We start from the raw sequence: 72,089 nt of genomic DNA, 5'->3' as shown, positions 1-72,089 counted from the left end.
AAAGTCAATGCAAGCTATTTTCGAGTTAAGATATTTGTAAATTAGGGAAAAACATCCACTTTTATAGAGAAACAAACATTCAAAACAGGTGGGTCTTGGTAGAAGACTACTTTTTATACTAGTAGGAAATATGGGATTTTCTAGAGATTTTCAAACATATACAAACATTAACATTGAACATTTACAAACATGTTCATTCAAAATTATACAAACATTGACATTAAATACTTATGAACTCACCATCTTAAATGCTGATCTATGCTTTCAAAATAACTTGTATTCTCAGGTCGCTAGTAGACAGGTACGATGACCAGGTTTTGAGAAGACGGAGTGTTCAAGACTCGTCTCTTATTTTGATTACTTGTTTTGGTGTCATATTACTAATAAAGAACACACATGTATTAAACTATACTATTAATGCAATGAATGATGTTGTTACTTGTTTACTACTTGGGATTGTTATGATACTGTACATGACGTCCTCCACCCCCGAATGTTTCCGCGGATCCGATTTTGGGGTGTGACAGATTGGTATTAGAGCATTGTTTATAGTGAATCCGGTATATCAACCCATAAAGATATATAAACTATAAACACATTGGGATTAAAATACTCTGACAAAGAGTTTATACTTGTAAGTACTATAATACTTAACTAAAATTATACCTAATTTCATACCAACATAATTACTATACAACAGTGTCATACTAGAACAGAACAAAAAGTAATTAGATGTTAGATACTACAGTCAAACCTTGGCGGTTATGTAATCGTATCTGGGATAAATATAGCCTGATAAACTATATTTATTTGAGATATGGTGAACGTGTGTCAGGGAGCGATTGGGGTGTTGCAACTAACCTAAAACTTACTAAGTTATACTACTTCATATACAGAAGATCATGAGAACAAAACATAAATTAAAATACTATAGGAGTGTTTGAGACACTATTCATTCAAAGAACAAACTTCTTAGGAGTAGCAGTAATTTTCCTTATAGAAACTTTTTATTTGTTTATCGCTTTATTATAGAATTGCTAATTTCTTCTTACCATTATTCTTGCTTAGACATAAATGGTTGGATTCCATTTCCCCGACGACCCTTACATTCCCGACCAAGTGAATGGAAGAGGGCTTAATGCAGAACCAGAGAATTTTGACCTCGATCCAGAGGATGAGAATCTACCTCGGGAAGCTCGAATCCCAAATCGTGAACTTCGTCTGACATTTGATGGCCCGATGCCTATGTAGAATGAGTACTTGGGTAGATGGAGCCATGAACAAGGTCAACCCTTACCCTACGGCAGAGATCGAAGCTTCAACAACATAAGTGAAGAAGGACCTGTAGACAGAGTTCTTCCCATTTTGGTTCACCGAATAGCTCGCAATGGCGATCTAAATGTGGCAGCCATTCAACAGGTAGTGGAACTAGGAGCTGACACAAATTCCAATACGGATAGAATTCAAAACCTTGAGTTTTCTCATAGGAGAGAAAATGAAACACTGCTGCAAGCACTATCCAAAACTAGAGCCGAAGTCATAGAACTACTAGTATGCCAAAGGGTGTATGAAAGATGCCTACTTGAGGTGGAGCGTCAGCTGGATGCACTTAGAGTCCATCCGAATGATACCCGTCGTTAGTAGAAGATATTCTACTGATCCTTTCTAGTCTGTTTAAAGGAATAGTTTTCTTATCTATGCTCTAAGTAACACTTGTCAATGTAACTATTCCAGTACTGTAGGTACTATTTCACTTAGACTTTATTCTGTCAAAGTTTTCCTACTCCTGATATGATGTAAGACCTACTCCAAGGTCAATTTTCCCCGAACTTACTACGTCTTAAATATCAATGATTTGACAGTCGGATAGTTCCCGAAAAACCTTTGTCCAAATACTTTCATCCTTTTAACGATAGAACTCTATCTAAATCTCACCTTAGTCAATTTATTGAACTATGGTAACTTAGCTCATGGATCACTTCCAGTTTGTTTCGAATGTTGGATCACGTTATCCACCAACCAATGATAGCCTATATTGAATAAAAATAGTCTGGCGACCATTCTATGAACTTTCTTCCACTCTTTACCAGTACTAAATCATAGGGATGTAGGTCAAACCATTGAGAACAGTTTAACAAAACGGAAAATTTACATTTACCTTAATGATTAGAATACATCTGAGGCCAACCATAATCGCTCACATACTCATTTTCTTATCGTGTAATAGAATCATGCCGTTGAAGAAAAGTAAACAACCCATCAACAAAACACCAACTCTTCAGATAGATGCAACTACCTTTCACGATGCAGTCTCAGCTGTTGTGATAGCTGTCATGACTCACCTTAACGATAACAATGAAAACGTTAGCAGGATGGTTATCAATAATTCCAATCAAAGTAACAACCAAGTACATCAACGGGTATCAAACTACCACTACACCCTGAATCTCAAACCCAAGAGTAATAAACGAAAGTTCTAGGATAGGTTTAAAGGCAAATCACCCCAAGGGACGAACAAAAGACAACAACCTATGGCAGCCTTTGCGGCCAAGACCTCTGTAACTCCTAATACCATCCCTACTAGTATCCCGGTTATCCCTAACCTAGCCATACGGTTGCTGGAAATCTACCGAGGTGCAATAAGTGCAGGTTCCATCATCTAGGTGGTTGCCGACAGTTACACTACAAGGACTGCAACAAGAACAAGCACACTACCCGTTTCAGCAGGACTCGGATCCAACACATTACTTCGACCACCAATGTCGAAACTTCTTGGATATGCCATCTATGCGACGTAATAGGACATTTAAAGAGGAACTGCACAACAAAGAAGAGTGATGGGGGAACAGGAGGAGTTTGACCTTAGATTAACAAACGACATCGAAGGATCCTCCTATATTATGGGTACACTTACAAACTGCAGTAATTAATTACACTTATAAATTCACCCTCATTCGAATCAATTCTTAACACTTGTATAAAACTAGTGCAACTTGAGTCATGTCTTTCTGCGAGATCCCATCAGTTCTAGGGACTCTCGTGCTGCTTATACATGCTTTACACAATATACCTTATTCGCAGTAGTAGCATCATAGGCAAAACTAAAGTACTGAAAATCCGTCATAAGTTGCAACGTTACGTTCTTGTAACACCGTTCTGAACTAGTCTAAGGCCTATTATTCCAAGTAGTCCGATGTTGTCATTTGACTTGGGTCGATTCGATCCTCACTGTGCCAGTTTAGTGCGTAAATTCTTTTCCCCATAATCGACTTTTTAGCGAAGCCGTCGTTCCAGAACTCCAAGGCACTCGTACGTAGATTTCCTTAGGCTTCGTAGCTTTCTCGAAGTAACCTCAGCAAACCTACCCAGAATACCACTCGTATAGTACGTCAAGTTCAATCTGAAGACCCATATGGTTAATGTATCACTGAGGAATGTATATGCAAGGGTGGTACATAATCAAGGTTCTACAGGTTTAGAATTGATGATTCTGCTGTAACTACATTTCCTTGTTTGGATGTGAGCTTAGAGAAGAATCATTTATTCGGCTGCCTTTTCAATCGTAGTTATGTACGACTCGTATACCCGAGACTGTGATTAATGAACATGTATGAGTTCTATTATGAACTTCAGGATGGAGACTGCTCAAGACTAAGAGTGACCGTGCCGCCATGCAAATAACTTAGAAGCCAAACAAATGCCTTCCCGCCGATCAGGGCGAGAGATGTTGATGGAACAGAAGTATCTATCCTTTTTCCTTAATTTATGAGTAATCATACTTTCTTTTTGATCTTCACGACATCTAATCTACCGCAAGGTTTTGATGTCATAATCAGTATGAATTGGTCGAGTCTACATCAAGCCAACATCAAGTGCTTTGAGAAAGCAATTCATATTAACCTCCCTTTCAACGAACCTCTAGTTATTTACGACGACAAACCAAGTACGAACCTTCACATTATTTCGAGTATTCAAGCTCAGAAGTACTTACGAAAGGAATAGCATACATTCCTTGCACACATCGTCGATACGAGCCAAGAAGTGAAAAATATTCCAGAAGCATGTGACTTTCCCTACTTTTTTCCAGAACAACTACCCGGATTACCACCACAGCATCAAGTCGATGTCCGAATCGACTTAGTTCCAGGGGCTACCCTAGTAGCCAGGTCATCTTATCACCTACCTCCAGCAGAGATACAAGAACTTTCCAGTCAACTTAATGAACTTCTCAGAAAGGGATTTAGTAGACCAAGTTTCTCACCAATGGGGAGAACCGGTCTTGTTCGTAAAGAAGAAAGACGGATCGTTCCGTATGTGCATTAACTGTAGAGAATGGAACAAGCTACTATCAACAACTGTTATCCTCTACCCTGCATTGACAACTTACATAATCAACTTCAAAGAGCGAACTACTTCTCGAAGATATATCTAAGATCCGGGTAGTACCAGTTATGGGTACTAGAGGAGGATGTCCCCAAGACAATCTTTCAAACTCGTTAGGGACACTACGAGTTGTTGTGACCCCGTTCAGATTAACTAACGCACCAATAGTGTTCATGGATCTAATGAATAGGGTGTGCAATCCTTTCTTTGATTAGTTCGTCATTGTCTTCGTCGATAACATACTTACCTACTCCCGATAGTAAAAGGCTTGCTGGAATGCCAAGCGAGGAACTAAATTCACTGGGAACACGATGATAAAATGAAACTTCTATCCATAGCATAGTTATTAGTTCTACTTAAATTCTAATTTCGGGACAAAATTCTCTCTAACAGGTGGATGATGTGACAACCCGAAATTTATACCTTGTACAAACCCTACATTCAATCGAAGTCAAACTTACTTCTGCTAACTCTTAGCACTTTTGGAGTCCGTTTGGGTGTTTTAATCTTAAGTACATCAATGGATTAGGTGAATGGGAGTGTCAGTTGAACTGGTAATCTGTCAAATAATCCCTAAGCCCTCAAAAGAGGAGTTTACGGCCAAAACCTTGGAGTTTACGGCCGTAAACTCAAGGTGGCCATAAACCCCTTAGTATATATATAGTCCTTAGTCATTTTAATTACTTTTCACCATTCAAACCCAAGAACTCGGAATTCTCTATCAAAGATCTTGAGACTTTTACTTCCAAATCTTCCAAGATTGTAAGTAAGTCACTTCATATATGTGTTATATAACTTCTTCTTGATTCAATCATGATTTCATCCATGAAAACCTTTCATTTTCATAGATCTTTAAGTGTTCTTCATTTCACCAAGAACGCACACTAGTGTTCTTGGACTTTTAACACCTTTACAAGCTTCTATATTGTAAGTACCTTACCGTAGCTTATTATATGACTAAATCACTTAGTTTACACCTTGCAAACAACACAAAATCAAGATCAAAAGGGATTTTACGGCCAAGGCAATCTCCTTGGTCCGTAAACTCTATCTGATGGGTGCATATGAACCCTAATTCCTTCCTAAGGCTTAGACTTGATGATAGGACACTTCATTATGACTTATAAGACCTTATAACACATCTAGGTACAAAATAACATGAGTTTACGGCTGTAAACTCATGGGGAAATTACCTTAGGCCATAAACTCATGGAGAGTTAGTCCTTGGGCCGTAAACTCTAAAGCAAAGCCATGCAACCCTTAGATGCAACCCTCTAGTGGTAATAACACTAGTATCAAAGTGTTTTCCATGTTCTAGGGTGCCTATACTTGTTAAATTAGTTGTTTAATCACTAATTAGATACATATTTTTGGATTAGTGTCTAAGTCCATAACTATTTTGGTATGTACTTGACCCGATGGTGCATGGTCCTTTTGGGTTGCTTTCACCAAAGCAACTTGATAGGATGAATTATGGAGAGAAAGGATTAAATATGATTTATTAATATATTATGAGAATAATATATTAAGGGAGAAATCATATTGTTTAATTAATATTAGTCAAGAATTAATAAGAATTAAGTTTGTGACTAAAAGAGATTAATTAAACTTAAGGGACTGGAATTGTAATTATAACATAATTGCAATTTGGGCTATGGATTGCCTTGTATTATGGAGTGGACGAATTTTATGGGGAAACCCATTTGAAATCGTCCAAAGCCTTTAAGGAAAGGAGTCCATGGGTTGCTTGGGGCTTAAGCATCCAAATTAGGATTTCCTTGTTAGATAACCCTAATAGCCTCACTATATATAGAGCCCTTATGCTCCAAAAACGTGGTGAACTAATTGGTTAGGGTTTCCACACATTTTTGAGAGCCTCCTTCTCTTCTCCTCTTCATCCTCTTGCTCTTGGTGTTTGTGAACCATTAGAGGAGTGACATTTGTGACTCTAAGCTTTCTAAAGTCATTACAAGGAGGATTCTAGATTGTTATTGCTACATAACAATCAAGGTATGATCTAAACCGTAATTATATGTTATATTGATTATTATATGCTAGATCTAGGGTTTATACTCTTGGATGAATTGCATGTACTATAGAGAAACCTAGATCCAAGCATTAGGGTTTGTATGAGCACATAGGATGTTCTTATAGCCAAAACCCATCAGTGGTATCAGTGACTTGATTGGTTTCTATTGTAGTGATGCCTTGTATGTTTGTTCAAGTTGAAAAATTCGATGTTTGTGAAACTGCCTGATGAACTCGGCGAGTCCCATTGTGGACTCGGCGAGTTCGAGCGTCAGAAAGAGGGGATTTCGGGATTTCTTGCTGTTTTTCTCCTGGATACTTGCCTTTATCATATTAGATCAATATAAATCCGATTTTATGATATATATATATATATATATATATATATATATATATATATATATATATATATATATATATATGAGTATATTCTTGATCTAATTGAAGATATTTATCAATTAATAAAATATTTATTTCCTTATGTGATAATTGATTAATTATTTTGATTAAATTGGTAAATTGTTTTGCAAGAAATTATTAATTAAATCAAATATGGATAATTATGTGATTAAATGTTAATTTAGATTATTTGTTATTTGATCCCCCAAGTGTTTTGAAAGGTTTCAAAACTTTCCCTCAAGTTTCGGAATTTAAATTTTGATTAAAAGTTTAATTTTGATGTATATTTAAATTCTAAACCCTAATGTTTTGAAATGTTTCAAAACTTGCCCTCAAGTTTTGGAATTTAAAAGTTGATTAAAAGTTTAATTTAGGAATGTTAAATTCTAAGACCCTAGTATTGTTTTGAAAAGTTCAAATCACACCCTTATGGTTTTATTAATTAATTAAGGTGTATAATTAAAAGAGGTTTAATAAATACATAAAAGTTTAGGTTTACAATTTAATTGAATTAAAAGTATAATTGTTAAATTTGACCTCCTAGTATTTTAAAAGTGTAAAATACACCCTATACAATATATAAAATTAAAAGTCTAACATTATATATATGTATGAGTAAAAGTCAGTCTTACCGTTAGTAGGCCTCATTCACGAAGCTGGTCTATAAGGGGTGTTTAAGGAAATTGCCTATAAAATGGCGATTGAATGGGTATCCACTCTTACCCACCGCACTCTTGACTAGTGGAGGGTCGTTAGCCGAATGGGTAGGATAGGACAAAACCTTCCATTATAAGTATAATGAAGTACAAAAGTAACTAAATGTTTTACAAATTCCCAATCTTAGTTACTTAGGCAAAAGTGAATTGATGCAATTCCATGAAATTACACTTTGTGCCCTTGCGAAGACGTTAGTGGAGCGTGTGTGGTTAACCGGCACAAAAAATGGTTCTAAGCAAAGGCAGAAAAGGGTGACTCAATGTTTGTCATAGTTCGGTGGAGTGTGTGTGGTTTATCGGCACATCGAATAGGTGACTGTAACATGTAAGGGCACCATGTAAGTTTGCATGGTTATTCACACCCGCTTTGTGATCCTCGGCATCCCAGTCACAAACTAGAGGGGCATATCGAGATTTAAACATACCATTGAAAAATTCAATGAATCTCAAAGGATCTAGGATTTTTCATAGATTTAAAACTTAAATTTCTTTGTCGTTTTTCAAGGTGGAAATTAGTGAATCGTCATTCACTTACCTTCAAATATTCTGCAACTAGATTACGACATCCCTTTTCTAGGTTGTAGCGTATTGTGTTGGGTCCTAGCCTTAATATCTCATTTGGGTGATTTATTAAGGACTCAATTAATCAACTAACTTGAATTCGTTTTCTCCCGTTTTGTAGATGTTAAAGTACTACAACTATGGTCTTCCCAAATCCTGTGGAACAAGCATTCAACATGAAGATGATATTCCACGATTCGATCGAGGAACAAGAGATCATAATTCACTTCCTCCACCTCCTCCAATTATTCTCCCTAACCCACAAGTTCGAAGGCTTGAAAGGTTCAAGCTCACTCAAGCCCTTTTGGCAAGTAAACATAAAGAAGGAAAGTCGGTGTGTGCACACGTCCTAGGGATGAAGTCACACATTGATAGGTTAAGAATGTTGGGATCCGTTGTCTGTGAGGAGATGACTGTTGATTGGGTTCTTCAGTCACTCCCTAACTCATATAGTGAGTTAATAAGAGAGTACTATATGATGAACTGCGACGTGACCCTTATAGATCTCAACTATATGCTTATTGCTGCTGAATCAGCAATGGTTTGGCGCAATAGAAAAGCAAAGTTGATTGGTGAATCTGCCTTCAAGACCTCTATATAGACAAAGACAACGAAAGACATGTTGTGATCGAAAAGTTTGATCATAAGAGAAAGGCAATGTTTGAAGTAGTTCCATGTCCTATTCCAAAAGAGTTAATTTGCTTTTACTGCCAAGAAAAGGGGCATTGGAGACGAAGCTGCCCTATTTACCTAAGAGATCTAAGAGATGGGAGAGTCAAAACGTATGACTCTGCTTTAGGTAAAATCCATTGACTAGCTCTTTTAAGCTTCTATTCTAGATTCTTAATACATAATGTGATAAGATTACAATTGATGTTGTGTAGTATCGAAGAAAAGAAAGGAAGCCTAAGGGAAGAAGTGAGCAAAATCTAACCGTGAAGAAATGGATTTCGATCGTATTACTTGAAGATTAGATTCTTGAGCTACTACTTAGAGTTAGAATTAGATTGCTAGGAAATATGTATTAGCATAGTTTTTCAATGAATTGCGTTGTAAGGACAATTTTTTCCGCAATAAAATAAATTTTGATTTTATATTATTTATTTATCCTTGCAATGGCGTGTATGAAAAATTGATGTTTAAATGTTTCTATTATTAGCAATAATGGATTTGATTCTTAATAATGTTCTTTGTGGAAATTTCGATAATTTAACAAATAGGGAGAGTTTCTCATCGCCCAAGTTTCAATTGGACAAAAACTTGGAATCATGCAACTTGGTTGCACGATGAATGAGAAATTTCATATTCGGAAATTAGACTAATTCATTGAAAAAGTGTCAAGTGAAGGACTAGGAGATCGAGTACACAAATTTACGTATTGATCAAGTCCACCATAAGAGTAACAAAGATATTCGTCATGATTTACTAAAGGTTTAGTAAATATGATTATACTTATAAGATTAAGTGTAATTCTGAATTGATTGAAAAAGTTTAAAACAATAGCAGAACGAATAAGAAGAATAAAGTAGGCAGAAAGAAAAAAGTTTCTGCATTCTATGAAGAACGGAGAGTACCTTTTATTCCTTATGATAAGTCTTAATGATTAAGACCCATGTCTCAATTTGTCACACCCCAAAACCAAGAACGGCGGAAAGGTTCTGGGGCGGAGGACGTCGTGTAAAGTATCACAACACAGTAAATGTAAATAAGCAAACAACATCATCCATTGCATTAAATATATAATTTTAATACAAGCGTGTTCTGTACAGTTATAGACACCAAAAATAATGTAAATCAAAATAATAAGACGAGTCTTGGATGCGCTCCATCTTCTCAAAAGCTGGCCTCGGTACCTGTCTAATGATGACCTGAGAATACAAGTTATTTTGAAAGAGTTTATCAGCATTAAGCTGGTGAGTTCATAAGTAATTTAGTGTCAATGTGTGTTACTAAAAACGTTTGAACATGTCTCAAGTGTAAGTTTGTAAAAGGTAAGTAAATGTTTGTAAGTGTTTGTAAAAGTTTGAATCTCTCAGAAAAACCTATATTTTCTATTAAAATAGCCTTCTACCAAGGCTTAACTGTTTTGTATGCTCGTTTGTTGTAAAAGTGTGTAATTTCCCAAGTGTAACTATCATAATGTTTAAGTGAAATAATCACTAAAAATATGTAATGGGTAAATCATTGTAGTACTGTAGTGTTGTATTATAGGAACTACTGCTGTACTAACTACCTTAAACCGGATTTATATTAAGGTATAATGTGATAAATTGCACCATACTATCGACTGGTAACAACGACATACGAATGGTCGTAATAACGGAATGACGTTTGGCACCCGCAGACCTGCAGGTCCGGCTGTAGCTAGCAGCAAGGTGTAGGATAGTCAATCCAGTATAGATCTATACGCAAACTCACGCTCTCCCTCCAAGAGAATTCTGGCTACAACTCGGGCCACGACATTTAAGGCATGCTCCGATACAGTGGATCACAATTGTTAACGTATTCTTGTATATGTAATGTAATGTTACTCGTTCTAGTATAGTTGTATATGTTCTCCTCCTAGTATAGTTGTATATGTTCTCTTTCTAGTATAGTTGTATATGTTCTCTGTCTAGTATAGTTGTATATGTTATCTGTCTAGTATAGTTGTATATGTACTCGTAGTAATAAGTATTGACTCATGAATGAACCGACTCGTTGATCTAGAAATTGTAGTAGTATGATCCTGTGTTACCCCGATGGTAACTTACTGATGATGTACTGATAAGTATGAATAAAGGAGTACTTTTATGTCTATATATGTACATTTGATATATAATTAATATTGAAACGACCTTCGGAGGGCTACCCGAAATCCCACCCGACCACATCTCATGCGCGAAAAGGAAATAGGGCGGATGGTTGTCCTAAGCCCTTTAAACATTGCTTATATATCTATACATATATGGTCATGCAATTTATAAGAAATGTAACAAAGTTTAAATAAAAGTATTTGATAAGTAAAAGAGTTTGGAAAACATTTTGAAGTAAAACAGTTTGAACAGTGATAAAATCATTGGTTTCTAGTTATTAATCACATGTGATTGATGTAATCACATGTGATTGATGCAATAACTAATAGCATTTAACTTGTATCCCCCCATAAAGTATTTAAAACATTTAAAAGTATTTCAAAGGTTAATTAAAGGGGTATCAACTCACCTGTGGTGAGTGGATTGGATTGAAGTGTCGGATACCGTGCTAGGTGGCAAACAGAGACTCGTTCACACGCAAGAGCCTAGTTATCATATAATGAGCATATATATAACTAATTAGCCAAATAATAACTTAATGTAATAAGTTGGGACACTCAGGAACTTGTAAACACTTGGTATAAGTGTTATAGGTCCTAAGGGTTGCTTCTAGGTTGCTATGGGACAAGGCTAAAGGGGTTTACTGTATCAAAGGGCCTTATATAAGAGTTTACTACCCAATAAACCCCACACAAGGAGTTTATGGTTGTAAACCCTTGATTTTACGGCCGTGAACTCCAATCTTAGTGGTAATAGGTGTTTTAAAGTGCTAAATGATTTCTAGAATAAGCCTAGCTTGGTGGTTTAATCCTTTGGGTAGTTTAGGACATAGATAATACTCCTTTGAGGAGTTTACGGCCAAAAGACCATATCCCTTAGACTTTACGGCCGTAAACTCTTATGGGATGGGTGTTTTAATTCTTTCAAGTCCCAAACACAAGTAGAATACTTTCTAGGCATTTGTTTAAGTCTAAGGAGGACCCTAGGCACACTTTGGTGCCCTTATTTGGTGTTTACGGCCAAAGAGTATTCCTTGGCTGTAAACTCCCTTTAAGGGATGTTTTTGATGTGTTAAAGTCCTCAAATTAGCTAGAAGTAATTGAGGGATAAAGTCTAAAGCCTTTAGGAGTGATTAGGGCACATTTAAGCCCTTGAATTTGGTGTTCACGGTCCAAGAAACTCTTGGGCCGTAAACACCTAAAGCTATGTGTTCTTGATTGTTTTCTAGTCTCAAATGATCATACATATTATCCTAAACTAGTTACCAAACAAGGAAATGGGACTAGATGGCCTTTAAGCTTCATTTTGGAGTTTACTCCCCAAGAACATTCTTGGGCGGTAAACTCCCGAATCACATATATTTGACATACAATCTATGTTAATAAGCATAAAACAAGCATTATAATCACAACTAGAGAAGTGTACTCACGATTTGGGATGAAAACCCGAACATCCGTGAGTGAGAAAATGACTTTTCTCTAGTTGGAAATGTGAATAATGAATGAATTTAGTTCAGAAATCTATTTATAGTCCTGAAATATTTTTGGCAGAAAATATTTTTATTCTAGAATTGGACTCTAACATTATGAAGTTTTGAAATGCTCAAGTTTCACCAACCCATGAGCATCCACTCTCCTGATATCATTGAAACTGGACTAGCTTCTATTGAATAGTTAATGTTCGTAGAAAACGGAAATTTCGGGTTGACACATCATCCCCCGTTAGAAAGAATTTCGTCCCGAAATTAGAATTTAAGCAAATAAGAAGTTACAAACAATTAAGCGAAAAGATGAGGGTATTTCAGTTTCATCTGATCCTCGCGTTCCCAAGTGAATTCCGGTCCTCGCTTGGCGTTCCAGCGAACCTTCACGATAGGGATACGACTTTGCTTCGTCTGCTTGACCTCACGGTCCATGATCTCTACTAGTTTTTCCACGAAGTTGAGGCTCTCGTTGATCTCGATCTCGTCGAGTGGGATTACAAGAGTCTCGTCGGATAGACACTTTTTCAAGTTAGATACGTGGAATGTAGAATGTACGTTACAAAGTGCGTCTGGTAGGTCCAGTTTGTAAGCTACGGGGCCGACTCTTGCAAGAATCTCGAAAGGCCCTATGTACCTCGGATTAAGCATCCCATGCTTTTTGAAGCGTATCAATCCCTTCCAGGGTGAGACTTTGAGGAGGACTCGGTCTCCCACCTGAAATTCTAAAGGTTTCCTTCGCTTATCAGCGTAGCTCTTCTGTCGGTCTCTAGAGGCTTTCAATCGTTCACGGATCTGAACGATCTTCTCTGTTGTTTCCCGAATGATCTCCGGACCGGTGAGAGTACTGTCGAAAGTTTGCCCCCTGGCTAATTGGGTATCACCCACCTCAGCCCAGCACAGAGGGGATCTGCACTTACGGCCGTAGAGAGCTTCAAATGGAGCAGCCTTGATGCTCGTGTCATAACTGTTATTATAGGAAAACTCGACAAGGGGTAAATGAGTATCCCATGCCTTCCCAAAGTTAATCACATAGGCTCTCAGCATATCTTCCAGTGTTTGGATGGTCATCTCACTCTTTCCGTCGGTCTGTGGATGGTAGGCTGTGCTCATGTCCAGCCTTGTTCCTAGGGAATGTTGTAGTGATTGCCAGAATCTTGAGGTGAACCTACTATCTCTATCGGAGATAATGGACATAGGTACACCATGTAGCCGTACGATTTCCCTAATGTATGTTTTCGTAAGTTTCTCCATCTTGTCAATTTCTTTGATAGGCAGGAAGTGTGCAGACTTGGTCAATCTATCGAGGATGACCCATATGGTATCAAGTCCACCCGTTGTCTTGGGCAACTTGGTTATGAAATCCATAGTGATCCGCTCCCACTTCCATTCTGGAATCTCTGGTTGTTGCAGTAAACCAGAGGGCTTCTGGTACTCGACCTTAACCTTTGCGCAAGTAAGGAATTTACTTACGAAGGTAGCAATCTCTGCTTTCATATTAGGCCACCAGTATAGCTTTTTAAGATCCAAATACATCTTATCTGAACCTGGGTGGACGGAATACCGAGTGTTCTGCGCCTCGGTCATGACCAAGTCTCGGAAACCACCGTGCTTCGGTGTCCAGATCCGGTTCATGAAATATAAGGCTCCGTCACCCTTGGCTTCTAAATTCTTGTCCATTCCTCTAAGGGATTCACTCGACACATTTTCAGGTTTCATGGCTTCAAGTTGGGCCGCCTGAATTTGCTTAGACAAGTGTGAATGGATGGTTATTGACAATGACCATACTTTGCGACCAGAATATTCCTTCCGACTTAGGGCGTCTGCTACTATGTTGGCTTTACCCGGATGATAACGAATATCGCATTCGTAGTCACTGAGTAGCTCGACCCACCGTCGTTGTCTCATGTTGAGCTCCTTCTGATCGAAAATGTGTTGCAAACTCTTGTGGTCGGTAAAAATAGTTCTTTTCGTTCCGTACAAGTAATGTCTCCAGATCTTCAGAGCAAACACCACTGCTCCTAGTTCGAGATCGTGGGTCGTGTAGTTAACTTCGTGTGTCTTCAACTTTCTGGAGGCGTAGGCGATGACCTTACCTCGCTGCATCAGAACACATTCGAGCCCTTGATTTGATGCATCACAATAGACTACGAAGTCTTTTATACCTTCGGGGAGGGATAGTATTGGCGCGGTGCACAAGGCTCGTTTGAGCGTTTGGAACTCTCTCTCTTGTTTCTCTTCCCAATCAAAGGCCACGCCTTTCTGGGTCAAGGTTGTAAGGGGTTTCGCTATTCGGGAGAAGTTCTGAATGAATCTGCGGTAGTAGCCAGCGAGGCCTAGAAATTGACGAATTTTAGTAGGCGTCTTCGGTGCTGACCAGTTCTCAATGGCTTTAATATTGGATGGGTCCACATGGATTCCCTCTTCGCTTACCACGTGTCCCAAGAATTCGACTCTTCGGATCCAAAATTCACATTTCGAGAACTTTGCATAAAGTTTCTCCTTATGTAATGTCCCTAGAACTTGTCGCAGGTTGTCGCCATGCTCTTCCTTACTTCGGGAGTAGATCAAGATGTCATCAATGAAAACGATGACGAATTGATCCAAGTAAGGTCGGCATACTCTATTCCTCAGATCCATGAAGACTGCGGGCGCATTGGTCAATCTGAATGGCATCACCACGAACTCGTAGTGTCCGTAATGAGTTCGGAAGGCTATCTTCGGCACATCCTCCTCTAGTACTCGTTACTGGTGATATCCGGATCTCAGATCAATTTTGGAAAAATAGTTCGCCCCTTGCAGTTGGTCAAATAGATCGTCTATGCGAGGCAGAGGGTAACGATTCTTCACCGTCAGTTTGTTGAGTTCTCTGTAGTCGATACACATACAGGATGATCCGTCTTTCTTCTTAACGAACAAGACCGGTGCTCCCCATGGTGAGAAACTTGTTCTTATAAAGCCCTTACTGAGTAGTTCGTTAAGTTGACTAGAGAGTTCCTGCATCTCAGCTGGTGCTAAGCGGTAGGGCAACTTGGCTACTGGGGTAGCTCCTGGGACTAAGTCGATTCTGAACTCGACCTGCTGTTGCGGAGGTAATCCAGGTAGCTCTTCTGGGAAAATGTCGGGGAAGTCGCTCACTACTGGGATGTTCTTTAGTTCTTTCGTTTCGAGGCTCGTATCGACGACGTGAGCAAGGAATGCATGGTATTCTTTACGCAGATAATTTTGAGCTTGAATACTTGATATTATACGAAGACTCGCACCGGGTTTGTCGCCGTAGACTATAAGAGTTTCGTTAGATGGGAGGTTTAGACGGACTGCTTTCTTGAAGCACATGATATCGGCGCGATGAAGACTTAACCAATCCATGCCGATGATAACGTCGAAGCTGTTTATTGAGACCCACATGAGGTCGATTGGGAATGAATGGTTATCTAGAGTTAGGGTACACCCTAAGTATATGGTATTCGTACTTTCAGTTTTTCCATTATACATTTCTACTGTGAATTGTTCCTTAAATGTGTGTGGTTGTTCCTTAAGCATGCGAGCAAATTTGTGGTTTACGAAGCTTCGCTCCGCACCACTATCGAACAGAATGCATGCATAGGAGTTATCGAGGAGGAACGTACCAGTTACCACTGTCGGGTCAACAACTGCTTCCCTGTGGCCTATAGTTAGTACCCTCCTTGCTCCTCCAACATTCTTCGCTTTGGGGTAGTCCCTCTTAAATTGGCCTGCTTCGCCACATCCATAGCAGGTCGGGCTCGCGACAGAGCTGGGGACTTGGGTGATCGGTTGTGCCGGGAACTTACAGAAACGGACGGTGTGTCCTTTCCTGTTGCAGTTAGAGCACTGCATTTCACGGCAGGGGCCGTTGTGGTGGAAGTTGCATTTGTTGCACTTGGGCAAACTTCCAGCATACTGCTTCACTGGAGCAGTAGCACCAGCAGGGGTTACCGCAGCATGCACTGCCACAATTTGCTGCTTTTTGGCAGCTCGCTGCTTCTTCTTGTCTTCCCACAACTTCCGCTTGGTGTCAGCGGGTTTGGAGGGTTCCAGGATGGCTAGGGTGGTTGTGGTTGCAGGGGTTTTGACTCCATGGTCAATGAGTCGCTGTACCAGTCGCTTGGCACTGTCGAAGGTAGCGGGGTTTGATGCTAGGACATTCCCCTGATACGAAGGCATTAGCCCCCATATGTACCTTTCGATATTTTTCCCTTCAGTGGGAACCATATTGGGGCAGAGGGCCACCAATTCGCTGAATAGGACAGTATAAGCGACCATGTTGGTGCCCTTCATAGTCAGGTTCCAAAGTTCCTGCTCCAATTTCGGGACTTCGCCCCTCAAGCAGTATTCCTCCATCATGAGGTCTTTCATCGTTTCCCAGCCCATGTCGTTGGCTACGATGATGGTTAGAGCTTTAACGTGGTTGTTCCACCATGTCAGGGCCTTTCCCTCAAAAGTGCATGCGACATATTTGACTTTGCTCGCAGCAGGGCATGAGCAGATTTCGAAGACTAATTCAGTCTTCTCGAACCATTACGAGAGGGAAATGACTCCACCGGTGCCATGGAAGGACTTCGGCTTGCAATTGGTGAAATACTTGTAGGAGCACTCTCTCGAGCGCACAGGGGTTTCAACCGGGATTGATTCCACAGGGGTTTCACCTCTGCTGGCATCAGATGAGTGATACTGAGCCATGGCAGTTGCCACTGCTGCAGCTATGGCAGCATTCAGGGCTGCAGTATCGATGACCGGAGGCGAAGGAGGTAGTGGAGGTGCAAGGTTATTCCTGGGAGATTTGCGAGGAGGCATCTTTCACCTATAAGTTTATAAAGATAAGAAAAATGGTAAGAATCAATTTGTAAGCAACGTGAGAGTGACACATGGATTAACTAACCATATCCCAACAGTTGAATGAGGGTTTGAGATCACATCAAGGAATATTAGTAGGAAAACACAAATGTATAGACTTTTCCCACATATTAGATGCATGTCAATAATACTGGTATTATCGATGTAATAAGTTCAGGGAAAATCGACCTAACAGTAGGTCTTACATCATACCATACAGAAAAGTTTGACAGTTCTTAGATTCCTAATTAGAGTACTGAAAGTTAGGAATATTCTACAGACAAGTGCTACATAGAGCACAGACGTTAAAGGCTATTCCTTAACCAAAAGACAGAGATGTACCAGACATCAACTAACGGCGATGGGAATTCCTCGGGCGAGCCCTGAGGTCTGACACTTGACCAAACACCTCTTGAAGGTGTCTCTCCTGAGCCCTCTGACGGGCTCGAAGTTCCAAGACTTCAGCTCGGGAGGCAGCCAACTGTTGCTGCAGGGTTTCATTGGTGCTCCGGGTCCATTCCATGTCTTCTTCAAGACGGCGGATGTGGACTGTGTTGACAGCAGAGTTGGCATCAGTCTCCATGACCCGGTCGATGGCTGCTCGACCTTGTTCAACATTACGAGCTATTCTACGGATAATGACGGCAGAGCTCGGTCAGCAGAACCACCTTCACTGATGTTGTAAAAGCTTCGGTCCCCAAAGTATGGTAAGGGTTGACCCTGTTCGTCACTCCAGCGATTCAAGTTGGTTGCCCACAAGGGTGTAGGACCTGGAAAAGCTGGTCGGGGGTTGTTGTTCGGGGCTTGACCTTCTAGCGGTAGGTTGTTGACTTCAGGCTCGAAGTCAGATCCATCAGAAAAGCCTTCTGCGAGGTGATCATCCAAAGGGATTGGATACTCATCTTTGGGCTCTTCTTCGATCCACCCGACATTGCCTTCATTTGGAAAGTACGGGTCACCGTGATGGAATCCAGCCATTTAAATCTACGCGAGAAGAGAGGTATAAGAATATAGTATACATGTAACTAGTAGTACAAAATACACCTATAGTATTTTAAGTTTAAGTTCTACTGATCTTCTTGAGGTATTGTTGGTAAGTTTTTAGACTTGTTAACACATCACAACCATTCTAGGGCATATGCTAATCACTCCTAGGACCAGCATAGTTGATCAGGCTATGCCATTTCCAGGACTGACTATACATCCCCGAGCTCACTTGTGATATTCAACAATCGTAATACTTTTGTTCTTGTCATTGTGACACTGATTTTAGTATGAATGCAGACTAGTATACTTAATTAAATATTTTAATGTTTAAAGTATAGACTCTTGGTCAGAGTGCTTTAATCCCTATTGGGTTTATAGTTTAGTATATCTTTTATGGGTTGATATACTTGATTCACTATAAACAATGCTCTGATACCAATCTGTCACACCCCAAAACCAAGAACGGCGGAAACGTTCTGGGGCGGAGGACGTCATGTAAAGTATCACAACACAGTAAATGTAAATAAGCAAACAACATCATCCATTGCATTAAATATATAATTTTAATACAAGCGTGTTCTGTACAGTTTTAGACACCAAAAATATAAGGTAAATCAAAATAATAATATGATGAGTCTTGGATGCGCTCCATCTTCTCAAAAGCTGGCCTCGGTACCTATCTACTGATGACCTGAGAATACAAGTTATTTTGAAAGAGTTTATCAGCATTAAGCTGGTGAGTTCATAAGTAATTTAGTGTCGATGTGTGTTACTAAAAACGTTTGAACATGTCTCAAGTGTAAGTTTGTAAAAGGTAAGTAAATGTTTGTAAGTGTTTGTAAAAGTTTGAATCTCTCAGAAAAACCTATATTTTCTATTAAAGTAGCCTTCTACCAAGGCTTAACTGTTTTGTATGCTCGTTTGTTGTAAAAGTGTGTAATTTCCCAAGTGTAACTATCATTTAACAAAATATAGTTTGTACATTAATGTTTAAGTGAAATAATCACTAAAAATATGTAATGGGTAAATCATTGTAGTACTGTAGTGTTGTATTATAGGAACTACTGTTGTACTAAGTACCTTAAACCGGATTTATATTAAGGTATAATGTGATAAATTGCACCATACTATCGACTGGTAACAACGACACACGAATGGTCGTAATAACGGAATGACGTTTGGCACCTGCAGACCTGCAGGTCCGGCTGTAGCTAGCAGCAAGGTGTAGGATAGTCAATCCAGTATAGATCTATACGCAAACTCACGCTCTCCCTCCAAGAGAATTCATTGTAGTTTGTAGATTAATGTTTAAGTGAAATAATCACTAAAAATATGTAATGGGTAAATCATTGTAGTACTGTAGTGTTGTATTATAGGAACTACTGTTGTATTAACTACCTTAAACCGGATTTATATTAAGGAATAATGTGATAAATTGCACCATACTATCGACTGGTAACAACGACACACGAATGGTCGTAATAACGGAATGACGTTTGGCACCCGCAGACCTGCAGGTCCGGCTGTAGTTAGCAGCATGGTGTAGGATAGTCAATCCAATATAGATCTATACGCAAACTCACGCTCTCCCTCCAAGAGAATTCAGGCTACAACTCGGGCCTTGACATTTACGGCATGCTCTGATACAGTGGATCACAATTGTTAACGTATTCTTGTATATGTAATGTAATGTTATTCGTTCTAGTATAGTTGTATATGTTCTCCTCCTAGTATAGTTGTATATGTTCTCTTTCTAGTATAGTTGTATATGTTCTCTGTCTAGTATAGTTGTATATGTTCTCTGTCTAGTATAGTTGTATATGTACTCGTAGTAATAAGTATTGACTTATGAATGAACTGACTCATTGATCTAGAAATTGTAGTAGTATGATCCTGTGTTACCCCGATGGTAACTTACTGATGATGTACTGATAAGTATGAATAAAGGAGTACTTTTATGTCTATATATGTACATTTGATATATAATTAATATTGAAACAACCTTCGGAGGGCTACCCGAAATCCCACCAGACCACATCTCAAGCGCGAAAAGGAAATAGGACGGATGGCCTTCCTAAGCCCTTTAAACATTGCTTATATATCTATACATATATGGGCATGCAATTTATAAGAAGTGTAACAAAGTTTAAATAAAAGTATTTGATAAGTAAAAGAGTTTGTAAAACATTTTGAAGTAAAACAGTTTGATAAACAGTTTGAACTGTGATAAAATCATTGGTTTTCTAGTTATTAATCACATGTGATTGATGTAATCACATGTGATTGATGCAATAACTAATAGCATTTAACTTGTATCCCCCCACAAAGTATTTAAAACATTTAAAAGTATTTCAAAGGTTAATTAAAGGGGTATGAACTCACCTGTGGTGAGTGGATTGGATTGAAGTGTCGGATACCGTGCTAGGTGGCAAACGGAGACTTGTTCACACGCACGAGCCTAGTTATCATATAATGAGCATATATGTAACAACCCGATATTTCAAGTCTCTGTAATGACCTAAAAAGTCAAGTATTGTAACAACTTTTGAGTTAATAAAATTAACTTTGATAATAAAATGTCCAAAAAGTTCTATTTAAATTCCCTCTATGGTTAAATGTCATTAAACCATGATCGTACGTAAAAAGAACGCCCAAATACGGGTTCGTATATTGAAGTTAAAATTTTTCCAAGTTCGGCTTAGCAACAGACAGCTAAAAACTCGAATCGGAGATAGAGCGACTTTTGGCCGGAATGACCTAAACGAGAATTGAAGGTCTCGTCAATGGTATTTCAGCGGTAAAAAGTCTGGCAACAACCGACGTCAGATAAAGAAGTTATGAATTTTTAAAAAATTCCTTGGTCTCGGTCCGTCCACGTCGCCCCTATGCGAAGCTACCGACCCGTCGCCCCGTCCGACCCGCCGTCCCATGCGACCCGCCGTCCCATCTGAAGCCGTGGCAGTCGAGGACTCGCTCATGCATGACGTATGCGTACATGTTGCGTACGAGCGTGCGTCCCGCGTACTGAGGCTTCTCAGACCCCCTATAAAAGGGATGCGAGGGTCTCCGGAAAAATTGCTCATTTCTTCTCACTTCTCTTGCGTTTTGCCTCGTTTTCCGTGCCCGTTCAAACCCGAAGCCCTGGTCATTTTTGCTCAAGCCCCGAAGGTCGATTTTACTCCCGAGATTCCCGAGAATCCCGAGAAAAATCCGCTTCCCAAGACGAAACTCTGCCCAATTTTCCATCTCGCTATCTTCAAACTTCCAAGTGAGTTCATACCCTTACAAACACTCTTTAAATACATTTTTAAATGCTTTCTATACTCTTTAAGGGGGGGGGGGGGAATATAATTAAACATACGGTTATGATTGTGTATTTCATAGAATTTCACTTTACTCGTTTTTATCAAATGAATCACTTGTGATTTTGTACTACTATGTGAAAACTCTTGTCATACTTCGCATGCACTAGATTCATACAAAGTATTTAGAAAGTCCAAAGTATTCTTCGTTGCTAAACCGTTTTATACATTCTAAAAACTTATGATTTATGCTTTGTCAAACATTGTGAAAAAGGATAAACTTTGCATACAAAACTACTACTTTAATAGAGACTTAGTTGAGAATCCATGAGACGTGTACATCTTCAAACACTGCCTTTTTGATAAAAGGTATCGCTACAAGTCATGTCTATAACCAGAGTCTCCCGTACGGAGAACGTGTCAAATGTGTATAGATCTATACGGGAAGTCATGATCCCGCGCCCTGACTGTTAGCTACAGTCCGTCCTTTGGGGTGACAGTTGTCATAACGCTACGACGCCTGAAGAAAGTCGCTACAGGCATATTATGTTTAGTATGGTTAAAAACTCATCGGATATACAATTATTATGGTATTATGCTTTTATGAACGAGTAGCTATTAAAACTATTCTTCATCTTACAAGTGTGATCTTCGTATAGCTTTATTATATAAAACTATGCCACAACTTTTAACCATGTCGGTTGCTTGCGATTTTCGGTCTTAGAGACTGCCAGTTATGTTAGGAAAATAAGGGTTTTTCCTGTATACAAAACAAACAACTAATAGGAAAATAAGGGATTTTCTTATAACACGAACATTCATATGCATTTCATACTTTTATAAGAAAATAAGGGTTTTTCTTGGGAAGCACAACAAATCATATCTCAACTATTAGGGAAAATATGGGATTTTCTGGATCTAATTCATTCATTTTCAACCCAACGAATCATAACTCTTTTCATGTGAAAATACCGCGTTTTCTGGATAACATACATGAACTTTCGAATGGCGTATATTTTCTCAAAACACTCTTATGAACTCACCAACTTAATTGTTGACACTTTTTCTTTGAAATAACTTGTATTCTCAGGGAACCGCTAAGCAGGTTTGGAAATCAACTTTTGAGGATTAACGTGCTGACGTTCATTACTTCTTTTGAAAGATGTTTATGTATTTATCTTTTGAACATGTAACGAATACAATTATGTAAACATTTTGGAAACCTTAATATGTATGGTGGTGTGTACTTTCCTTTCTATGAACTGTTATGATACTGAATATGATGTCCTACGCCCCCGAACGTTTCCGCCGTTCTGGTTTGGGGGTGTGACAGATTGGTATCAGAGTATCGTTTATAGTGAATTAAGTATATCAAAACCATTTTTGGTATACAACTATAAACTCAACTGGGCAAAAACACTCTGAGAAGAGTCATACTTTTGAAATTAAATTTATTTAGTTTTTGTAAAGTAAGCATACATTCATTTAGTACTAGTAACAGTTTCACATCGGACCATTTTAGAAGTATTATAAATAAGTTGTGCAGTGCAGGTACGCCTTGGGACATGTAATCGGAACTGGGAAGGATATAGCCTGATCAACTATATTTGTCCAAGAGCCGACTAACGTATGCCAAGGAGTGTCTGCAATGGACAACAAATTTAAAACTTACCAAAAGCACATCATTACATAATTCTAAGGGAGTCTTGGTGTTGTCATCAGCTATTAAACTTAAGGGTAAATTTCATGTACTCTAGCTTATAGTCAATTCTTAACCCTATTCTCGTACAGACTAAATGGCTGGATTCCATCACCCCAATGACCCCTACTTTCCCAACCAAGGCAATGGAGGATGGATCGAAGATGATCCCGAAGAAGACGAAGAGCCGATAGAATTGGATGGGGAAGATGACTCTGGTACAGATTCAGAGCCAGAGGTTATCAATCCATCGGCCCCACAACCTCCTGTCCATGTGAGGAACTTCCAAGGACTCACTCCTGTGTGGCTAAGTCACCTCCACCACTGGAGGCGACAACAAAGCTTACGCCCTCCCTATGGCATGTGCCGAGACTTTTATGATGTCAGAGGCGGAGGATCGGCAGACCGGGCACTTCCGGTCATGGTTGGCAAACTAGCCAACCAATGCTATCAATCCGGAGTTCAAGCCAACCGGATCCGCGAGATCAACGTAGAAGTGCAGGTCCACACTTCTGACATCCGTAGGCTGGATGGAATTCAGGACCATGCCCAACTCCAAGCTGAGGCATTTCAGGCACATATGATTGCAGCCCTAGCCGAGTTAAGGGGGCAACAAGTCGCTTTTGATAGGCGTCTAATGGAATCGAAGCAATCAGATGCGGAGTCAAGCTCCAAGCGCAACTTGTGTCGCAAATAGTGCTTGCCAGGATTTCAAATTTTGTTATAAATTAGGAGTTCGGATAGGAATATAATTTTCTTTAAAACTTTCTGCAATCGGAGACCTTTAGAAAGGTCAAAAAGTTTTGTCTAAACTCGAATGTAACACAACTATATGTTTAATATATATATATATGACATATCTCTTTCTTGTTTTAATTATGTGTAGCCCGTTCAATTCATAAATACATCTATTCAAACGTTATTTATGAATCAAGCTCAAAACCCTGTGTTGGCCAAACCAAATTCTTAATCTATTAAAGGGAGTTAACTCAATATCATTCAACTCGCAACCACCAAAACTTATAATATCTCATTTTCCTTTTTGGCAGTGCAATGCCTCCTCGTAGATCAGCACGTACAAACACAACCCCACCACCACCTCCACCACTACCATATGATCCGACAATGGTCCAGGCTGCTATCACAGCAGCAGTAGCAGCAACCCTCTCTCAAATAAACTCCAATGCAAATGGAGGTACAGGAAGCAGCACGAATCATCCCAATCGTGGTACCGGCCAGGGCCATGTAAGGGAATGTACTTACAAGGAGTTCTCCAACTCAAAACCAAAGAATTTTAATGGCAGTGGAGGAGTCATTGCACTAATGCAATGGTTCGAAAAGACCGAAACAGTCTTCGAGATCTGCTCGTGCCAAGAAACAAGCAAGGTTAAGTTCGCTGCTTGCACTTTCATAGATCGAGCCCTCACTTGGTGGAAAAGCCATGTGAATTCAGTGATGCTCACTGTCGCTAACGCCATGAGTTGGGAAGAACAGAAGGTTCTACTACTGGAAGAATACTGCCCAAGGGGCAAAGTGCAAAAGCTTGAGCAGGAGCTCTGGAATTTGAAAATGGCTAGATCTGATATAGTCGCCTACACAGCTAGGTTCAACGATCTCGTTGCATTGTGCCCTACCATGGTTAACCCAGAATCAAAGAAGGTCGAAAGGTACATTTGGGGGTTGTCACCCCAGATTCAAGGGCATGTCCTAGCTTCCAACCCTATCACCTACAACAGCGCTAAACGCCTGGATCAACGCCTCATCGACCACGGTGTGAAACAGAGTACCATTGCAGCAACCGCAAATCCACCTAGGGAGGCTCAGGGCCAGAGTAAGCCTTGGAACAAGAGGAGGGGACAAACCCTCCAGGAGAACCCCAAGAAACAACAAGTGGTAGCGACCCACGCTATTACTGTACCTACCAACTCTGCCCCCACAAGTTCATACAATGGAAAACTACCGAAATGTAACCAGTGCAACTTCCACCACCACGGTCTCTGCCGTGACCTTCAATGCACCAGGTGCAATAAGAAGGTTCATACAGCCCGCTATTGCAAAGAGCCAACCCAACAATCCGCCCCCACTGCTAATACCGGAATAAGCCGCGCCTGCTTTGAGTGCGGAGGCACAGGGCACTACCGCAGGGACTGCCCGAAGGCAAACAATAGGAATACCGACGGAAGGGGCCGAGTTTTCGCAATGGGACAAGATGAGGCCATTGCGGACCCTACTATTGTTACGGGTATGTTTCTTCTCGATAACTCGTATGCATGCATTTTGTTTGATAGTGGAGCGGAAAGGAGTTTTGTGAGTCACGACTTTAAAAGCATGCTAAATCCAATACCACAATCATTAAGTGAACCATTCATAGTAGAAATGGCCAACGGGAAAACCGAAGGCACTAAGGAGATATATTTAAACTGCATCCTAACTCTAAATGATAATCTCTTTCAAATCAACCTCATGCCAGTCTCGATTAAGAGTTTCGATGTCATCATTGGCATGGATTGGCTGAGTTTACATCGTGCGGACATTTTATGTTACGATAAGGCCGTTCGCCTTAATCTGCCAACCGGCGAAACCTTCCTTGTCTTGGGCGACAAACCTAGTACCACTCTTAGTATCATCTCCAGTATCCAAGCTCAGACGTACCTACGCAAGGAGTGTCACGTGTTTTTAGCACATGTTGTAGATGTGAAACGCGAAGTCCAGGACGTCAAGGAGGTGCCCGACGTATGCGATTTTCGCGATGTGTTTCCCGAGGACCTTCCAGGAATACCACCCGCAAGGCAAGTTGAATTCAGAATCGATCTGGTTCCCGGAGCTACCCCAGTAGCCAAAGCACTCTATCGATTAGCCCCGGCAGAGATGCAGGAGCTATCCAACCAACTGAATGAACTACTTGGAAAAGGATTCATCAGACCGAGCTTCTCGCCATGGGGAGCACCCGTGTTGTTCGTGAAAAAGAAAGATGGATCGTTCAGGATGTGCATCGACTACCGAGAACTCAACAAACTTACCATCAAGAACCGATACCCCCTACCCCAAATCGATGACTTATTCGATCAGCTCCAAGGAGCCAACTATTTCTCCAAGATCGATCTAAGGTCGGGATATCACCAGCTGCGAGTCCTAGAGAGTGATGTTCCCAAGACGGCCTTCCGAACGAGATACGGACATTATGAGTTCGTAGTGATGCCGTTCGGACTAACCAATGCCCTGGCCGTATTCATGGATCTAATGAATCGGGTATGTCGTCCATTCTTGGATAAATTTGTTATAGTATTCATAGACGATATACTCATCTATTCAAAGAATAAAGAGGAACATAGTCAACACCTGAGACAAGTCTTAGAGACGTTACGAACTGAGAGACTTTATGCAAAATTCTCAAAATGTGAATTTTGGATTAGAAAGGTGGACTTCCTCGGTCACGTGGTCAGCAAGGAAAGAATCCACGTGGACCCCTCAAAGATGAAGGCTATCGAAAACTGGTCTGCGCCAACCACACCAACCGAAATTTACCAGTTTCTAGGTCTTGCTGGATATTATCGAAGGTTCATCCAGAATTTCTCCAGCATCGCAAAGCCTCTTACCACATTAACCCAGAAAGGTGTGACCTACAACTGGGGAGAAAAGCAAGATGTTGCATTTCAGACTTTGAAACAAGCCCTCTGCAGTGCACCTATCCTTTCTCTTCCGGAAGGGACCGAAGATTTTGTGGTGTATTGCGACGCTTCGAAGCAAGGGCTGGGCTGTGTGCTAATGCAGTGGGGAAAGGTTATTACATACGCCTCACGACAACTAAAAACGCATGAGGTCAATTACACCACTCATGACTTAGAACTTGGAGCAGTGGTCTTCGCTCTTAAAATCTGGAAGCACTACCTTTACGGTACCAAGTGCACTGTCTTTACAGACCACAAGTGTCTACAACACATCTTCGCCCAGAAGGAGTTAAGCATGAGACAACGACGTTGGGTCGAATTGCTCAACGACTACGAATGTGAGATTCGCAATCATCCGGGAAAAGCAAACGTCGTAGCCGATGCCCTTAGTCGAAAGGAGTACTCTGGCCGAAGAGTGAAGTCATTAGCCATGTCGATCCATTCGCACCTGTCAGCGCAAGTCAAGGAAGCTCAAATAGAGGCCTTGAAACCCAAAAACGTGACAGGTGAGGCCCTTAGGGGAATGGACAAGAACATAGAAATCAAGAGTGACGGAGCACGCTACCTCATGAACCGGATCTGGACACCCAAGTTTGGTGGGTTCAGAGAGGTAGTTATGAGCGAGGCACACAGGACCCCATACTCCGTACACCCAAGGTCAGACAAGATGTATCTAGATCTCAAACAACTCTACTGGTGGCCAAACATGAAAGCGGAGATTGCTACTTATGTGAGCAAGTGTTTAACCTGCGCCAAAATAAAAATAGAACACTAGAAACCCTCAGGTCTACTCCAACAACCTGAAATACCTGAGTGGAAATGGGAGCAGATTTCCATGGACTTCATAACCAAACTGCCCAAAACTCAGAGTGGCCAAGATACTATTTGGGTAATCGTCGACAGATAAACCAAGTCAGCCCATTTCTTACCGATCAAGGAAACTGATAGGATGGAAAAACTATCAAGAACCTACATCCGGGAGATCGTACGACTTCATGGAGTACCGATGTCCATCATCTCAGATACAGACAGCAGGTTCACTTCCAGATTCTGGCAATCATTGCAAAAATCCATGGGAACAAGGTTGGACATGAGTACAACATACCACCCACAAACTGACGGACAGAGTGAGAGGACGATCCAAACCTTAGAAGACATGTTGCGAGCATGTGTAATCGACTTTGGTAAGGCATGGGATGTTCACTTAGCTTTGGTCGAGTTCTCTTATAACAATAGTTACCATACTAGTATCAAGACCGCTCCATTCGAAGCCCTTTACGGCCGTAAGTGCAGGTCACCTCTGTGCTGGACGGAAGTGGGCGACACGCAATTGGCAAAAGGCCTAGTCCCTAATAGCACCCTCACAGGTCTGGAGATCATCAGGGAAACGACTGAAAAGATCGTAAAAATACGAGAACGACTGAAGTCCTCAAGGGACTGGCAAAAGAGCTATGCCGACAAGAGACGTAAACCCTTGGAATTTCAGATTGGCGACCGTGTACTACTAAAGGTCTCACCCTGGAAGGGCATGATACGCTTTGAAAAGCGTGGAAAGCTAAATCCAAGATACATTGGACCCTTCGAAATCATTTCGAGAGTTGGTCCAGTGGCCTACAAACTCCAACTTCCAATTGTGCTTAACAAGGTACATCCAGTATTCCACGTATCGAACCTGAAAAAGTGCTTGTCCGACGAAACACTTGTAATTCCACTCGATGAAATCGAGCTAAATGAAAATCTTAACTTTGTGGAAGAACCCGTCGAAATCATGGATAGGGAAGTTAAACGAACTAAACAGAGTCGCATTCCAATAGTAAAGGTTCGATGGAATGCTAAGAGAGGACCCGAGTTCACATGGGAACGGGAAGACCAAATGCAACAGAAGTATCCACACCTCTTCCTCAGTCCCTAAGACTTCTATTTGTATTAAAATTTCGGGACGAAATTCCCTCTAACGGGGGGATGATGTAACAACCCAATATTTCAACTCTGTGTAATGACCTAAAAAGTCAAGTATTGTAACCACTTTTGAGTTAATAAAATTAACTTTGATAATAAAATGTCCAAAAAGTTTTATTTAAATTCCCTCTATGTTTAAATGTCATTAAACCATGATCGTATGTAAAAAGAACGCCCAAATCCGGCTTCGTATATTGAAGTTAAAAATTTTCCAAGTTCGGCTTAGTAGCAGACAGCTAAAAACTCGAATCAGAGATCGAGCGACTTTTGGCCGGAATGACCTAAACGAGAATCGAAGGCCTCGTCAATGGTATTTCAGCGGTAAAAAGTCTGGCAACAACCGACGTCAGATAAAGAAGTTATGAATTTTTAAAAAATTCCTTAATCACGTCATTTTAATAAATAAATAATAAAAATAATTTCATAATTTTCCAACGGAATCTAAACGAAAGTTGTAGATCTTAGTCTCACCTACGCGTGGATATAAAGAACATCGAAAACGGAGTTCGTATGAAGAAGATATGATTTTTTGAAGTTTGTTAAATAAATTATATATAAATTTATATCAAAATCCGGTAATATCCGAAGGAGGAGTCAGCGTCCTCATCCGGATTACGCGCTGCGTACCCTCGTACGCCCCGCGTACCCGAAGGCCTTGGTCTCGGTCCGTCCACGTCACCCCCATGCGAAGCTACCGACCCATCGCTCCGTCCGACCTGTCGCCCTGTCCGACCCGCTGTCCCATCCGACCCGCCGTCCTATCCGAAGCCGAGGCAGTCGAGGACTCGCTCATGCATGACGTACGCGTACGCGCTGCGTACGAGCGTACGCCCCGCGTACCGAGGCTTCTCAGACCCCCTATAAAAGGGATGCGAGGGTCTCCGGAAAAATTGCTCATTTCTTCTCACTTCTCTTGCGTTTTGCCTCGTTTTCCATGCCCGTTCAAACCCGAAGCCCTGTTCATTTTTGCTCAAGTCCCAAAGGTCGATTTTACTACCGAGATTCCCGAGAATCCCGAGAAAAATCTGCTTCCCGAGACGAAACTCTGCCCGGTTTTCCATCTCGCTATCTTCAAACTTCCAAGTGAGTTCATACCCCTACAAGCACTCTTTAAATACATTTTTAAATGCTTTCTATACTCTTTAAGGGGGGAATACAAGTAAACATACGGTTATTTTTGTGTATTTCATAGAATTTCACTTTACTCGTTTTTATCAAATGAATCACTTGTGATTTAGTACTACTATGTGAAAACTCTTGTCATACTTCGCATGCGCTAGATTCATACAAAGTATTTAGAAATTCCAAAGTATTCTTCGTTGCTAAACCGTTTTATACATTCTAAAAACTTATGACTTATGCTTTGTCAAACATTGTGAAAAAGGATAAACTTTGCATACAAAACTAATACTATAATACAGACTTAGTTGAGAATCCATGAGACGTGTACATCTTCAAACACTGCCTTTTTGATAAAAGGTATCGCTACAAGTCCTGTCTATAACCAGAGTCTCCCGTACGGTGAACGTGTCAAATGTGTATAGATCTATACGGGAAGTCATGATCCCGCACCCTGATTGTTAGCTACAGTCCGTCCTTTGGGGTGACAGTTGTCATAACGCTACGACGCCTGAAGAACGTCGCTACAGGCATATTATGTTTAGTATGGTTAAAAACTCATCGGATATACAATTATTATGGTATTATGCTTTTATGAACGAGTAGCTATTAAAACTATTCTTCATCTAACAAGTGTGATCTTCGTATAGCTTTATTATATAAAACTATGCCACAACTTTTAAGCACGTCGGTTGCTTGCGATTTTTGGTCTTAGAGACTGCCAGTTATGTTAGGAAAATAAGGGTTTTTCCTGTATACGAAACAAACAACTAATAGGAAAATAAGGGATTTTCTTATAACACGAACATTCATATGCATTTCATACTTTTATAAGAAAATAAGGGTTTTTCTTGGAAAGCACAACAAATCATATCTTAACTATTAGGGAAAATATGGGATTTTCTGGATCTAATACATTCATTTTGAACCCAACGAATCATAACTCTTTTCATTTGAAAATACCGCTTTTTCTGGAAAACATACATGGACTTTCGAATGGCGTATATTTTCTCAAAACACTACTTATGAAGTCACCAACTTAATTGTTGACATTTTTTCTTTGAAATAACTTGTATTCTCAGGGAACCGCTAAGCAGGTTTGGAAATCAACTTTTGAGGATTAACGTGCTGACGTTAATTACTTCTTTTGAAAGATGTTTATGTATTTATCTTTTGAACATGTAACGAATACAATTATGTAAACATTTTGGAAACCTTAATATGTATGGTGGTGTGTACTTTCCTTTCTATGAACTCTTATGATACTGAATATGACGTCCTACGCCCCCGAACGTTTCTGCCGTTCTGGTTTGGGGGTGTGACAATATATATAACTAATTAGCCAAATAATAACTTAATGAAATAAGTTGGGACACTTAGGAACATGTAAACACTTGGTATAAGTGTTATAGGTCCTAAGGGTTGCCTCTAGGTTGCTATGAGACAAGGCTAAAGGGGTTTAATGTATCAAAGGGCCTTATATAAGAGTTTACTACCCAATAAACCCCACACAAGCAGTTTACGGTCGTAAACCCTTGAGTTTACAGCCGTGAACTCCAATCTTAGTGGTAATAGGTGTTTTAAAGTGCTAAATGATTTCTAGAATAAGCCTAGCTTGGTGGTTTAATCCTTTGGGTAGTTTAGGGCATAGATAATACTGCTTTGAGGAGTTTATGGCCAAAAGACCATATCCCTTAGAGTTTACGGCCGTAAACTCTTATGGGATGGGTGTTTTTTATTCTTTCAAGTCCCAAACACAAGTAGAATACTTTCTAGGCATTTGTTTAAGTCTAAGGAGGACCCTAGGCACACTTTGGTGCCCTTATTTGGTGTTTACGGCCTAAGAGTATTCCTTAGCCGTAAACTCCCTTTAAGGGGTGTCTTTGAAGTGTTAAATTCCTCAAATTAGCTAGAAGTAATTGAGGGTTAAAGTCTAAAGCCTTTAGGAGTGATTAGGGCACATTTAAGCCCTTGAATTTGGTGTTCACGGTCCAAGAAACGCTTGGGCCATAAACACCTAAAGCTATGTGTTCTTGATTGTTTTCTAGTTTCAAATGATCATACATATTATCCTAAACTAGTTACCTAACAAGGAAATGGGACTAGATGGCCTTTAAGCTTCATTTTGGAGTTTACTCCCCAAGAACGTTCTTGGGCGGTAAACTCCCGAATCACATATATTTGACATACAATCTATGTTAATAAGCATAAAACAAGCATTATTATCACAACTAGAGAAGTGTACTCACGATTTGGGATGAAAACCCGAACATCCGTGAGAGAGAAAATGACTTTTCTCTAATTGGAAATGTGAATAATGAATGAATTTAGTTCAGAAATCTATTTATAGTCCTGAAATATTTTTGGCAGAAAATACTTTTATTACGGAATTGGACTCTAACATTATGAAGTTTTGAAATGCTCAAGTTTCACCAACCCATGAGCATCCACTCTCCTGATATCTCCTTAAATGTAAACCCTAATGTACACAAACTTATTCGGAAAAGTCTGAAATTCATTGAAACTGCACTAGCTTCTATTGAATAGTTAATGTTCGTACAAAATGGAAATTTTGGGTTGTCACACAATTGATCCTCTAAGTGAGTCTTAGTACAACTGTATGTCTAAGAAGAGGAATCAAGAATTGAAGAAATGGTTAAATCAAGAAGTCAATCATACTTCGTTCCAAAACAAGTCTTAGAGTTAAGATTGTGAAATTGAGTAATAAGTATTAAGAAATTTTATAACATTCATCAAATGTGGAAAGCTGTGATGTCTAGGCTAAGACAAAGACCAACTAGGACCAATTTATGAAGTGTTTTGATAAAAACTACACTAACTCTTGAATATTTGTTTGTCAAGAAATTTTTATGGACAGGAGAATCTTATATGTCAAGGAGTCAGTGGGAGTCTTAATGTCTTGAAAGGTTTCAAGAATAAATCAAAATAAACCTTATCGATCATCACTAGCACACGAGTTGAGGTTTACAACCTATCGTGTTGACACTATTTTTTTTCTGTGCCATTCCTATTGAGTTAATTATGCATGTGAGTTCTATGAGTTCTCATTTGAATGCATAAATGGCAAGGACCTTAATGAATGGAAAGTACATTGATAGGAAAGGGTGAGCTGCTTAACTACTAGGAAGACATGGTGGACAGCTATGTTACCATAAGGCAAAAAGTCAAGATTAAGAAAATTCGATCCATATGAGTTTGAATTTGTCGTAAACTTTGGTTTTAACAAATTCACATGGATAGGAATACATACACCATTAAAATCTAAGTGTCATAAGATTCCCTCCTTCATGAAAATGACTGTGAGGAAATGCTTTCACTAATAGAGATTTTAAGAAGATAGTGATTGTGAAATTGTATTCTCAAATTTGATTATTGTTACGGTATCCCTTTCCATGATTTGAATTGTGAGATTTGGCAATTAGTCTAAATTGTTTAGACACACATATGAGCTATCTAAGGGAAAAGTGTATAATCTTAGATAAAGGATTATCAAAGAAATTAGTATTACAAACATGAACTTATGAAATTCAATAATTATTGTTTTTTTTTGGAAGTTAAGCTGGTTTCTGAATACATGTCAAAGCTAGTGGGAGCATAAGTGTTATGTTTATAATAATCATCATGATAATGGGAGCATAAATGTTATGATTGTATGATTATTAAGGCAAGTATTGCCAGTTCGCAGTAATAATTATAGAAAAACAAGAGTTACACATTGCAAAGTCGTAAGGGTTGTAAAGTTGTTTTGCTATAATTAAGGGAGATAATATTATTCTTCATTTCAAATCTAAAGGCTTAGGTTGTGGAATGTTAATAATTTAGTCAAGGAAACATTGTGCACTCTTAAAAATCCGATTATGATTACGGCATTCCTCTTCATAGTTCGAATTTTGAGAACGTAGCACATAAAATATTATGGCAGAAGATTGATAAAGTATCGAATCTTCGTGTAAGACATTATGCATCATGTCCCATACGCTTCGGGTATAGGATTGATTGCAAATGCTATAATATTTGACCATTCTAAAATTTTCCAAATGTCTAGCGCATTTAGAGGGAAAAAGGATAAGAATCGGTTTTGACTAAGATATTTAAACAACTATCAAAGGAAAATCCAAAGTTCACCGAGGATTGGTCGCTTGTGAGTACTTGGAAACATGATATTGGATGGACCATATCGACGTTATTATGAATACATAAGATTCTATTAAGAATGAGTTGTCATATGGAAAATATGGAAACGTGTCCATATTGGGAATTGAATATGGAAAATCTATGTCTAGATTAGAAACTTTTATGCAAAAGGATGTTCAAAGGAATATACTTTGAGTGAGAGACATCATATCTAAGGAATTGTCTTGTAACAATCTCAAATAGAGGACTTTGTAATTTCATTGGCAAATAGTCATTGTGACTTTAGTGTAGTGACATTACGGAAGGATCATTGCATAAAATGTTAAAATCTAGCATATTCTATAAGTGGCAAGAATTTGATATTCTTTCACTTATGATAAAGGATTAGGAGTTGTGAAATGAGTATGATTCGAAATGTGTTCATTTGATCTATTTCACAACGTAAGAACCATAGGTAAACATTTTGTGCATGATAAGAGCATCGGACAAATGTTGTAATAATTCAAGTAAAAAGTTGATTACCCGAAACAACAAATAATGAGTAATCGATATGGTGATAAATAAAAGGTGTTTTATTTATACTCAAAAGTTTGAGGCCATATGAGATTAGTATTATCCTTGTCTTTCATTTTGCATGTATTGACTTCCTGAATAATTTAATTGGTTAAGAACAGTCAAATTATTCGAACGGGCCACAGTCGTTCATATGTTGGAAGTAGGTATGAATAAAGATTGTCGTGAATTGGTGTGTGGATTGTCTAAAGAGTATTATACATAAGCAAATGTTTGCTGCAACGTTCATGAGTGCTTATGAATATGATTTGAGCATTGGATTAAACCCATGCTCACTTGGATCACTTCATGAATTGTATCACAAGTGATTGGTGAGACGATAACATCTTATATTCTTGAAACCGAGATGTGTGAGTTGTATCTTGCAAATCGGTTGCACATTGATAATATGTAAACGCACCGGTAACTTGGTGTCATAAAAGATATTGTTATGTGTGATTCGGTGAGTGAGTGCAAGCGAGCATTGAATCAAAGTTTATCCATTCCTTTTATCCAATGTAGGATAAAAGCGATATCTTTGGGCCCATCGATGATTTAGTGATGACAAACATAAATGCTCGGCCGAGCTAGGGCTAATTTGATTTGTTCAATTAGTCAGTCGTCATAAATCGAAAGTCGAGAAATAGTACAGAAAGAATGATTAGAAATCATGTCTCATACGATATCTAGAATGGAGGAATATATGATCCCTTATCTAAAGGACACGCGTATCTGATAGGATCATAGTTGACAACGGCTTTGGAAAGCTACAATTGTAGATCAGGATCTGAAGTCATACGCAGAATAGTTATTAGATTTATCCAAGTGGGAGACTGTTGGATTAGTGTCTAAGTCCATAACTATTTTGGTATGTACTTGACCCGATGGTGCATGGTCCTTTTGGGTTGCCTTCACCAAAGCAACTTGATAGGATGAATTATGGAGAGAAAGGATTAAATATGATTTATTAATATATTATGAGAATAATATATTAAAGGAGAAATCATATTGTTTAATTAATATTAGTCATGAATTAATAAGAATTAAGTTTGTGACTAAAAGAGATTAATTAAACTTAAGGGACTGGAATTGTAATTATAACATAATTGCAATTTGGGCTATGGATTGCCTTGTATTAAGGAGTGGACGAATTCTATGGGGAAACCCATTAGAAATCGTCCAAGGCCTTTAAGGAAAGGAGTCCATGGGTTGCTTAGGGCTTAAGCATCCAAATTAGGGTTTCCTTGTTAGATAACCCTAATAGCCTCACTATATATAGAACCCTTATGCCCCAAAAACGTGGTGAACTAATTGGTTAGGGTTTCCACACGTTTTTGAGAGCTTCCTTCTCTTCTCCTCTTCATCCTCTTGCTCTTGGTGTTTGTGAACCATTAGAGGAGTGACATTTGTGACTCTAAGCTTTCTAAAGTCATTACAAGGAGGATTCTAGATTGTTATTGCTACATAACAATCAAGGTATGATCTAAACCCAAATTATATGTTATATTGATTATCATATGCTAGATCTAGGGTTTATAGTCTTGGATGAATTGCATGTACAATAGAGAAACCTAGATCCAAGCATTAGGGTTTGTATGAGCACATAGGATGTTCTTATAGCCAAAACCCATCACATATATGTGTCATTATATGTTAAATAGGATCCGTGTGTGTGTTCAAGTCTTCACTTGACATTTAGCATCCTATACCATCTGTTCATCCAAACCACTCATTGTAGGTGAGTTCATACCCCTTAATCTATCATTTTAAATGATTTTAAATGCTTTTATGGGGGGGGGGAATACAAGTAGAAAACATATAGTTATATAATCAATCACATGCAATCTATAACTGCGTTTCAAACAATAGGATTTCATATACTTCAAGCTGTGTTTCAAACAATAGGATTTCATATACTTGAAGTTGTGTTTCAAACAATAGGATCTCATATACTTCAAACTGTGTTTCAAACAATAGGATTTCATATACTTTAAATTGTCTTATCAAACAAACTACTTTTAAATCGTTTTATAAATTGACAGCAAGTCATCCATATTTATTATTAAACTCTTCAAAAGGTTTTACCACACTTCCTTTTTAGCTTATATATTGTCAAATGCATGTCTATATATGTATAATTATGTAAGTAATGTTCAAAGGACTTAGAACTGCTAACCCACTTTATTTCCTTTTCCTTGTTTGGATATGTACTTAGAGTAATCGGCTAGTTGTCGTAAGGTCATTTATACATTAGTTATATATTATGTATACATATGTAGATATAAAAGTACCAGTTAATCATTCAAATACTACAAAGAAGAATACTATAACAGAAATTACTAGTAAGCTATTATAGGTATAGTTTAGGAGAATAGTATCATATACAAATATTTGACAGAGAATACTATAACAGAGAATACTACAACAGAGAATACTATCATATACAAGTACACACAGAGAATACTATCATATCCAAGTACACATAGAGAATACTATCATATATAAGTACATACTAAGATACTATAACAGAAAGAACATACTAAGATGCTATAGCATGGAACAACTACAAGATCTAACTATACAAATGATCACTAACGCATTGTTTTAAACAAAAGGTGATAATAAATTGGGTATACATGATTATATAACTTTAATGTGGATATTACGGCCTTGGAATTCGTTGCGGAAGTCACTCTTGTTTCCCAGAATCTCCTGTACGGAGAACATTTAGTATAGGAACTACTCATGGCATTATGACCTTAAGGAAACAAATATGTTTTCAAGTAATTAGTACTCCAGGTTGTCAATTCTAAAGACCCCTGAGTACTTACTTTTCCCATTACTTTCATATAGTGACAGCTCTACTTGAAAGTCAATACAAGCTATTTTCGAGTTAAGATAGTTATAAATTAGGTAAAACCATCCACTTTTATAGAGAAACAAACATTCAAAATAGTCGGGTCTTGGTAGAAGACTACTTTTTATACTAGTAGGAAAAATGGGACTTTTTAGGGGTTTTAAAACATATACCAACATTTACATTGAACATTTACAAACATTTTCATTCAAACTTATACAAACATTGACATTAAATACTTATGAACTCACCAGCTTAAATGCTGATCTATGCTTTCACAATAACTTGTATTCTCAGGTTGCTAGTAGACAGGTACAATGACCAGGTTTTGAGAAGACGGAGCGTTCAAGACTCGTGTCTTATTTTGGTTTCATATTACTATTAAAGAACACACATGTATTAAACTATACTATTAATGTAATGGATGATGTTGTAACTTGTATACTACTTTGCATTGTTATGATACTGTACATGACATCCTCCACCCCCGAATGTTTCTGTCGTTCTGGTTTTGGGGTGTGACAAAACTGTTGGCGAATTGTCTGAGACCAATGTGGCTAGCTGGCGTGTTTCGGTCCAAAATTTGATAGCTTGGAGTGTTGTCCAAGGTTTCTTAATATCTGTGAGCAATAAAGATTATTATATAAGGAAAGTATTAAATGTTTGCTGATATGTTCGTTCAGTATATATACGTTCGATAGGATCTTGTAAACGATTCATTGGAGTTTCTGAGTTTATATATATATATATATATATATATATATATATATATATATATATATATATATATATATATGTTCTATATTATCCATTTAAACATTGTATTGGGGTTTTGAGTTATAAGTTTGTTCAATAAATTACTTGCGAGTTTATGCGACATACTATTGTTCCTTACTTCTTGTTCAACTTTAATTGGTATCATAGCAAAGGGTAAATCGGTTATCATCTGATGATGACAATAGAAGGAAGTTCATCACCGTCGACAACAAAGGAAACAACCTCGTTGACGTTTCAATGTACAATTTTAACATCAACTAACTACACAATATGGAAGATGCGTATAAAGGTGTTACTTGGAATCCATGGAGTATGGGATGTTGTCGATCCAAGCTCTGACGATTCCAACAAGAAAAATATATATCGTGAAACGATTATTGTTCCATTCGATACCGAAATATCCGATACTCCAAATCAGAAATCTCAGAAACAGGGTTGGAGATATGGGATGCGATTAAGACTCGAGATTTGGGGATGACCGGGTGAAGGAAGCGAGACTTCAGCCATTAATCGCAGAATTCGAAAACCTTAAGATGAGTGATACCAATACAATAGACGATTTCACTACAAAATTATCTGGGATTGCTAGATATTATGGCATAACAGAAGCTTGCGAAGAAGTTTCTTACGAGCCTCCCTAGGCGATTGTTCATACTATAGCAACTCTTAAGCAAGTCTTAGTCATTAAAATGATTATTTTTGAGGACTTGGTTGGTCGCTCAAAAATATATGAAGAAAGGATAAAAAGTGAGGATAAAGCATCCAAAACACAAGGTAGATTGCTCTATTCCAAGACCAAATCCTCTAACAGGAGCACGAATCATAAAGAGGTGTAGGTCTTGGTTAATGCTATCGAGGTCATGGTCGTGGCTGTGAACGTGGTTGGGGTACACCCAAAACCATAGTCATATGGAAGCTCCTACAAATCCAGTTGGTCAAAAGCAAAAAGGAAAACAATATGAGCAACAAGATCTCGCAAATATCCAATGTGATCATTGTGATGAGTACCACCACTTTGCTTCAAGATGACCAGATCGAACCAAAAACCATGAGGAAAACTTCAATGAGACACAAGTAGGAGATTCACAAAGAAGGGACATTCTTTATGATGAATGCAATTCAAGAAACAGTGTTTTTGAACGAAGACAAATTGTCAAATTCATCCCTCCAAAGATCGAATTGAGTCACCGATAAAGACGGAGTTTGGTATTTAGAAAGTGGTGCGAGCAATCACATGATCGATAACTAATTGTACTTCTCTAATTAAATAAACAAATAACTGTAAGGGTAAGATTTCAAGATGGATTATGTCTAAGCATAAAAGGAAAAGTATGAATTCTGTTTGAAGGAAAAAATGGTGAGCAAAAATTGATGAAATATATTTATTACGTTCCATCCCTTCCTAGTAATGTAATAAGCTGTGGATAATCTTCAATATCCAGTTGTGACATTCGAATAGTATGAGATTCCTAACTACTGGGTTATGAGCAAAACAACATTCTTATGGTGTTCATGCAAAACCTAATGCTTGGATCTAGTTTTCTATTTGTACATGAAACAATTGTCTAAGACTTTTAAACCCTAATCTAACATACAACAAAACGAAATTAACGTCTAATAAACAAGTTAGAAAGTTACCTTGATTGTTGCTAGAAGATCTTGAGCTTTTAAGAACCTTAGCACCTCAAAGGTTGTGCCTCTAATAGATCACAAACACCAAAGCAAGTTGGAGAATGATGGAGAGGGAGATAGAGAGGAATGGAGCCTCAAAATCGGCTGGAACTATTCTAGGGTTTTCAAGTGTATGATTTCAACATCCCAAGGGGTCCTTATATAGTTGCAAAATTAGGGTTTCAGTCGAATCCCTAAACTGGTTGCTTAAGCCCTAAGGAGCCCATAGGAATCTTCCAAAATCCCCTTGGATTAAATCCTTATGGGCTCCCATAAGATTTCGTCCATACCTTCCTTAAGGGATCCACAACCCAAATTTGAATATCTCATAATTACAATTCCGGTCCCTTAGTTCAATTAATATCTTTTTGACCACAAAATTAATTCTTAATTAATTCTTGATCAATATTAATTAAACAATATGACTTCTCTTTTAATATATTATTCATATAATATATTAATAAACCATAACAACCTCTTTCTCTGTTATTCATCCAGTCATGTTGCTCCGGTGAAGGCAACCTAAAAGGACCATGCTACAACCGAGTCAAGTACATACCAAATATAATTTTGGAATTACACACTAATCCAACAGTGTCCTACTTGGATAAGTTTAATAACTATAAATGCAAGTACGACTTCAAAATCCGTTTAGCAATCATAGCTCTCAAAAGTCGTTGTTAAACACTGACACGTCCTTTAGATAAGGAATCATATAGTCCTCTGTTCTCAAGATATCATGTGGACTGTAGAACCCGGTTCCTGGTATCTATTTCATTCAAGTATTATTCATTTGTGGCCAAGGACTCGACGAGTTGATGGCCCAATTCGTCGAGTAGGAGTGAATTAGACACAGGAGTTTAATGACCTACTCGACGAGTCGGCATCTAGACTCTACGAATAGGCCTTGTCTGGACAAAACTATAATCTGAGTGTTTTCACCCTATTTAAATGACCTTATGCAGCCTCCATCACCCCTTTATGCTCCTAGAACACTCCATTTCGAACCCTAACTATGTTGTGAAAGATCTAATGGCTTTTTGGTAGTGTTAGTGCTTTGTGTTGACAAGAAGGAAGGAAAAACCAAGAGAAATCAATAGGAGACCAGAAAAAGTCAAGCTTGTGCATCATCTACGGTCCTTGGAAGGTATAAAGTCGACACCTTGCTCTTTCATGCATTAGATCCCTTTTTGGGGAGATTTAGGGCTTTTGTAAGCCATTCTTGGTGACCAACCATTATTGCAAGCATGGTTGGGGGTTGAGGCTTCAGATCCAGGCTCCTTAAGGAGTTAGAAGGTAGAAAGGGACTGCCTTTGCACCTATGGAAAGCCCCATGCGACTAAACAACTTCTTTTAGTGTTTTTTTAGCTCATAGTCCCATGCATGGACGTAAAGTTCGTAACTTTAAGTGCTAGATCGATCTTAAGAGACTAGATCTAGCATTTTGACAAGTGTTGTATACCAGTAATCGAGAAATGAGTGTTGGACAACCCCGACTTGGCAAGTCGTTCTTGGAACTTGGTGAGTCCAAGGCTTGATGTCCCCAACCTGTTGAGGGTCGAGGGGACCCAGTTGAGTGTTAGAAGGGTTTTAGAGGGTCCAAGGGAGTGGCCCAACGTATTATACTTAGCCATAGACATGGAGTTCATAGGTCTCGACGAGTGCATGTGCAGACTCGGCAAGTCCAAGGCAATCTCCCACCCATTGAAGATGAACTCGACGAGTTGTTCGTACAACTCGTCGAGTTAAGGTCATGACTTGTTTATAGGATGGGGATGAACTCGACGAGTTGTTCGTAGAACTCAAAGAGTGGAATGAAGGTTCATTCGAGGTTATTTTAAAAGCAGGACTCGTCGATTCGTTTCTAAACTCGACGAGTAGAAGCGTGAAGAAGGTCAAATGAAAGGATATGGACTCGACGAGTTGGCAGCCCAACTCGTCGATTCAGGTCAACTGAAAGTTGACTTTGACTTTGACTTGGTCAGGGGAAAAATAGTCATTTTACCCTAAGAGAAGTTATCAGTGTCCGATTAAGTGTTTTATGGATTTATAGCCGGAGGATCACCGGAGCAACAGTCAGACATCTGCCGATCAGCTTTTTAGTAGTCACCCTTACGAGGTGAGTTACCTTCTAGTAGCGGTGGGTGTAAGGCACCAATGTCGGCCCACTAGTAGTAGTCGTATGTTAGATGACTGTCTTTGTGATATTCATCTTGGTTTGCTACTACCTGATATATTATATGCTAGTATGATATGATGTTATATGCTAGTTTCAATAGGGGAGATAGTCCCCAAGATTTTTGGTCTATAGGGCCAAAGGGGGTATTCATACCCAGTCATGCTAGATATAATAAGATTATGTGTACATGTTATGTGGTAGTAGTAGAGGGGTGAAATAGTCCCTAGTATCTGGTCGAGAGGACTGAAGGGGTGGCCAACACCCATATTTTGTTGGTAGTATCCGGTCGAGAGGACCGAAGGGGAGGTCAGCACCCAGATATGCTAGGCAGTATCCGGTCGAGAGGACCAAAGGGGTAGGTTGGGCACCCAAATATGCCTGACATTATATGCATGTTATGTGATTATATGGTATGTGGTATGATGGGGGAACTCACTATGCTTTGTACTTACAGTTGTTAGTTTTGTTTCAAGTATCTCTTCAACGAAGGGGAAGGAGTTGGCATGGTAGCTGCACATCATACACACACGTTGGATTTCTGCATTATGAGATCCTTGGGATTGTACTCGGACATTGTTACATTTATTATTTGGTTTTCAGACATGAGATATTAGTTTTATGAAATGATATGTCTTCTCTATGTTCTCTTATGGAAGTTATAAATCAAATAATAAAAAAATGAAATTTTTGGACTCGAAAATTGGGATGTTACAAGTTGTTATCAGAGCCCTGGTTTGAGGGATTCAAACACACCCTCGAGGATGTCTCGAATCAAATCGAGGGATAATTTTTTTTTTACAAAGAAGATGGTTTTCTAAAAGCTAAGTTAAAAAAGTTTAAGAAAGAACAAGGTTTTTGTTGTGTGCGACCGACCGAGCTCAAGTAAGATTTTTCCCAATGTACCTATACAAGTTTATGTTATGATTATCAGTTTCTGTAGAACAACATGCTAGATTAGGACTAAGGATCTAGGAGTGATGCCTTGTTGGATTAATGTCTATGTTTATAACTATAATTGGTAAGATTTGACCCGACCCGACATGGTCTATTTGGGTTGCATGGCATCGAGACATTGGATTGAAAAGATGAGGAAAAAGAATACTAGTAATTTATATTAATATATAATAAGTTCTAATAAATTAATATATAATCATATTATTTAATTAGTATTGATTAAGAATTAATTTACAATTAATTAAGTGATGAAAAGGAACTAATTAAATATGGACTCTAAGATATATGTGTGTGATGGGCCAAGTTCATTTAGGTTGGGTAAGCTTTCATGGATAGTCCATGGAGTGTTTAACCCATGGATCATATGAAATGAAAGGTCATGGGTATTAGGGTTTAACCCTAATCTCCACACTATATAAAGATGTCCTTGGTTGCTGAAATTTGCACTAGTGTGTGTACACAAAAAGGGAATGGCGGATTTCACTAGAGAGAACCAAAGTATCCTTATTCTCAAGGTTATTCCAAGTGTTCATGGTGTTGTGTGAACCATTTGAGGTGTCACACTAGAGGCACTAGGCTCTCAAGCCTCATAAAGACAAGTTACAACAACAAGGTATGTATTCTATCTATTTTATTACCCTAGTATCAATGTTTTGGTATGCTAGTTAGGATAATACCTTGGATATTCATATTTGTATGTCTAATAGAGAAAACATAAATCCATGGTATTTAGGGTTGCACGTACACCATAGTAGTGTTAGAATGCTCAAAACCCAGTAGTGGTATCAGAGCCTATGCTTGTTTTCTTGTTATACTTGCAAAATCTGCTTAAAAATCGAAGTTTTTTTGCTGTATGGGCAATGGACTTGGCGAGTCCATCAGGATACTTGACGAGTCCATGCCTTAAAAGTGTTCAAAATGATGCAACTCGCCGAGTTGGTTGATGTACTCGACGACTTGGACCCCTAGACAACATATATTCGACTGTTTTGGCTGGAATTGGAGTTGGAACATTACCCTAAGCTGTTTTTGACCTTATAAACTTGTTTTTGATGTGGTAATGTTCATGCTAATCCAATTTCAAAGATAATTATCAATAGATTCATGTTTTGTATTAGTTTAAAATTTATGCTAATTACATGAAAAATTTGATGTGAATTATCTTTATTCTTAGGAGTTGCTTAGATTAATAGGAAAAGTTATATGAAATTGTTGTTTTCAATCTATTTTAATCTAAGGGTTGATTCTAAAATGTGTTTTTGTAACTTGTCATCAAGTTACATTAAAAGTCACATTTAAGTTTCATAAAACTCATAAAGTCGTCCATAAGTTATGAATAAGGAAAAGTCACATTCTTTTAATAGTTTAAATTATTCCATAACTTGTCCTCAAGTTACGGAACTTGAAGGGTTTTTGGATTAAAACTACTTTAAACACATAAGTTATGGAAATTGAAGAGTTTTGAATAGTTTCAACACATGCCCTCATGTTTTGGAATTTGTAAAGTTTTCCCACGAATACTTTAGTTCCAAGTTTTTCCCTTAGAATTTTAAAAGTTAAAATTCAACCCTTATCCTTTATAATATTATAAGTTAATAATATTTATATATGTGTATAAGAGCAAGTCGTCTTACCATTAGTAGGCCACATTCACGAAGCCGGTCTATAAGGGGGGTATAAGGTTACTGCCTATAAAATGGCAGTTTAATGGGTGTCCACTCTCACCCACCGCTTCCTTGACTGGTGGAGGCTCGTTAGCTGAACGGGTAAGTCAAAGACTATAATTCTCCCTTCATTAAAAGTATTAATGATAAACATAAAGTAACTAAATGTTTTTTGTAATTCCCAATCTTAGTTACTTTAGAAAGATTTGAATAAGGTGCTAATCCATGAAATTACACTTTGCACTTTGTTTAAGTCTGTTAGTGGAGCGTATGTGGTTAACCGGCACACTAACTCATATTTAACAAGGTAGGCAAAGGGCAACTTAATGTTTATCATAGTATTGATGGAGCGTGTGTGGTTAACCGGCACATCGATTGAGGGGTAAACACTTAAGGGTACCAAGTAATTTGCATGGTTACTTCACACCTTGTTTTGTGATCCTCGACATACCAGTCACAAAACCTGAAGGCTATACTCAAGATTGAAACATGCCATTGAAAGTTCGATGAATCTCGAAAGATCTAGGAGTTTCAAATCCAAGTAAAACCTAATTAAATTATTTCGTTTTCATGGTGAAAATTGGTGAATCGTCATTCGCCTACCTTCTAATATTCTATTGCTTAGATTACGGCATCCCTCTTCCAAGTTATAAAATATTGTGTTGGGTCGTAGCCTTAATATTTCATATTGGGTGTTATATTAAGGACTTTAAATCAACTATCTTGAATATATCCCAAGAAGATGTCTGGTTCAAGAATCTATGATCTTCCCAAGTCCCTTGACACTTCAACTCCTCCACCTCCTCCAATTATTCTCCCTAACCCACAGAGTCAAGGTCACCCAATCCCTAATGGCATGCAAGGTCTATGTGCTCACATCTTGGAGATGAAGTCACATATTGCAAGCTGGGAGAGTTGGGTGTCAAAGCCTTAAGAAAGTTGAATGCTCAAACACTTTCTAAGTCACATAGTGAGTTACCTTTGGGACTACTATGAAATAGACTATGACATGACTCTTAATGATCTTATCTATTTGCTTGGTATTACTGAATCAACAATGATTTGGAGCTTTGGTAAAGCAAATTTGATTAATGGATCAACTTTCCAAACCTTCAATGGACATTGACAATCGTTGCGCTGGATACCCAGTAAAAGCATAATTTTCCTAAGGAAAGGGATTGACCATAGTCAACTCAGTTGACCAAATGGTAAAGAGAAAGGCTAAGTCTGAGATTGTCCCATGTACCACTCCCAAAAGGTGCATATGATTCTATTGCCAAAACACGAAAGGGCATTGGTTGCGAAGCTGCCAAATTACCTGAAAGATCATAAGGCTGGTAAAGTCAATAAGTTTGACTCTATTTCAGGTAAAGTCCACTATCTAACTCGATTAAGTTTCTATTCTGAGATTCTTATTACATGATGTGACTGGGTCACATGTTGATGTTTTAAGAATAAAAGGAAAAATGAAGGATACTTAAAGAAAGACTATGCTTAATCTGATCGCGAAGATGGATTTTTATCGCTTGATTGAAGATCGGATTCTTGAGCTACTCTTAGGAGTTATGATAGATTACTAGGAAACATGAAATAGAATAGTTTTCATTTAAAGTTGCTTTTATGGAAAAGGTTTTTTCTGTATTTTATAAATAAATAAAAGTTTGTTTTACTTTATTTTATATCTCCTTGCACTGGCATTTATGAAAACTTGATGTTTGTATGTTTCTAGCAATAATGGAAAATGAATTTGATTCTTTCATTTGTGGTAGTGTCTAAATTTACCAAATAAAGAAAGATTCTTATCACCCAAGTTTCAATTGGACCGAAACTTGGAATCATGCAAGTTGTATAGTATGATGAATGAGAATTTTCATCTTTGGAAAATTAAGACTAGTTCCTTGTTCACATTTATATGTGAGTCAAGTGAAGGACTAAGGGATCGAGTACACATTCTTGTGCACTGATCTAGTCCACCACAAAAGATCCATAAGACTATTCGTCACGATTTACTAAAGTTTAGTAAATATGGTTACACTTACAAGTTTAAGTGTAATTCTAAAGCATCGGAAAAATTTCATTTTATGGCAGGATAGATGAGAAGAATCAAATTAGGTAGAAGGATAAAAGTTTCTCAAATCTGAAAAGATGGGAGAGTACTTTAGTATCTTGTTACATGATCATCTTAATGATTAAGAGACCTGATCAGAATTCATCCTCTAAGTGCATTCTGATAGCTAAGAAGAGGAGCTATGAATTGTTGAAGTGGTCAAATCAAAAAGATGATTCATACCTCGTTCCAAAACAATTCTTAGAGTCATACCCCAAGATTGTAACTTGAGTAACATATCTTAAAAGAAGGTCTTATTAACACTAGTCAAATGTAAGAGTAAATGGTTTTCTACTCTTGTACATTTGAAATTGGTATGTTGTGATGTTTTGGATAAAACAAAGACCAACTTAGGCCAATTGTGTGAAGTGCTTGGCTTGATAAAGAATCTGCACTATCTCTTGGATGTTTAACAAGGGAGTCTTATATGTCAAGAGGACAGTGGGAGTCTTAAAGGTCTTGAGAGTCTCAAGAACTAATCAATAATAAAACCTGAAGTTCTTCACTAGCACACAACTTGAGGTTTATAACCTATCGTGTTGACATATTCTGTGATCATTCTAGTTAAAGTTGGCTTTGCATAGGAGTTCTGAGAGTTCTCAATTGGTTGCATAACAATTTGTAAGCAATGGTAGGCCATGTGCTGCCAGGTGGCAAGAATTTAAGATTGCACAAGTTCAGTCCATATGAATTTGAAATTGTCACTAATTTTGTCTTGTGATTATGGGTTTGACAAAAATTCAAATGGAAAGGAACACATATACCATAAAATCTAAGGGTCATAGGGTTTCTCTCTGATTCATGAAAATGATGGTGAGGAAACACTTCCACCGAGTAGATTTTAAGTAGATAGCAATCTTTGCATTATCAAAGTCGTTAGTGAAGCTTGCATGGTTAACCGGCACACTAACATGGACTTATGAGAAATAACAAAGGTCTAAACAATCGAGACTACGATTACGACATCCCTTTTCATAGTTCTGAAATTGTTTAGACACACCTATGAGCTATCTAAGGAAAGGTGTAAGATTTTGATAAAGTTTTTATCAAAGCATCTCATATCAAAAGTCTGAACTTTGGTAAGAAAGTCAATAAAGTATTGATTTCTAGAAGTGTAACTGAATTCTGAGTACATGTCAAATATAGGGGGAGCATAAGTGGTTTGCTGATAATCATCATGTTAGTGGGAGCATGATAATTATGATAAAGGTTGCAAGTTAGCAATGTTAATTATAGAAAACAAAAGTTTCAATTCTTGAGGTTGCAAGGGCTGAAAAGTTGTTTTGCTATAACTAAGGGAGAGGAAATTATACTTCATTTCAATTCTAAAAGCTTAGATTGAGGTTTTAATCATCTCTAGTCAAAGATATATATGAATTTTGTGTTAGAATGGCTCAACATATGGAAATTCTATATATGGGTCTATTATTTGCGTTCCTAAATTCGATTATGATTACGACATCCCTTTCATAATCTGAATTATGAGAACATGGCAAATAGAAATAGAAATATTATAGCAAAAGACTGCTCTAGTCTTTATGTGAGACATCATGAATCGTGTCCCATATGCTTCAGATATAGGATCGATTACATGTGCTATATTCATCCTTTCTAAAAAAATTCCCAATCCCTGGGGCATTAAGAAGGGAAAAGGTCTAGAATTGGATATGACTAAAATGATTAAGCAATTGTCGAGGACAATTGAAGGTTTACCAAAGATTGGTTGCTCAGGGACAGTTGGAAGTATAGTGTTAACTTTGGAAGGACCATATTGACATATTCTGAAAAGAGGCAATTCTTGTTCAAGAGTAATAGTCAAAATGGGAATATGGGAAAGTGGAAGTTGTTCAATAAATCTGTGTAAGATGAGGAAACTTAATGCAAGAAGGATGTTTCCAAGGAGTGGATCTCCTTTGGAATGCTATGTAATGTTTGTTGTCAAGTGTTTATGACTTTGTGCATAATCATTACAAGAGGATCAATACACATAAGTTTAGAATCCGACAGATTTCGGTAAATGGCATGAATTTGGAATTCCTGCATTTGCGGTAAGGATTTGGGACTGTGAAATGAGAATCATTGGAGTTATGAGCAATCAATCTGTTTCACAAAGTAAAGATCATAGAAAAACTTAGTATGCATACTTGGAGTATGGCATAACTAATGTTTAGACAAACATAGTGTGCATACTTGGTGTATGGCATGACTAGTGTTTAGAAAACATAGTGTACATGATTGGAGCATGGGACAACTATTGTTTTAATTCAAGTATAAAGTTGATAGTTTGAAAAAGTATGCAATAAATGATGGGTAATCAATATGGTGATATATAAAAGACATCTTATTTATATTCATAAGTTATGAGACCATATTGGATTCGATTATTCTTGTGTTTCACTTTGCATGTTTTGACTTCCAGAATAACTAGGTCGTTCTTCCTGATTGACTAAGTTATTTAAACCACATAGAGTCGGTCATATGTTGGAGGTAGATATGAATCAAGACTATCATGGGTTGGCTTGTAGAGGTCTAAGTTGTTGGACAAGGTGGTGCTACAACACTCATGAGTGCTCATTAGTTTTGAGTATTGGATTCAACCCACGCTTATTGGAATCACTTCATGGATTTTATCACGAGTGGTCATGAGACGATAATATCTTATATTCTTCAAACCTAGAGATATGAGTTGTTACTATGAGTTGATTATACATTGATTGCACGAAACCGCATTGGTAACTCGATGTTATAAAACGTGCCTCTGTGTTTGATTCAACAAGTAGTAGAACAAGCTATATGAGTTGAAGTTTATCCATTCCTTTTACCTTCGGTATAAAAGTGATATCCGTGGGCCCCTTGATGACTTAGTGATGACACCCCGAAGTGCTTGTCCAAGCCAGGACTAATGTGATTTGTTCAATTAGTCAGTTGTCATAAATCGGAAATCGGGAAACAACAAATGGACAGAGAGAATGATTTTTAATCCATGTCTCAGTCCATATGATATCTAGAATGGAAGAGTATATGATCCCTTATCTAATGGACAAGTCATTGACAAAGGTCAGAGTTCATTGGGAAGGTCATAGTTCGACAGAAGCTTTTGAGAGCTACGATTGCTAGTCGGGTTATGAAGTCATACCTGCAATAATATTTTTAGACTTATCCAAGTGGGAGACTGTTGGATTAATGTCTAAGTCCATAACTATAATTGGTAAGACTTGACCCGACCCGACATGGTCCATTTGGGTTGCATGGCATCGGGACGATTGGATTGGAAAGATAAGGAAAAAGGATACCAGTGATTTATATTAATATATTAGAAGTTCTAATATATTAATATGTAATCATATTATTTAATTAGTATTGATCAAGAATTAATTTTTAATTAATTAAGTGATCAAAAGGACCTATTTAAATATGGACTCTAAGATATATGTGTGTCATGGGCCAAGTTCATTTAGGTTGGGCTAAGCTTTCACGGATAGTCGATGGAGTGTTTAACCCATGGATCATATGAAATGAAAGGTCATGGGTATTAGGGTTTAACCCTAATCTCCATACTATATAAAGATGTCCTTGGTTGGTGAAATTTACACTAGTGTGTGTACACAAAAAGGGCAAGGCCAATTTCACTAGAGAGAACCAAAGTATCCTTATTATCAAGGTTATTACAAGTATTCATGGTGTTGCGTGAACCATTTGAGGTGTCACACCTGGGGTACTAGGTGCTCAAGCTTCAAGAAGACAAGTTACAAAACCAAGGTATATATTCTATCTATTTTATTACCCTAGTATCAATGTTTTGGTATTCTAGTTAGGATAATACCTTGGATATTCATATTTGTATGTATAATAGGGAAAACATGAATCCAAGGTATTTAGGGTTGCATATACACCATAGGAGTGTTAGAATGCTCAAAACCCAACATGCCTTATGTTCCTGTTATATGTGCTTTTGAGCAGCATGATAGTGTTGATTAGACAGAGATATGATAGCCTATTTAGGTTATGCCTTATTATATGAGCTTATATTGAATGCTAGTATAGAATCTTGTTAAGTGGATATAATTATTTGAGCTTGTTTTCTTTTGTCTGAATGTTGTTTGCTTTGTGCTATGTGGGACTCAGAGTGATGGGAGTTAGCTATTAGGTAGGTACGTTAGGTCACATGCCATAAGGATTGAACAATCTCAGAGTGTTGGATTTGACCCTATTGCGTGGCTCTTGTATGAGTCCTAACCGTTGTAGGGATGAGTCCTTTACTCGAAGGATTATCTAAACCTCGTGGCATGTGATTGTATCCATATGGTGACTAATTGGCGTTGTAAAGAGGCCTTCAGCAGCTGAGGATTGGTTTGGGTGGAGTTAGAGGTACCCTAGGGCAAGCCTAGGATGAGAGTAGCACAGATCGGTAGTAGTAGAAGGGACTTGGTGGAGTCAAGGAATACTACTGAAAGCAGAGGAACCGTACTTGAGTTGAGGAAGGCTGAGACGAAACCAGGAAACTTGTGATAGAGTTGATCCCTCTAGATGTATCAGTATCACTAACAGTTGTCATTATGTATTGCAGAATGGTGGTACTACGTCCGAGGCCAGCACTTGGCAGTTCAGGAGAGGGATCAGGTTCGGGTTTAGGTTTCGAACCAGTGGATGAGAGGCTACACGAGTTCATCACGTCTGAGATCACTAGAGGCATCCTTGATGTGACCCCGGTCATCTTTGGGTCGATCAAGGAAGGGATTATCGAGGGTTGATGTAGGATCGCCTCAGGGCGTTTAAGACTGACATGGCGACCAGCCAGTCTGGATCATGCACACTGTCCTTTAAGGATTTCAGGGGCATTGGTGCGCCATATTTTCATGGGGCGAAAGACCCCATTGTGGCCAGGCAGTGGATTGCAAACATTGAGTCTGCATAGTTGACCAGCTTCTGCCCCGAGGGGTCGAAGGTGAGATATACAACAGGGTGCTTGAGAGACAGGGCCATAGATTCGTGGGAGTCAGTTGGTGAGTCCCTGGGAGCCTCGGCTATTGAGGTTATGACATGGCCGAATTTTGTGACCCGGTTCAGGTGTTGTTTGACTCGGGTGCCACCCGATTGTTTGTTTCTCCTGCACTTAGCAAGAAGTTTCCTAAGTGTTCGGGCATGATGGATTGTGTAACACCGTGAATTTCAAAATAATTTTTCACATAATATAAAAACATTTTCATTTAATTTTCATAAAACATGAAGTTTAAAACTCCAATCCATATCATACAAAATCCCAAGATCACATATCATAAAAATCCCATGCGTGTGTACAGATCAAGCCGGCGCCTTCCCACGTTCATCACTAGTACCTGAAACAAACAACACTAACACTGTAAGCACAAAGCTTAGTGAGTTCCTCAAAATACCACACATAACACATATTAGCCACTCCAGGCTATAACTCTGTGGGTCCGTAGACCCTACTCTGTGAACCCACTGGTTCTAACTCTGGGAACCTTCCGGTTCCAACTCTGTAAACATGCACAACCTAAATCACATAGAAATAATGCAGTACAACGCATAACATACATATAGCACAGAAATACTCTGTCACATAACTCTGATTACCTACTCAAGGTAAAATATAGTGAGAAGACTCACCTCGCGTATCTCGATAACTCGCAAATCCCGGAAATCACTCGCGCTCGATCCTCCGAGCTATAATCCTCCTATAACACAATATGCCTCTAATTAACATTTTCTCAACTAAGGTTGACTACCCCCATCAAGTCAACACTGGTCAACTCTGGTCAACGGTCAATGGTCAACTTTGACCGGACTCGACGAGTGCACTAGAGCGACTCAACGAGTCTATATGTGTTCACTGACTCCCTAGGATCCTCTTTTGACATGTCGAGGACTCCATTGACTCGACAAGTTCCACCTAGCATGAATCGTGGGGCCACGACGACTCAACTTGCCGAGTCTCAAGAACAACTCGGCGAGTTCCAGCTCGGCTCAGTCCACCTGTCAACCCTCTGTAACTCTCCCTGACTCACTAAGTCAACCCTTAACTCGGCAAGACCACTCGCTGAGTGGTTAAGGACAATCTTCATGCTACTCGCCGAGTCCGTTCTTCGGACTCGGCGAGTCCATGCCATGCATCAACTCAATCACGCTTCTGAGGTCAGATCCGCTCCGACAACTCATAGATCTGGCCCTCCCAATCACATTCATCATGTAAAGTCACAGTCTTGGCTACCATGCAACGCCTACAAGGCTTCTTTTGAAGAAATGACATCTAAAATGGCAACCTAAGTCTCCAACTCAAAAGGAAAGGCATAAAGCATGCATTTGGGACTCTCTGGACCTACTAAGGTCCAGATCTAGGTACCATATCCCCATGGGACCTCTCACACTCCAAACACAAGGCAAACAAGGCATGAAGAAACCCTAGATTTGACCATATCAAGAAAAACACGAGAATAAGCTCTGAATGTTACCTCAAATAGCTTCTTCTGCCGAAATGGGAGTAGATCCAAGCTCCCCAACTCTTCTAGTTTGGCCTTCCTCTTCCTCTCTTGCAATTACACACAAAAATGGTGAATAATGGCCTCTTATCTCACTCACAAGAACTCTCAGCTGCTCTGGTGCTCTCAAGGTCGAAGGTAGCCGCAATGGAGGGGTTTAAGGTCCTTTAAATAGGGCTCATGCCCGGGAAATTAGGGTTTCATTAAACAGCGCGGACTCGACGAGTCCATTCCTTGGACTCACCGATCATACTCGGCGAGTCTAGGCTCCAACTCGCCGAGTCTCCTCACAAATTAACAAAATAAATAAATGAATAATACCTGGGAATCCGGGCTATTACGGATTGCCCTCTAGAGATTGAGATTGCGGACGACCGGTCTGTGCGAGCATCAGAGGTCTTCTGGGGTTGTGTTTTGAGGTTGTTCAAAGAGCGTTATTTAATGGATTTGGTTCCCATACCATTGAGGGGCAATAACATTATTATTGGTATGGATTGGCTAAGCGCCAACGGGGCAGTGATTGACTGCACGCAACAGTTGGTTCGGATCAAGACCCCAGGTGGGGGAGAGCTGGCGATTCAGGGTGAGAGGCCACAACGCGAACCAGCTTTATGTTTGGCAGTGAAGGCTGGACGCTACCTTCAGCAGGATTGCGTAGGATACGTTGCCTAAGTTATGGACACACGGGAGGTGGGAGGGGCGACGGTGAGTGATGTGCTAGTAGTGTGAGAGTTTTCGAATGTATTCCCCAAGGAGTTGTTCGGGATACCTTCTGAGAGGTAGGTTGAGTTCAGGATCGACCTAGTCCCTAGTGCGGCTCTAATAGCCAAGGCATCATATCGGTTGGCTCCTCCGGAGACGCAAGAGTTGTCTACACAACTGCGGGAGTTGTTAGACAAAGGAGTCATTATATCGAGCAGCTCGCCCTAGGGAGCCTTGGTTCTATGTGTAAAGAAGGACAGGTGGTATCAGATGTGTATATATTATCAGGAGCTAATTAAAGTAACGATGAAGAACCGTTACCCACTCCCGAGGATCGATGACCTCTTTGACCAGCTACAGGGAGCATCTTGGTTCTCCAACATTGATTTGTGTTAAGGTAATCATTACATGAGGGTCAGAGAGGAGGATGTACGGAAGACTACCTTTCAGATGCGTTATGGTCACTATGAGTTCGTGGTGATGCCTTTCAGGCTCACCAATTCTCCTGCCGCATCATGGATCTCATGAACCGCGTGTGCAGACCGATGCTGGATCGGTCCGTGATAGTATTCATCGACGATATCTTGGTTTATTCCAAGACGTTGGAGGAGAACGAGGAGCATCTGTGAGAGGTTTTGGAAACCCTGCGGAGGGAGAGCTTGGACGCCAAGTTCTCTAAGTGTGAGTTCTGGTTGTGCGAGGTGCAGTTTCTTGGGCATCTTGTCAACCAGGACAGTATTCTGGTCGACCCAACCAAGGTAGAGGCCGTGATGATATATGAGTTCGTGGTGAAGGACTATGATTGCGAGATCCTCTACCATCCGGGGATGGCCAATGTTGTGGCCGACGAACTCAGCCGCAAGGAAGCGCCGAACAGAGGTATCTGTATGAGGATGACTGTGGTGGCTCTGCTATTGGAGCGGATCCGAGAGGCCCAACAAGAGGCTATGAAGGTGGAACACTGGAAGAGCGAGCATATTGTGGATCAAGTTTCCTCGTTCGACTATGATAGTCGAGGATTTTTGACCCTTCACCGTTGTGTGTGGGTCCCCTATCATGGAGGCGTGCGTCAGATATTAATGGAAGAGGCGCACAAATCCTGATTTTCCATTCATCCTGGGGCGACAAAAGATGTACAAAGCTCTTCGTCCAGATTATTGGTGGCCCTGCATGAAGCAGGATGTAGCATGTTATGTGTAGCGCTGCTGCACCTATTGGAAGGCCAAGGCCGAGCACCAGAGGCCACACAACAAGATGCAGCTGTTGGATATTCCCCTATCGAAGTGAGAGGATATTACCATGGACTTCATCACTAAACTTCCCAGGACCGTGCGGGGAGTGGATTCCATATGGGTCATCGTGGATCGATTGACCAAGAGTGCCCATTTTATACCGATCCAGGAGAGTATATCGACCGAGAAGTTGGTTGACATTTACATTCGAGTGGTAGTGGCTCGGCATGGAGTGCCAGTCTCCATAATTTTCGACAGAGATGTGCGGTTTACTTCCAAGTTCTGGAAGAAATTCCACGATGAGTTGGGTACTCATTTGCACCATATCGCCACATTTCACCCGTAGACGGATGAGCAGAGTGAGCGGACCATCCAGACTATGGAAAACATGTTGCGGGCGTGTGTGCTAGACTTCGATGGTAGCTGTGACACCTACCTCCCATTGGCTGAATTCTCAAACAACAAAAACTATCACAAGAGTATCGATCGTCCACCCTTTGAGATGTTATACGGGAGGAAGTGTAGGACCCCGATATGTTGGGGTGAGGTTGGACAGAGGGTCATACAGAGCACCAAAGTGGTGCTCAAGATGACAAAAAGGATTCAGCAGGTCAGGAGCAGGCTCCAGACTACACAGAGTCAGTAGAAAACCTATGCTGACAAGCGACGTTCAGACATGGAGTTCCAGGTCGGGGATATGGTTCTCCTGAAGGTGTCGCCTAGGAAATGCTTCATCCAATTCAGGAAGCAGGGCAAGTTGGGCCCCAAGTACATTGGACCTTTCAGGGTTACAGCTCGGGTGGGCAAGATGGCGTACAGGCTGGATCTGCCAGCCGAACTCAGTCAAATGGACAACACTTTCTACGCCTCAAAGTTGCGGAAGTGCCTGGTGGACGACTCGACAGTGGTGCCCCTGGAGGATATTTAGGTTGACGACAGTCTGAATTACATTGAGCAGCCTGTGGCGATCCTCGATCGGAAGTCGAAGGATCTTAGGAACAAGAGGGTCGAGCTGGTGAAGGTGCAATGGCTGCACCAGAAGGGCTCAAAGTGGTCGTGGGAGCCGGTGGATGAGATGATGGAGCATTACCCAGAGCTTTTCCAGGAACGAGCAGCAGACTTCGAGGACGAAGTCTAAAATAAGTGGGGGAGATTTGTAGCACCCGGTTCCTGGTATTTATTTCATTCAAGTATTATTCATTTTTGGCCAAGGACTCGGCGAGTTGATGGCCCAACTCGTCGAGTAGGAGCGACTTGGACACAGGAGTTTAATGACCTAATCGATGAGTAGGCCATGTCTGGACAAAACACTAATCTGAGGGTTTGGACCCTATTTAAACGACCTAATACAACCTTCATCGCTCCATTATGTTTCTAGAACACTCCATTTCGAACCCTAACTGTGTTGTGAAAGATCTAAGGGCTTTTTGGTGGTTTTAGTGCATTGTGCATCATCTACAGTCCATGGAAGGTATAAAGTCGACACCTTGCTCCATCTTGCATTAGATCCCTTTTGCAGAGATTTAGGGCTTTTGTAAGCCATTCTTGGTGACCAACCATGATTGCCTAGCCTTTGCGAGTCATTCTTGGGACTCGGCGAGTCCAAGGCTTGATGTCCCCGAATCTGTTGAGGGTCGAGGGGACCCAGTTGAGTATTATAAGGGTTTTAGAGGGTCCAAGGGAGTGGCCCAACGTATTAGACTTAGCCATAGACCTGGATTTCATAGGACTCGACGAGTGCATGAGCAGACTCGGAAACTCCAAGGCAATCTCCCACCCATTAAAGATGAACTCGAAGAGTTGTTCATACAACTCGACGAGTCGGATGAAGGTTCATTTGAGGTTATTTTAGAACTAGGACTAGTCGAGTCGTCGCTAAACTCGACGAGTAGAAGCGTGAAGAGAGGTTATCAGTGGTAGCCCAACTTGTCGATTCAGGTCAACTGAAAGTTGACTTTGACTTTGAATTGGTCAGGGGAAAAATAGTCATTTTACCCTAAGAGAAGTTATTAGTGTCCAATTAAGTGTTTTATGGATTTATAGCCGGAGGATCACCGAAGTAGCAGTCAGCCATTTGCCGATCAACTTTTCAGCAGTAAGCCTTATGAGGTGAGTTACCTTCGAGTAGCGGTGGGTCTAAGGCACCAATGTCGGCCCACTAGTAGGAGTCACATGCTAGATGAATATCTTTGTGATATTCATCTAGGTTTACTACTACCTGATATGTTATTTGCTAGTATGATATGATGTTATATGCTAGTAGCAGTAGGGGAGATAATCCGCAAGATTTTCGGTCGATAGGGTCAAAGGGGGGTAGTCATACCCAGTCATGCTAGATAGAATATGATTATTTGTACATGTTATGTGGTAGTAGTAGAGGGGTGAAATAGTCCTCAGTATCTGGTCGAGAGGACCGAAGGGTGGGCCAGCACCCAGATTTGCTAGGCAGTATCCGGTCGAGAGGATCGAAGGGGAGGTCAGCACCCAGATATGCTAGGCAGTATCCGGTCGAGAGGACCAAAGGGGTAGGTTGGGCACCCAAATATGTCTGACAATATATGCATGTTATGTGACTATATGGTACGTGGTACGATGGGGGAACTCACTAAGCTTCTGTTGGGTTTTGAGCATTCTAACACTCCTATGGTGTACATGCAACCCTATAAACCTTGGATCTACGTTTTCTCTATTATACATGCAAATAAGAACTTTCCAAGGCTTTACTCCTCACTAGCATATTATGAAGTTCTTATACTACAAAGTTCTAGTTAGATGACATACCTTTTGATGTAGCTTGATGTCTTCAAGCTTTAAGAGCTTAGCCCCAATGGTGTGGAAGCCTCAAGTGGAATCACAAATCACCAAAACACCTAGGAAGACTTTAGAGAATATGGATACTTGGTTCTCTCTAGTGAAATCAGCTAACCCTTCTTAGTGTACCACAATAGTGCCCATTTCACTAACCAAGGACATCTTTATATAGTGTGGAGGATTAGGGTTAAACCCTAATACCCATGACCTTTCATTTCCTAGGATCCATGGGTTAAAGCTCCATGGACTATCCATGAAGACTTAGCCCAACCTAAATGAACTTGGCCCACTACACATATATATCTAAGAGTCCATATTTAATTAGTTCATTTTGATCACTTAATTAATTATAAATTAATTCTTGATCAATACTAATTATATAATATGATTATATTAATATATTAGAACTTATAATATATTAATATAAATCATAAATATACTATTCTCAAAATACTATCCATATAAATTGTGCCGGTGAAGTGCAACCCAAATGGACCATGCCAAGTCGGGTCAAATACATACCAAATATAGTTATGGACTTAGACATTAATCCAATAGCTTCGTGCTTACAGTTGTTAGTTTTGTTTCAGGTACCTCCTCTGTGAAAGGGAAGGAGCTGATCATACACACACACGTTGGATTTCTGCATCATGAGATCCTTGGGATTGTACTCGGATATTGTTACATTTATGATTTGGTTTTTAGACATGAGATATTAGTTTGATGAAATGATATGTCTTCGCTATGTTCTCTTATGGAAGTTATAAATCAATTAATAAAAAAATGAAATTTTTGGACTCGAAAATTGGGATGTTACATGGACAATTACATGGAACATAGTCGTACTTATTGTCCAGTAGTTTGTTTCTCAATCTCTGACTCGTCTGGCATAGAACTTAATTGAACACGTCAACTTAGTCCTAACCGCGCTGACACATAAGTCAAACCAAATAATCGAGGGTCCCAAGATATCACTTTTACCCTCGTAGGATAAAAGGAACATATAAACTTTGACTTATATGCTTTTGCTATTTACTCATCAAATCGTACACAACAATGCGTTTTAGAACATCAAGTTACTGATGTGTTTATGCATTATCAATACACAATCGAATCATAAACAACAATTCATATATCTAGGTTTAAAGAATATATATGACATATTTCATAAACACTCATGAATGTTGTATCAAACCTTTGCTATGTCTAAACACTTAGACAATCTACAAACCAATTCATGATGGTATTCTTTCATAGCTACTTCCAAAGTATGATCGACTGTGGATAGTTTAAATAATCTTTTTATTTAGGAAGTCAAAACAAGGAAAGTGAAATAATAGTAAATAAGTAACATAAGGCAGTAACTTTACTTATAAATAAAACTCTTTTATTTAATCATGAAATGTTAATTATAGTTTATCTATTACAAGTTTCTAAGCCTATCTAATTACTAAAACTAATATCGTCCTTCAGTCCAATGCTCCTAGCATGCTGCAAGTGTTTAACCCTACTCAGTCCCTTCGTAAAGGGATATGATGGGTTCTCTTCTGACGATACCCTCTTCACTATGAGGAGTCCCTCTTCCACCCGATGTCTAATGAAATGATATTTCTTGTCGATATTCTTGGATTTGCCATGATCCCTCGGTTCCTTGGTTAAGGAAACCACATCTTGGTTATCGCATAAAATCTCCATAGGCTCCTTTATGGTCGGTACAACACCAAGGTCTCAGATGAAGTTCTTTAGCCATATTGCCTCCTTTAACACTTCGCTCTTTGTTATGTACTCTGATTCACACGTTCATCAACTACGGTCTCCAGCTTGGAACTCTTCCAAGTCACTGCTACCCCATTCAGGGTAAAGACCCAGCCCGATTGCGAGCTGAAATTATCCTGGTTAGCCTGAAAACTATTGTCACTATGCCCTCGTACTATCAAGGCATCACTCCCACCGAGGATAAGAAACCATCCCTTAGTCCTCCGAAGGTACTTTGCAATATTCTTCATATTGGTACAATGTGCTCTACCAACGTTCCTTTGATATCTGCTGACCATGCTCAAAGCGAAGGCCATATCAGGGCGAGTACATGTCATAACATACATGATTGAGCCAACTGCGGAAGCATAAGGTACTCTGCTGATCTTTGCTATCTCGACATCGGTACTCGGGCTTTGAGTCTTACTCAACTTGGTATTGCTTTGGATTGGTAACTCCCTTTTCTTGGAATTTTCCATGCTGAAACGTTTCAACACTTTATCTAAGTACTTTGACTAAGTCTATTAGTCTCTTACTCCTATTTCTCAAAATCCTTATCCCAAGAATATAAGCAGCTTCTCCGAGGTCCATAATAGAGAAGCACTTCCCAAGCCAGGACTTAACTTCCTGGAAGGTTGAGATGTCGTTTCCTATGGGCAATATGTCGTCCACATACAAAACGAGAAAGCTAACTATACTCCCACTAGCTTTGACATATACACATGTGTAACGACCCAATTTTCTCAGCCAAAAATTTCATTTTTAATTAAACATTCTGCAAAACATTTGAAAATAAACAACATTCGATCATATCGTTTCTTAAAACATATTACGTGTCTGAAAACCAAAACATGGAATCAACCATAGTGTCAGAGTACAAATCCCAGAACGATCTCATAGTGCGGAAAAACAAGGGGTGTGTATGATGTGCCACTACCGTGCCAGCTCCCTCCCCTTCGCTGAAGAGGTACCTGAAACCAAAACTCTAAACTGTAAGCATGAAGATTAGTGAGTTCACCCATAATACCACATACCATACAATCATATAATGAACAGCTAGGAGATACGGGCCTCGCCCACACTCCGCTAACTGGGAGATACGGGCCTCGCCCATACTCCGCTATCTAGGAGATACAGGCCTCGCCCACACTCCGGTATCTAGGAGGTACGGGCCTCACCCACACTCCGCTATCTAGGAGATACGAGCCTCGCCCACACTCCACTACTAAACCATAACATACCAGTATCACATAGACAACGAGTATAAACAATTTTACCACGCTAGCATATTTCATCCTCAGACTCAACTAAGAGATACGGGCACTGCCCACACTCCGATACTATCATATCATCTATACGGGCCGACCTTCGTGCCTTAGACCCGTTCCTACTGGAAGGAAACTCACCTCGCAAAGTAGCTACCAAAAGTCTAACTGCTGGACGTCTGACTGCTACACCGGTAATCCTCCGGCTACAAATCCTTAAACATAGATTAGCCACTCATAAATACCCTTAGGTCAAATGACTGACCCACCCCTGGTTCAAGGACAACTCCTTGGTCAATGTCAACTTCCAGTTGACTAGACTCGCAGAGTCATGGCACAGACTCGCCGAGTCCTTCTCCTACTAACTTGGTCCTACACGCCAAGTCCCTCTTTCCAGTCACCGAGTTACCCTCAACTCACTACTTGGAATTATAGAACCGACTCGCCGAGTCCAAGAACAACTAGCCGAGTCTCCATGAGCAGACCTCCCACTTGCTTCCAAATCCTCATCAGAGCATCCTTTATGATGATTTAGGTTTCTGGGACTATTGCTACACGTTAAATTGCTAATTCCACGTGTAGATACGAAGGGTTGAACCTTCAACACTTAAACCCCTCGTACTTAGTAACAGTTCATATGGCTCGCTGAGTTTGAACAACAACTCGTCGTGTTGCAGGCAATATTCATAGGACTCGCTGAGTTGTTCATCCAACTTGCCGAGTCTAAGGCCACCTTCATAGAACTCGCCACGTTCCACTTTGGGACTCGCCGAGTCCCTTCGACCAATTTCCCATACAGACCAAATATGAGACATGCAACGCTTCCAAACCATAGATCTATGTTCCTAGGGCATGCTTACCACGTAAAGTTGCAAACTTTACGTGCATGCATGGCCCTATAAGCTCCAAAAGGCAAAACCAAGCTCTTAATGAGGTCATACACTCAATGGGGACCTCAATCACTTCAACCACATAAACTTTATACTTCTAATACGTCCATAAGGTCTACATCTGAAGTCCTTTCATAACATAGAGCACAAATACATGGAGATTGAGGTTTTAGGGCTTCAAAACCACTAATTTGGGACAAAAAGGGGATCTAATGAACTAGTGACCAAGGTAAGAACTTTTCTACCTAAATGGAAGCTTCTCTCAGTGTAGATTCCAGATCTACTTCCCCTCCTTGCACACTTCAACCTCTTCCTTCTTCTTCTAAGCTCCAAACCTTCCTCACAAAGCCAAAAAAAACTCTCAAGAACAATATGGGGGCTAGGGTTTCGCTCTACAACTCTCTGGAAGTGTTAGGGACAAAGGAGGCCAAGTTAGAGCGTTTAAATAGGGTGCAAACACCCGGATTAGGGTTTTTGCTCAAACAGGGTCTACTCGCTGAGTCCGGGGACCGACTCGCCGAGTCCAAAGCTTAGACCCCGCGTCTCATCCCGGTTCTACTCGGCGAGTTGGTCCTTCAAGTCGCTGAGTCCAAGGCAAAAATGCAAGAAATAAGAATTATTAATTGCAAGGAATATGTACCGGGAACCAGGTACTACAACATGGCTCATCCTCGCTTCTCGAAAAGCTAAACTCTTTGACTTTTTCATCGAAACAAAGAATCCATTTGCGAGACGCTTGTTTCAATCCATAAATGGATTTCTCAAACTTACACACTCTATTAGGTTCTCTGCATTGACACAACCCTTTGGCTAACTCATGTAAACATATTTGATAATCATGAAACGCAGTTATGGCTATCATAACGCTTATAGATTTAATCTTCGCAATTGGTGACAAAGTCTCATCATAGTCAACTCTGGGAGTTTGAGTAAAGCCCTTCGTAAGCAATCACGCCTTATACGTGTGTACTTTCCCATCCATGTCAGTCTTCTTCTTGAAGATCCACTTGCACCCGAACGTATTACAACCTAACACATTGCTATCCAAGTTCCAAACTTGATTGTCATACATGGACTGAATCTCGTTGTCCATAGCCTCTTTCCATTTTTCAGACTTTGGGCCTACCACGTCTTCCTTGTAATTGTTAGGTTCATCTAAATTTATTAGTGTAGTATCACTAATAAACGTATCACCCTCAACATTTATATGGAAACCATATAATAGGAGTGGAAAACTAACTCTACTGGAACATCTAAGAGGTAGGCACTCATTAATCGGTTCAACCGGAGTTTCCTCCTCGGGTTGAATGCCAGCATTAAAGGTTCCTTCATCATTTGACACTTGAAGCTCTTCAAGATCAATTTTCCTCCGACTGTCCTCTTGCCTTATGAGTTCTCACTCTCGGAAAACTCTTTCCTCGTAATGAAGACAACATTGTCACTCGGTCTATAAAAGAGATATACAAAGGACTTCTGCGGATAGCCGATGAAAATACACCACTCACTACGAGGTTCAAGCTTGTCGTGAGTCTCTTGTCTTACGAAAGCCTCTCAACCCCAAACCTTGATATGTGCCAACGAGGGAGATTTCCTTGTCCACATCTCGTAAGGTATTTTGGTAACCTTTTTTGTCAGGACTAGATTAAGGATATGGGCGACAGTCTCTAAGTGATACCCCCAACATGCGATAGGTAACGAATCAAGACTCATCATGGAACGAACCATGTCCAACAGGTTTCGATTATGCCTCTCAGCCACACCATTCAACTGCGGTTCCTTAGGCGGCGTCAATTATGAAATAATTGCACATTCCTTAAGGTAGTCGTGGAATTCCATATTAAGGTACTCACCTCCTCGATCAGATCGGAGCATCTTAATTTTCCTGCCCAACTGATTCTCCACTTCTTGCTTAAACTCTTTGAACTTTTCAATGGTTTCTGACTTGTTCTCGATTAAGTAGATATACCCATATCTGCTATAATCATCGGTGAAAGTCACATAGAAACGGTTCGCATCCCTTATGGTGGAGCTAAAGGGCCCACACACATCGGTATGTATGAGATATAATAAACCCTCACCCCTTTCACAAGTACCAGTAAAGGGTGACTTGCTCATCTTTCCAAGTAAACAAGACTCGCACGTGTCATCGTCCCTAAGGTCAAATGCCACAAGCATGCTTTATCCAATGCCACAAGCATGCTTTTTCCAAAGCATTGGAAGAATCGATATGTAATACATCATTACCTAAGTTGTCTACAACCATCAGAGTTTCATATATTCCATTACAAAGCAATGCTTCAAAATAGAAAGTACCATTAAATAAAACATTAATAAAACCATTTTCATTATTAAACGAAAATCTGAAACCTTGTTTATACAAGCCATGAAAAAAAATAATGTTTCGTGTCATTTCGGACGAATAGCAACAATTCTTCAAATCTAAACCTAACCCACTACTAAGAACTAAAGAGTAAACTCCAATCTTGGTGACATGCGACACTTTCCTATTCCCCATGATCAAGTTTATCTTCCCATGCTCCACATCCCTACTTCGTCTTAGAAGCCGCAAATCAGAACAAATGTGAAAACCACATCCTGTATCGAGGATGCAAGAACTACCATATGATGAGTTATTAGATTGAATGGTATAAGTACCTGGAAAGGATGGCTTTATCTTCCCATCTATGATATCTTGCAGATACTTCGGGCAGCTTCATTTCCAATTCCTTTTCTCGTGGTAGTAGTAGTGATGGGTTTTGGTCCTAAGAACATCCTATGTGCTTATACAAACCCTAATGCTTGGATCTAGATTTGTCTATTGTACATGCAAGTTATCCAAGAATATAAACCCTCATTTTAGCATAGAAGTAAGCATATTAACATAAGAATGGGTTTAAGATCTTACCTTGATTGTTATATAGCAATTACAATCCCAATTCCTCCTTGTATTGACTTTAGAAAGCTTAGAGTCACAAATGTCACTCCTCTAATGGTTCACAAACACCAAGAGTAAGAGGATGAAAAGGAGAGAGGATGGAGGCTGCCCTAAAACGTGTGAAACCCTAGAAGGATGCTTAGCCACGTTTTTGGGTCATAAGGGATGTATATATAGTTAGGCTATTAGGGTTATCTTAACAAGGAAACCTTAATTTGGATGCTTAAGCCCTAAGCAACCCATGGACCCTTTTCCTTAACGCCTTGGACGATTTCTTCTTGGGTTTCCTCATAGAATTCGTCCACTCCTTAATCTAAGACAATCCATGGCCCAAATTGCAATTATCTTATAATTACAATTCCAGTCCCTTAAGTTTAATTAATCTCTTTTAGTCATAAAACTAATTACCAATTAATTATTGACTAATATTAATTAAACAATATGATTTCTCCTTTAATATATTATTCTCATAATATATTAATAAATCATATTTAATCCTTTCTCTCCATAATTCATCCTATCAAGTTCCTTTGGTGAAGGAAACCCAAAAGGACCATGCACCATCGGGTCAAGTACATACCAAAATAGTTATGGACTTAGACACTAATCCAACAATCTCCCACTTGGATAAGTCTAATAACCATTATGCGTATGACTTCAGATCCTGATCTACAATCGTAGCTTTCCAAGGTTGTTGTCAACTCTGATCCTATCAGATACGTGTGTCCTTTAGATAAGGGATCATATATTCCTCCATTCTAGATATCGTTAGACATGATTTCTAATCATTCTCTTTGTACTATTTCTCGATTTCCGATTTATGACGACTGACTAATTGAACAAATCAAATTAGCCCTAGCCCGGCCAAAGATATCGCTTTTATCCTTCTTTGAATAAAAGGAACGGATAAACTTTGATTCAATGCTCGCTTGCACTTACTCACCGAATCACACACAACAATATGTTTTATAACACCAAGTTACTAGTGCGTTTACATATTATCAATGTGCAACCGATTTGCAAGATACAACTCACACATCTCGGTTTCAAGAATATAAGATGTTATTGTCTCATCAATCACTCGTAATACAATTTCATGGAGTGATCCAAGTGAGCGTGGGTTTAATCCAATGCTCAAATTCAGATTCATAAGCACTCACGAACATTGCAGCAAACCCTTGCTATGTCTAATACGCTCTAGACAATCTACAAACCAATTCATGATAGTCTTCATTCATACATACTTCCAACATATGAATAAATGTGGTCCGTTTGAATAATTCGATTATTCTTAATAAACTCAATTATTCTAGAAGTCAAAACATGCAAAGTGAGACACAAGAATAATCCTAAGCCCATGTGGCCTCAAACCTTTGAGCATAAATAAAACACCTTTTATTTATCACCATATCGATTACTCATTATTTGTCGTTTCGGGTAATCAACTTCTTACTTGATTTATTACACTTGTCCTATGATCTTAGCATGCACACAATGTTTATCTATGGTTCTTACTTTGTGAAATAGATCAAATGAACACATTTCCAATCATTCTCATTTCACAACTCCTAATCCCTTTCCATAAATAAAAGAATATCAAATTCTTGCTACTTATAGAATACATAAGATTCTAACATTTTATGCAACGATCCTTTCGTAATATCACTGTACCAAGGTCACAAAGACTATTGCCAATGAAATTACAAAGTCCTCTATCGGAGATTGTTACAATACAATTCCTTTGATATGATGTCTCTCACTCAAAGTACATTCCTTTGAACATCCTTTTGCATAAAAGTTTCTAATCTAGTCATAGATTTTCAATATTCAATTCCCCATATGGACACATTTCCATATTTTCCATATGACAACTTATCCTTATTAGAATTTTATATATTCGTAATAGTGTCGATATGGTCCATCCAATATGGAAACATTTCCATATTTTCCATATGAAAACTCATTTTTAATAGAATCTTTTCTATTCATAATAATGTCGATATGGTCCACTCAATACCATGCTTCCAACTACTCACAAGCAACCAATCCTCGTCGAACTTTGGATTGTCCTTTGATAGTTGTTTAATTATTTTAGTCAAAACCGATTCTAGTCTTTTTTCCCTCTAAATGCGCTAGACATTTGGAAAATTTTAGAATGGTCAAATATCCAAACATTTGCAATCAATCCTATACCCGAAGCGTATGGGACACGATGCATAATGTCTTACATAAAGATTTGATACTTTATCAATCTTCCGCCATAATATTTCATTTGCTATGTTCTAAAAATTCGAATTGTGAAGAGGAATGTCGTAATCATAATCGAAATTTTAAGAACACACTATATACCTTTGACTAAATTTATCAACATTCCACAACCTAAGCCTTTAGATTTGAAATGAAGCATAATATTCTCTCCCCATTAATTATAGCAAAACAACTATTCCATCCTTACAACTTTGCAAAGAACGACTCTTGTTTTCTATAATTAATATTGCCAACTTGCAATACTTTCCTTAATAATCATACAATCATAACATTTATTCGAGAATGCAATTTTACAATCACTATCTTCTTAAAATCTTTCTTCGTGAAAGCATTTCCTCACAATCATTTTCATGAAGGAGGAAATCTTACGACACTTATATTTAAACGGCGTATGTGTTCCTATCCATGTGAATTTGTCAAAACCAAAGTCTACGACAAATTCAAACTCATATGGACCAAACTTCCTTAATCTTGATTTCTTGCCTTATGGTAGTACAGTTGCCCACCATGTCTTCCAAGTAGTTAAGCAACTCACCTTTTCCTATCAATGTTCCTTTCATTGATCAAGGTCCTTGCCTTTTATACATTCAAATGAGAACTCATAGGACTCACATGCATAATTAACTCAATTGGAACAACATAGAAACAAAATAATGTCAACACGATAGGTTGTAAACCTTAACTCGTGTCCTAGTGATGCTCGATAAGGTTCATTTGGTTTGTTCTTGAATCCTTTCAAGACCATTAAGACTCCCACTGACTCCTTGACATACACGATTCTCTTGTTAATAACCATTTCTTAACAAACAAATATTCAAGAGTTAGTGTAGCTTTTATCAAAACACTTCATAAATTGGTCCTAGTTGGTCTTTGTCTTATCCAAGACATCACAACTTACCAATTCCAAATGTGCAAGAATAAGAAAACATTTTTCCATATTTTACATTTGATGAATGTTATAAACCTTCTTAATACTTGTCACTCATTGTCACAATCTTAACTTTAAGACTTGTTTTGGAATGAAGTATGATTGACTTCTTGATTTAACCATTTCTTCAATCCTTAATACCTCTTCTTAAACATACAATTGTACTAAGACTCACTTAGAGGATCAATTGAGATATGGTTCTTCATCATTAAGACCTATCATAAAGCATAAAAGCTACTCTCCTTCTTCTTAGAATGGAGAAACTTTTATCTTTCTGCCTACTTGATTCTTCTTATTCATTCTGTTATTGATTTAAACTTTTTCAATCAATTCAGAATTACACTTAATCTTGTAAGTATAATCATATTTACTAAACCTTTAGTAAATCATGATGAATATTTTGTTATTCTTATGGTGGACTTGATCAGCACGCAACTTTGTGTACTCGATCTCCTAGTACTTCACTTGACACTTTGTCAATGAATTATTCTAATTTCCAAATATGAAATTTCTCATTAATCGTGCAACGAAGTTGCATGATTCCAAGTTTCTGTCCAATTGAAACTTGGGTGATGAGAAACTTTCCTTATTCGGTAAATTCTTCGACATTTCCACAAATAACATAATAAGAACCAAATCCATTATTGCTAATAAGAAGCATTCAAACATCAATTTTTCATGTACGCCATTGCGAGGATAAATAAATAATATAAAATCAAAATTTATCTTATTGCGGAAAAAAAATTTGTCCTTACAATGCAATTCATTGAAAAACTATGCTAATACATATTTCTTAGCAATCTAATTCTAACTCTAAGTAGTAGCTCAAGAATCTAATCTTTAAGTAATGCGATCGGAATCCATTTCTTCATGGTTAGATTCTGCTCACTTCTTCCCTTAAGCTTCATCTCTTTTCTTATATCCTACAAAACATCAATTGTAATCTTATCACATTATGTATTAAGAATCTTGAATAGGAGCTTAAAAGAGTTAGATAGTGGATTTTACCTAAAGCGCAACCATACTCTTTGACTCTCCCGTCTCTTATATCTCTTAGGTAAATAGGGGCAGCTTCGTCTCCAATGCTTTTTTCTCTTGGCAATAAAAGCAAATTGACTCTTTTGGAACATGACATGGAACTACTTCAGACATTGCCTTTCTCTTATGATCAAACTTTTCGATCATAGCATGTCTTTCATTGCCATTGTCTATATCCATAGAGGTCTTGAAGGCAGATTCACCAATTAGCTTTGCTTTTCTATTATGCCAAACCATTTTTGATTCAGCAGCAATAAGCATATAGGTGAGATCTATAAGGGTCACGTCGCAGTTCATCATATAGTACTCTCTTACAAACTCACTATATGAGTTAGGAAGTTACTGAAGAACCCAATCAACAGCCATTTCCTCACAGACAACGAATCCCAACATTCTTAACCTATCAATGTGTGACTGCATCCCTAGGACGTGTGCACACACCGACTTTCCTTCTTTATGTTTACTTGCCAAAAGGGTTTGAGTGATCTTGAACTTTTCAAGCCTTTGAACTTGTGGGTTAGGGAGAATAATTGGAGGAAGTGGAGGAAGTGAAGCATGATTTCTTGTTCCTCGATCGAATCGTGGAATATCATCTTCATGTGGAAAGCTTGTTCCACAGGATTTGGGAAGACCATAGTTGTCGAACTTTGACATCTACTAAACGGGAGAAAACGAATTCAAGTTAGTTGATTGATTGAGTCCTTAGTAAATCACCCAAATGAGATACTAAGGCTAGGACCCAACATAATATTCTACAACTCGGGAGAGGGATGCCGTAACACAAATTGCAGAACATTTGAAGGTAAGTGAATGACGATTCACCAATTTCCACCATGAAAAACGAAAAAGAAATTTTGGTTTTAAATCTATGAAAACTCCTAGATCCTTTGAGATTCATTGAACACTTCAATGGCATGTTTAAATCTCGATATGCCCCTCTTGTTTGTGACCCGGATGCCGAGGATCACAAAGCGGGTGTGAATAACCATGCAAGCTTACATGGTGCCCTCACATGTTACAATCACCTATTCGATGTGCGGGTAAACCACACACGCTCCACCGAAGTATGACAAACATTGAGTCACCCTTTGCTACCTTTGCTTAGAACCATTTAGTGTGCCGATAAACCACACACGCTCCACTAACGTCTTCGCAAGGTCACAAAGTGTAATTTCATGGAATTGCATCAATTTACTTTTGCCTAAGTAACTAAGATTGGGAATTTGTAAAACATTTAGTTACTTTTGTAATTCATTATACTCATAACGGAAGGTTTCGTCCTATCCTACCCGTTCGGCTAACGACCCTCCACTAGTCAAGAGTGCGGTGGGTAAGAGTGGATACCCATTCAATCGCCATTTTATATGCAATTTCCTTAAATACCCCTTATATACCAGCTTCGTGAATGAGGAATACTAACGGTAAGATTGACTTTTACTCATACATATATATAATGTTAGACTTTTGTGACAACCTAAAATTTTCCATTCAAATCAAACCACTTCAATCCAATAATAGTAGAGCAGCTACAGTAAAATTTCAGACTTATGGAATAAGTTTGGCAATTTTAGGGTTTTACACCTAAGGAGTTATTAAGAGAGTGGATGCACTAGGATTTTGTGCAACACTGTAATTCCATTAATCTAGGTCATTAGAATCCATTCCGAGAATAGAAATATTTTCTGCCAAAAATCTCAGGACTATAAATAGAATTCTGAACCAAATTGGTTCATTAGTTGAATTCCAAATAGAGAAAAGTCAATTTCTCTCTCACGGATCTTCGGGTTTTCATCCCAGATTGTAAGTCTACTTTCATACATGTGTTTTAATACTTGTTATATGATTAATGACATTAATTACATGTCCAAAGTACAAGATCCGGGAGTTTACCGCCCAAGAACGTTCTTGGGGAGTAAACTCCAAAATCAAGCCTAAAGGCCACCTAGTCCCTTTTCCGTGTTAGGCATCTAACTAAGGACTTTATGAATGAGTATTAGAGGCTAAAAAGAAATCAAAACCAAGTAGTTTGAGGAGTTTACGGCCAAGGAACCACCTCTTGAGCCGTAAACTCCAAGTAAAGGGCACAAATGAGTGCCTAGTGATCCTTTAGCCTTAGAACAAGAACCTAGAAGCCTTAAACTCATGATTTAGACCCACAAAACAATTAGAAACCAACTTTGGAAGGGAGTTTACGGCCAAGATGCTCCTTAGGCCGTAAACTCAAAAGTTAAGGGCCAAAACCCCTTAAAACTCTTCCTAAGGCTTAGTCTTCATTTTTGGCAAGTACCTTAATGTGTTTAGGACCTAGAAAACTCATGAAAAGCATAAGTGTTGAAGAGTTTACAACCAAGAGTATTTCTTGGGCCGTAAACTCCTATTAAGGGGTCAAAGGACACCCTAGACACTTCCTTAGGCCAAGAGACTTTTAGGGCAAGTACCTAGATGAGATATGGACTAGTTAAAATTCTTAGAACCTCATGTGTGAGGGAGTTTACGGCCCAAAGAGTTCTATGTCCGTAAACTCCATCAAATGGTTCCATTTAATGCCATAAACCTTCCTTAATCCAAGTATGGAAGCCTAGACTTGTTCCTAGAAATGTTAGAGACTTGAAAGGACAATAAGAACCCTCCCAAGGGAGTTTACGGCCGTAAACTCCAAGGGAAAAGGGTCTTTGGGCCGTAAACTCCCCAAAGGAGTCAATGTGGTGCCCAAACACTTGTATAGCCTTGAAACAATTCCCCTCTAAGGTTGTAGTACTTCCAAACTCCATTTCATGGCTTGGTTGAGAGTTTACGGCCAGGAGCTTACTTCCCTGGGCCGTAAACTCTAATGAATATGGTCTTTTGACCTTAAACTTCCATTAGGGGCATTGCACTTCTTTGTTGCAACCCATTAGCCTCC

Source organism: Lactuca sativa, chromosome 3 (genome assembly GCF_002870075.4).
Source record: "Lactuca sativa cultivar Salinas chromosome 3, Lsat_Salinas_v11, whole genome shotgun sequence".
NCBI classification, from domain to species: domain Eukaryota; kingdom Viridiplantae; phylum Streptophyta; class Magnoliopsida; order Asterales; family Asteraceae; genus Lactuca; species Lactuca sativa.
The sequence above is the reverse complement of the archived record's forward strand: the minus strand, read 5'-3'. Positions refer to the sequence as shown.